General features: G+C 54.6%; 1 protein-coding gene across 3 annotated transcripts; it reads left to right on the top strand.

Moving 5' to 3' along the window:
- Positions 1-5,914: 5,914 nt before the first annotated feature.
- Positions 5,915-40,801, top strand: SCARA3 (scavenger receptor class A member 3). Of its 3 annotated transcripts, none has more exons than XM_034766811.1 (6): positions 5,915-6,393; positions 16,427-16,480; positions 17,937-18,056; positions 30,601-30,699; positions 31,446-32,489; positions 38,271-40,801. In XM_034766811.1, exons 1-6 carry the CDS (start codon positions 6,387-6,389, stop codon positions 38,699-38,701), a joined length of 1,755 nt encoding a protein of 584 aa, XP_034622702.1. In that variant the 5' UTR covers positions 5,915-6,386; the 3' UTR covers positions 38,702-40,801. The 3 variants fall into 3 exon arrangements, with proteins under 3 accessions (XP_034622702.1, XP_034622700.1, XP_034622699.1); XM_034766809.1 differs by having other exon boundaries at positions 16,424-16,480; XM_034766808.1 differs by lacking the exon at positions 5,915-6,393 and adding an exon at positions 14,879-15,078 and having other exon boundaries at positions 16,424-16,480.
- The last annotated feature ends 20,287 nt before the right edge of the window (positions 40,802-61,088 follow it).

Below are 61,088 nucleotides of genomic sequence, written 5' to 3'. Positions count from 1 at the left end.
ACACGGTGCTCCTTCTTCCAGCCCCCTTTGCCCCGGACAGATGGGCCAGGAAGAGCATCCCCCTTTGGGAAGGGGGAAACTGAGGCCCAGAGTTAGTGGTAGAGCTGGAAATAGAACCCAGGAGTCCTGCCCTCCCTCCATTAACCACAAACCCATTCAGGCCTCTCACTACCATCTACCTCTTCTCTTCTCCCTTCCCTTCCCTTCTTTCTCTACCCACAGCCTTCTCCTCCATCCTCCCATAGCCTCTCCAGCCAATGTCCCCAGTGGCTCCCCCTGGCCCTCTCTTTGCTGTGTGCATCACCTCCCTAGGCATATCTCTCGCTCCACAGCTTGTCAGCCAGATCCCGGCTCCCTGGGGCTAGCAGGTAAGTTGTGCTCCTTCCTCCCTGCTCCTTGCCCTTGTGTATTGAGAGACGCAAGGTGTGTGGGGGGGTGGGGGGCACAGAAGGGATGGCACAGCAGCCCTTAGGAGGTGGGTGGCTCATTCCTAGGTGAGTGAAGTCCTGGAACAGCCTTCCAAGGGAAGATATGGGAGCAAAAACCTAACTGGCTTCAAGACTCAGCTTGATAGAAGGGATGGGATGATGAGACTGCCTACAATGGCATGTGTCCCATCAGCGACAGCTAGCAAAAATCCCCAGTGGCAAGAGATAGGACATTAGATGCGAAGGGCTCTTAGTTAGTACAGAGAATTCTTTCCTGGGTGTCTGGCTGGTGGGTCTTGCAGACATGCTCAGGGACTGACTGATCGCCGTATTTGGAGTCAGATTGGCAATGATTGGTTGTTTTTTTCTTTCCGCAGTGTGTGAGCACGGGTCACTTGCAGGTTTAAATTAGTGTACGTGGTGGATTCTCTGTAACTGGAAGTCTTGACATCATGATTTGAGGATGTCAGTAACTCAGCCAGAGGTTGTGGGTCTATCACATGAGTGGGTGGGGTGAGGTTCTCTGGCCTGCAACATGCAGGAGGTCACACTAGATGGTCATGATGGTCCCTTCCGGCCTTAAAATCTGAATCTGAGTCACAGTTCAGGATAACTTCACCTGTACTTCACCCTTATAGGCACCCACTGTTGGGCTTCTAATTCCCAGCCATCACCTCTCTTGGGTGGAGACCCACATCTCTCTCCCTCCTGACCGGGGTTTTCCCAGGGTGCACACTTCCCTGCCTACACTGCGATATCCCCAGCAAGCCAGACTGCCTGAACAGCCCAGGGTCTGCGCTTTGCTCTCTCTTCAGAGGCCATAAAGAGTGTAATTGCCCCCAGTTAGGACGGGACCACCCTGTCCTTTCTAAGCAAGCGCCTTTATTCTTAAGGTGAAAGCATTACCAAGAAAACATCGTAAAAAGACTCCAAGAACCTACACATGTGCTAACCAAAGATCACCCCAATTCCAACCAGGGCTCTGGGAAGAGTCAGTCCTTCCAACCCCACCACAGCGTTTTGCAAGTTTGCCACAGCCTCAACTCAGTTTAGCTGGACCGCTCGGCCTGTTTCTTTATATCACCTGGACCTTTGATCTTTAGGAACAGGTAATCCTCAGACAATCGCCCCGCTCAGGGGGTAGCTTCAAAGCCTGAGTTTTTGCATAACCGGAGGTGGAAGTTTGCATTTGCATTCGCCTCCCGCTAGACTTTCCCCAGGCATTTGATACTCTTTGTCCCCAGAGTCCCTTTCGTCACTGTCGAGTCCTTTGAAGTTCAGAATGCTTCCCAGAGTTCCCGTCCCATTGATCCCCTGCAGAAAGGTTACATACGATCCTCGCCCACAGTAAAACACCCCCTTTGTATTTAGCACAATGGACTCCAAAGAGACTTAAACGTCGTTCAATAAGGTTTTTCCAAGCAGATTGCAGGAAACTGCCCCTTCTGTCACTCTGGGCAGGGCTGCGGACAGGGGGTGCTTGGCAGATGCTCGGAGGCTGCACACGTGGCTTTTTAACCCTTCTCATCTCTCCGCTGCACCACTTCTTTTTCCAGTCTTGCTGCCCTTTCTCCCTGCCCCACCCTCAGCCCTGCCTGCTTCAGGCATCTTCCCAGACCAGGAGGGCTCGGGGTGTTTGAGGCTGTTGGTAAATTTCATAATGTAACCTGCACCCACACGTAGACTTATATTAACTAGAGGGTGCCATTAGGGGGCCTATACATTGCCCTGGCCCTTGGGCTGGTGAACTGGGTTAGAACCTAGCAGTGAAGCGACTGGGCCAAGAGAATATATAGGGTCTAACCCCATCCCTAACTAGCATAAATACCACATGTGAGTGGGGCTTTTGTTATAAAACGGGTGAGGCCTGATGGCACCTGTGTATAGGCCTGTGGTGTATAATGGTGCTTTGCGGTACGGGATCAAGTCATGTTCCGGCCAAACACTGCAGGAATCTGGGAACGCTTGGATGAATCTCTGCTGGTAACCTCCCCGGCTCAGGCTTTTGTCTATAATGACCTAGAACTGGATTGATTCCTCCAGCGCAACTTGCCTCCCCTAGCTCCTGAGGGAGCTTGGGATTGCGTCTGGATCTCGGTCATGGGGTTGGCTAAGCGTGCATCTCTTGGGAGATGGCTCCCTGGGCCGGTAGGGGTAGCATGCCCCTACGTCATGGGTTCAAATCCAGTCCAGCTTGGGCATCATGCAGCAGCTATTGATCAGGCAAAATTAGTCAGTGGGGTCTTGTTCGGGCCCTAGAAGAGAGGTGTCTGAGGCCCATATCCTCAGCAGTATTTAGGTGCCTAATTTATAGAATCATAGGATTAGAAGGGACCTCGAGGGGTCTCTAGTCCAGTCCCCTGCACTCATGGCAGGACTAAGTATTATCTAGACCATTCCTGACCTGCTCTTAAAAATCTCTAACAATGGAGCTTCCACAACCCGTCTAGGTAATTTATTCCAGTGCTTAACCACTCTGACAGATAGGAAGTTTTTCCTAAAATCCAACCTAACCCCCCATGCTGCAATTTAAGCCCATTGCTTCTTGTCCTATCCTCAAAGATTAAGAAGACCAATTTTTCTCTCTCCTCCTTGTAACAACCTTTTATGTACTTGAAAACTGTTATCATGTCCCCTCTCAGTCTTCTCTTCTCCAGACTAAATAAACCAGATTTTTTCAATCTTCCCTCACAGGTCATGTTTTCTAGACCTTTCATCGTTTTTGTTGCTCTTCTCTGGACTTTCTCCAGTTTCTCCACATCTTTCCTGAAATGTGGCGCCCAGAACTGGACACAATACTCCAGTTGATGCCTAATTAGCGCAGAGTAGAGCAGAAGAATTACTTCTTGTGTCTTGCTTACAACACTCCTGCTAATACATCCCAGAATGATGTTTTCTTTTTTTGCAACAGCGTTACACTGTTGACTCATATTTAGCTTGTGATCCACTATGACCCCCAGACCCCTTTCTGCAGTACTCCTTCCTAGGCAGTCATTTCCCATTGTGTACGTGTGCAACTGCTTCTTCCTTCCTAAGTGGAGTACTTTGCATTTCTCCTTATTGAATTTCATCCTATTTACTTCAGGTCATTTCTCCAGTTTGTCCAGATCATTTTGAATTTTAATCCTGTCCTCCGAAACACTTGCAACCCCTCTCAGCTTGGTATCGTCCACACGCTTTATAAGTGTACTCTCTATGCCATGATCTAAATCAGGGGTCGGCAACCTGCAGCACACGTGCCAAAGGCGGCACGCGTACTGATTTTTAATGGCACGCTGCTGCCAGCCGGGGTCCCAGCCGCCAGCCCCGCTCAGACCGCTGCCAGCCTGGATTACAGAACCCCAGATCAGCTGCTTAGCCCACTGCCGGTCTGGGGTTCTGGCCGCCGGCCCCTTGCCAGCCGGGGTCCCGCTGCTGGCCTGGATGGACAGAACCCAGGCCGGCAGTGGGCTGAGCGGGGCCGGCGGCCGGGACCCTGGCTGTCAGGCGGCGGTGGCCCACAGCCGGCCTGGGGTTCTGTCTTCTGCCCGCGCTGCCGGTCTGGCACGCGGAACCTTTTACTGGCACGCGAAACCTTAAATTAATGACTTGGCACACCACTTCCCAAAGGTTGCTGACCCCTGATCTAAATCAATGGGAGTTATGTGCCTAAATACCTTTGAGGATCAGAGCTGAACTGCCCAGCCATTGCACCATCACAGGCATGGCGCATGCTCAGCCCTAGAGCAGGGTCCCTCCGGTGCGGAGGTCCGTGCTGCCCACGCTGCGTCAGGGGCCTTCGGTCTGCAGAGCCATCAAGGGAGCACTGGACTTGAAGGCTGCGTTCTGTGCTCTCGCTTCCCTTTCCCACAGCAGAGGGCAGCACGGGGTCCCACAGCCCTTCTCAGGTCTGACTCCAAGGCTAGAGAGAAGCATGCAGCAACAGCATCCGCTTCTTTGCCTGGCTCCCATCACCCCCGCTAGTGTGGCGTTCCTCGCTGGCAAATGGGGTCAGGCGTCCACTGGGACCCTGCCCAGAGCAAGGAGGGCTCGCTGTGCCCAAGGTGCAGGCCCAGAGACACCAGCCCCCCAAATAGGAAGTTTAGGGTTCCCTGACTGTGGAGTCCAGGCCAGGGCTTAGGGAGACCCTGCACGGTGACACCAGGCAGCACGTATCATGAGTCAGAGAGAGCCACCAGGTTTCTCTGTGCCCAGCACCCCTGGTAGAGTCATGACAGCCCAGGCCTAGCTCTTCACCGCCATGGGGGATTGCTACCTGAGACACCCCCTGGAGTTCTCAGCCTGGTCCCACCGCGTCCCGCAAGCTGCCCAAGTCCCCATTGCCCTGAATTCTGTGGGCCCCTGCCCAGAATCCCTTGCTGTTGCTGCAATACACCAGGAGCGTTGGTGGCTGTGCCATCTGGGGTCAAAGTCACCGCCAGAGTGCCTCCAAATCCGACCGTTTCCCGTGGCCACGGTGCACTCGCCGGCCCAAGCTGCCGTCAACGGACCGGCTCTGCCTCGTGAAATGCGCCGGGACTTAACTTAGACCCCCCAGGAAATAACCACATCGCCCTGCAGTCTTCTTCCTGTGCTTTGTGCACTTGTCACGAGTTGCTACAGACTGTAATTACTGGGGGGGGGTCCCTTTGCAACCAGAAGAGCCCATTTTTAGATGCACCCTTGGATTCCGTCACCATCCCCAGCAAGTATTGGCAGGGTCTTGGTGAGACACTCCAGACGGGGGATTGCTCAGAGCAGGGAATCCTAGAAACCTGGAACCACAGGGTTAGAAGGGACCGCAGGGGTCATGTAGTCAATCCCCCTGCCAAGATGCAGGATTTGTTGTGTCTACAAGACACTGGGAACCACTTCCAAACTGATTTGGGTGCCAGTTCCCCAAAAAGCCATTGCTAAACGCCGGTGACTGTGCTCCACTGGCTAGAACAGCACATGTGGGAGCCGCTTAGTGGGTGAGGAACTGAAGCTGCCCTTTCTCTGCGTGCCAGCCCCTCTGCTCACGTGCTGACCACACGCTGCAGCAGCAGCAGCGAAAGGGTTAACGTGGTTCCGCTTTCCCCGTCTCTGTGGCCGACCGACCCAGCACCCCAGATCGGAACATCGTTCCCCCAAATGCCCCGTTGGCCCCTATTTCTGTAAATGGACTGACCCAGGAACCCAGCTCAGGAAACCTGCTCTCCCCAAGCCAGGTGCCAGCTCTCCCCAAGCCAGTGATTGGCAGGACCAGCATCACTAACCCAGCTCCCTCCCCCCTGAATTTGGGTCTGAACTGGATCCCAACTGCCCCCGATTTCTATAGACAGGCAGACCCAGCCCCCCAGCTCCAAACACTCCTGGAGTTTTGTAGATGCTCAGAGCCAACCGAATTTTGCAGCTAGTGAAACCCCAGCTCTGGGGAGGCCCCTTCCCCACCCCAGCTGCCCTCTGCTCCCCCCGCCCCGTTCCTCCCACCCGGCAGAGTCCCCGCTCTTTGCTGGAGCCTGGACATTTGTTAGCAATTAGGGCTGGCGGGAGGGAGCGGGGAGCAGCCTGTCTTCTCCAGCACATACTTTGTGTGTTGTATTCCGGCGGGCGGGCGAGCTCGGGCGGAGAGAACTCCAAGGCCGGCTCACCCCAGGCCGCGGCCATGGGAGGAGTGGAGGCTGCCAGGGGAGACCCACTGCTCAGGGTGGTTTTGAAATAGCGAGGAAGTTGATCTGGGCTCCCGACCAAGGAGCGAGAGGGAGAGAGGAAAAGGGGAGCCGGGAGGAGCCAGGATCATGCACTCGGCTCGTTGAAGCCCAGCAGGCCAGACGGGGATGCCCGCGAGGAGAGGCGACCCCGGTGCAGAGCGCTAAGCGGGGGAAGTGTCGGCAGGGAGGGGGCTGTGGGGCCTTTCCCATCCAGGGGCTGACCAGCCTCCCTTCCCGTGCGTTCCTCGTCCCAGAACCCACTTGCTTGGACCCCTGCGAGAGGACCATGAAAGGTGAGTTCTGCGCCCGGGTACGGCAGCCCCTGCCAGGCACCAGGGGCCCTTTTGTCTCCTGGCAGCCCCGGGCGAGGTGGGAGTATCTAGCCCGGGGCTAACGGCACTGGGGAGGCAGCTGGCCAGGAATGGACCCAGTGAACTGGGAGCGCTGAAAGTCGGGAGGTTGAGGAGAGACAGGCAGATTCACAGATCCCAAGTCCGGAAGGGACCCCCTGTTCTGAGCCTCCCTGTCTAACGGAGGCCAGAGAACCTGCCCTGGTATAGACACAGCATTGAATTCAGATACAGAATTGGGGACAGCAAGGGAGGCAGCCGGGATGGGGGAGAGGGTTTGGGAGCAGAGAGGGGGAGGGGGCAAGGGATAGTTTTGTGGGACAAGGTGGGGAAGGGGCTGAGAGGTGAGAAATCCCCTCCAACCAGCCCCTCCCTGTCTGTCCCAACCCCCCTGCTCAGTCTGCCTGTGGCAGGATCCTGAAGAGGGAGCCCCCAGCACAGATCCAGGGCTTCCCCCATCCCTGTGCCAAGGATGTTGTCCCCTCGGTGCAGTGCGTGTCCCCAGGGACTTGTGCAAGATCAGCCGCATGAGGAGCTGCCTCCCCGTCCCCCCAGGCCAGCCGCTGTCCCTCCCAATCAGCCCAGCCTGTGTGCCACTGGGCAGCGGTGAGCAAGGATGCTGCTAGCCACCCTGCCTGCCGGGATACATCCTTCCTGGTGCGCAGGGGAGCACGTGGCAGGCTGCCAGCTCCGGGACGGGGATTGGGAGTGAGTCTGTTCCGTGCCTGAGTACTATGGGGACAGAGAGAGATTGATCCTGCGCCCAGCGCAGCAGGAGTAGGTGGATGGATGGATTCCAAGGGACAGAACCAAGGTCAGGAGAACAGCGTGGAAGCTTCTCTGATTGCATCTTCGCTCACGGGGATTTCTGAGTGCCCGCCTGGCAGCCCCCTGTAGCCGCTGATGGCGCTGCCGTATCTTCACCCCTGCTTAGAGACACTGGAGAGCATTGCGTACCCCCGGAGCGGGCTGCTTAGAGAGCTGAGAAGCAGGTTTGGAAGGTCCTAAAGCCAGTTTCCCTGCCTAGGAAGGTTAGTACAGGAGAAAGGGTTAGCGATTGTAACGTGGTTGGATGCCATGATAATGGGTAAGGACCTGACAGCCACATGGGAGGGTTGGCTCAGCCTTGTGTCAGAGAAACCGAGTTCTGTGCAGCAGGGTCCCTCCACCCCAGAGCGGGCCGCATTTCAGGCTTGCTGCCTGTATACAATGTGTAAAGCTCGCTAGGGTGAAAGACAGAGTTTAGGGTGATGGCGGTGGCTGATTCTCATCGGAGCAGGTCCAGCCATTCCCCCCCCCACACACACACCCTGCAGCTGTAACACAGGCGCTTGCAGGGGACCTGAAAGCAGTGGGCACTGGCTTATGGGGAAATGGGGGGCAGCCTGGGCATGTTCCAAACTGGCCGCCCAGAAATAACCAGCCGAGGGCCGAGAGTTCCAGCTAAACCGTAAACTGGCTCCCATCACGCCGTCAGGCGGTAAATATTTGAGCCGCTCACCGTGATGCTGCGTGTGATGGAGAGTCAGAGGGCAGCTTTCCTGCCTTGGAAAATGACATGTGCCCAGCTGGGCTCCAACAGCCCCTTTCCAGGACTCTCCTATTTTTGTAAAGGAGACCGAGTTTTATAAGCTGTTGCTAAATGCGACCCGGTCAGAGGCTGAAATTCAGGCCTCGCTGAAGATCTGTTTGCAAAGCCTGTGGAGTCACACATGGAAAACTGGGTTAATTTAGCGCTCGAGAGCATTTGCTCAGAACACCGCGAGCATTAAACAGGAATCAGGAGCGCAGGTCTGGAAAACCTGCCTTACAATGAAAGAATTCAGGAGCTCGGTCTGTTTAGCTCATGGAAGGGAAGGCTCAGAGCGGTGACTGAATCAGGGTCTGTGTGTTCCTAGGCAGGGGGGAAGATCTCTGATATTAGGGGGCCCTTCAAGCTACTGGCAAAGGCAGAACAAAGTCTAATGACTAGGAGTAGAAGCTAAGGCCAATTGAAGGGTAATTAACCATTGGAACGATTTACCAAGGGGTTGTGGTGGGTTCATAGAATCATCGGAGTGGAAGGGACCTCAGTAGACAATCTAGTCCAGTCCCCTGCCCTGAGGCAGGACTAAGTATTATCTCTCAAATTTCATTGCATCGTGACCTCCTTTTGATAATAAAAATTACGACATGGCCCCAGGAGGGGGGACCGAAGCCTGAACCAGCCCGAGCCCCGTGTTGTGTGTGTGGGGGGGGAACAAAGCCGAAGCTCAAAGGCAGGGGCCTATAATCTGAGTCCCGACGCCCAGGGCTAAAGCCCTCGGGCTTCGGCCCCGGGCGGTGGTGCTCAGGCTTCAACGACGGCCCCAGCAAGTCTAAACCTGACCAGACCTGCTAACCTCGTTAACATGGGGTCCCGACCCACCATTTGAGAACTGCTGATCTAGACCATCCCTGCCACGGGTTTGTCTAACCTGCTCTTAGAAACCTCCCTTGACAGAGATTCCACAACCTACCTCAGCAATTTATTCCAGTGCTTAGCTACCCCAACAGGAAGTTTTTCCTACTGTCTAACCTAAATCTCCCTTGCTGCAATTTAAGCCCATTGCTTCTTGTCCTGTCCTCGGTGGATAAGGAGAACAATTTACCACCCTCCTCTTTGTACATACTTAAAGACCGTTATCATGTCCCGCCTCAATGTTCTCTTCTCCAGACTAAACAAACCCAACTTTTTCAATCTTCCCTTGTAGGTCGTGTTTTCTAGATCTTTAATCATGTTTGTTGGTATTATCCACAGACTTTATCAGTGGACTCTCTATGCCATTATCCCAATCATTTCTGGAGATATTGAATAGAACCAGACCCAGAATAGATCCCTGTGGGACCCCACTCGTTATGCCCTTCCAGCCTGGCCTGGACTATTGATAACTTCTCTCTGAGTATGATTTTCCAACCAGTTGTGTACCCACCTTATAGTAGCTCCATCTAGGTTGTATTTCCCTAGTCTGCTCAAGAGAAAGTCACGTGAGACAGTATCAAAAGTCTTACTGAAGTCGAGCGTTATCGTATCTCCATCACTGGCAATTTTTCAATTGTGAGTGGATTTTTTTTTAAACAGCCGCTCTAGTTCAGACAGGAATTAGGGCCTGTGTGATGCAGGTCAGACTAGATGATCACAACGGTCCCTGCTGGCTTTAAAATTTGCAATTCTCTGAGGCTAGGCAACATCCACACCCAACCTAATCTCAATCGTCAGGCTCACTAGCATCGGGACACAGACAGACCACTCACTCCCCCACGCTCCCTTTCAATTCAACCGACAGGCAGCTTCAGTCAAAACAGCGAACAGAATGCTGGGAATAAATAAGAAAGGGTTAGACAGAATAGGACAGAAAATATCATGTTGCCTCTATATAAATCCATGGTATGCCCACATCTTGAATACTGCATGCAGATGTGGTCGCCCCAGCTCAAAAAAATATTTTGGAATTGGAAAAGGTCCAGAAAAGGGCAACAAAAACGATTAGGGGTATAGAACGGGTTCTGTATGAGGAGAGGTTAATAAGACTGGGACTTGTCAGCTTGGAAAAGAGACGGCTAAGGGGGGAAATATGATTGAGGTCTATAAAATCATGACTGGTCTGGAGAAAGTAAATAAGGAAGTGTAATTTACTCCTTCTCATAACACAAGAACTAGGGGTCACCCAATGAAATTAATAGGCAGCAGGCTTAAAACAAACAAAAGGAAGTATTTCTTCACACAACACACAGTCAACCCGTGGAACTCCTTGCCGGAGGATGTTGTGAAGGCCAAGACCATATCAGGGTTCAAAAAAGAACTAGATAAATTCATGGAGGATAGATCCATCAGTGGCTATTAGCTAGGATGGGCAGGGATGGTGTCCCTAGCCTCTGTTTGCCAGAAGCTGGGAATGGGCGACAGGGGCTGGATCACTGGAAGATTCCCTGTTCTGTTCATTCCCTCTGGAGCACCTGGCATTGGCCACTTTCAGAAGACAGGATACTGGGCTAGATGGACCTTTGGTCTGACCCAGTCTGGCCGTTCTTATGTTCAGTGCACACATCAGAGGACTGAAAATCACCCTTAATAATCCCAACCTCCCACTGCTACATTAGTTAACTTGAGGACCAGTATTATCTTCAAACTACACTCCCAGATTCTCCACATCCAATAAGTGAGCCAGAGAAGCAGTATAGAGTGGCAGGACTGCTCAGCGTGGCTCACCTTATCAGGAATACGGGTGTCTCCCATCCAATTTGCACGTCTAGTTGATATGAACTCATGCGCCCCATTTCATATGTGTTCATAATATGCTGTCCAAGGAAATAACCAAGGAACTAGGTCTGAGTTACGGTTGGGCGTTGGCACGTAATTTGTCACTTGCTTGATGCTTTGCGTGTCCCAGGTACAGTGTTTGGCTTGGCCTCCTCAGATGTGTTCCTGGATGGATGCAGAGAGAGGAGATAGACCTGAGAGGGGAAGCATGCCTAATGGTTAGGCCACAGACAGGGCATCACAGCTGCTGGATTCTAGTCACAGCCCTGCCATTGACCTTACTCTGTGGCCTTGGGCAAGTTACGCCTCCCCTTGCCTCAGTTTCCCCATCTATGAAATGGGAACAATGACACTGGCCTCCCAGTAGGGGGCTGGGAGGCTCCATGTTTGTCATAACAGCCCTTTGCCATCTTGCGGTGGCAGTGCTGTGGAAACGCAAAGCATTAATCTTTGTGGTGGCAGTTTGCGTCTGGGATGTTTTAGATGCGAACGCTAAAAGGGACCCTTTATGATCATCTAGTCCCATTACTGCTGGCGGGAGTCATCGGCAGAAACCCCTCTTCTCTCTCTGGCTATGTGCGGGGAGAGTACAGTCGGAGCTCTGCTGGAAGGAGCAGGTATGTTGTACCCCGGAATCGGTAATGGTCAGGTCTTGCTGCGGCAGGGCATCTGGCTCCAATGACCAAGGCCAAGCACCAGGGTTAATGCCAGGGCAAACTGACCTCATGGCTCTCAGGTGATTACAACCCGCTTTGGCCTGGCCTCCCAGCTTGGCACCGTGCCCTGACACCACTGAGAGGCGGGGTGTGCCCATTCAGGGCTTCAGGCTGCCTTGATGTCTTACACGGAGGGGGGACAGGAGGTGGAGGAGTAGGATGGTGGCGCAGGTGACTGTGGTCTATATGTGCACCCTAGGGAGGTCTCTGGTGAGATCACAGGAATCTGCAGAGCACGAATCAATTGGCTTTTTGATTCAGTCACAACCAGGAGACCAGATTGTCTTGCTGGGTTGTTTTGTTAAAAATACCTGACTGACCACACATTAATATAATCACAAACCGGTTTAAACCCACAAACATTAAAATCTTGTAGACAGATAGTTTCCTCTCCCCTCCTGGGTGTGTGTTTGGTAACATTTGACCTTGCTTAGAGATCTGGTGTTGCAAAGAGAGACGTACAAAATTTGTGTGCAGGAGCCTGTAAACGTGCAGACCTCACCCAGTTTTGCGAGTGGTTATAAAGCCACACTTGGGCTGGGCGCCCTGGCAATGTGGGTGTTGTGCATCCACAGAGGATAAGCGCTTACTACTGGCACCAGATAATGGAGTTACTCCTCTAGCTCAAGTCTGTGGTTTGGTGCTGAAGGTTGTTGGTTCAAACTAAGCTCTTGGACCATGGTGCAGGAGGGCTGTTCCATCTTGTGACCCTAAACCTAGCTCAGAGCAAACCTGCAACTGATTTATGGATTCACATCCATTATATGGGCTTGTTCTCAGCTCACCATTCTTAATTACTCCCAGCGTTCTGTTCACTTTTTTGACTGAAGTTGCCTGTCCGGGTAGCGTTTCCAGATTCCTGCAGTGTTTGGCTACCTGGTCGGGTGGAGAGAGACGCGGGTCTCGGCCCAGAGAACTGAGAGCCGGAAACTTTAAGTGGGTGCCCTCGTGGGATCCCGGAGGGGAAATACAGGAGCAATTACCCTGAACCTGTGACAACATCCAACAAGGGGAGCATGTTGTAGCGGTGATGGCACAGATAAGAACTGGGCTGAGACCGTCCAGATCGTCCTACCCAAAATCTGACGAGAATGGCTCTTGGCCACTCTGCCACTGGCCTGCGTCTAGAGAGGAAAGGCTCTCATTCCCTGTCCCTGATCCGGACCCTGTGAATTTCTCCCTGCAGGGTATTCAGTGACGCTCTCCTTTGGCAACGCGAGGGCTGGCTGCTGGAGTGTTATAAAGCACCAGTGTAGCTCTTCTGATGTCAGCGGGGTTAGTTACTCCTGAATTACATAGGTATAAGTAAAAAGAACAAGGAGTACTTGTGGCACCTTAGAGACTAACACATTTATTTGGGCATAAGCTTTCGTGGGCTAAAACCCACTTCATCAGATGCATGGAGGTATAAGTGAGAGCAGAATCAAGACCTGTGTCATTGTCAGTTCTGCGTGGTTCATGATTCTAGGGCCGTGTGAGAGAATCACAGCAGAATTTGTAAACCTCAAAACCTGCAGGTTTGACGTTTCCTGTAGAATGAATCTACTCACAGATAAACAACTGGCCTTTGTCCATAGAAAGCTATTGCAAATATCACATTTTTTCCTCCATTATTTTTGTGCTCTTCTAGTTTTGATACGAAACCTGGCGATTTTGACAGAGTTTTGCACTTTGAGATTAGAGCTTTGGGACGGAGCCAAATGCAGATCAAAACTGCAGCAGGTTTTCCTAACCCCCGTATTGCAGAACTTCCCCAGGCCCTGGTTAAGGTAGAGGATCTTTTTTTAGCCTTTTCAATTTCACTTCCAAGCAGTAAATAACAAATTGTTTTTTCTTCCCGGTCCTAGAATTCTGTCTTTGCCAGGGGATTCAGCCACTCAGCATGAAACTGACTCTCAGCTATTTGCATAGTGTGATCCTATTGGCTAAACAGTCCTGTTTCATGGTAATTACATCAAAGCCGTGAGATGCGGCTCTTTCATGTGCTAGAGATCTCAGTGGAATTTTTTTGGACTTATCTGCTAAGTAAATTTGGCTACATCCAAGGTTGACAGATGGTTCCTAGCCGTCATCTGATTTCCCTGGGCACTAGGACTGATCGGGAAAATCAATGTTCATCTAATTCCCTAATTGATTGGACACCTGTCTAGACCTTGGTAGCCAAGTGGGAAATTTCCCCAGTCTATAGAAAGACAGTGCAAATCCTAATTACATAAATCTCATTTAACTGCTGAGGGTTTTTTTTCCCCTACACCCTGTAATTTCAAAGAAACTCCAAAGCATGTTGTCAGAGTCAATGCAGCCTGTAACCGACCTATGACTACTTGGGGGGAATGCCAAGAATTGGGGTTCAGGTCCAGAACAACGTACAAACTGTGCTCCAGATGGATGTTAATAAACACCACTTTTTATTACCTCCCGGGTGACATTCCAACCTTAAAGGGGCACAGGTCATCTGTCTGCTGCAGAAACGCATCCCATCCTTTGGCTCTCTAAAGCAAAACATCTTGTCACGAAGAAGCCTCCAGACATGGAGTTGTCTAAAGTAAGATGTTTAGTCGGGATGAGACTAAACCGAAATCCTGTCTATGTTCAGCATTCTCTCCCAGGCAGCCCTGGAGTTGAGTGGGAAGCGGTTTGAAAGCACAGTCGGTATTTCACAATTGGCTCTCCCGTGTTCATGACCTGCCAAGGCGAAACCCCAATCCAACCACCCTCAGAACCCACTTCCGAATGTTACGGCTCAGGAAATATTTGGAAGCAGATTAGGTCTCATTAGTCCCTGTATTCAATGCAGCGACTCGAGGAGGAGGAGCTGAACTGTGCATATTATCTGCAGTGTCAGGGGAAATTAGACTCAGACGAGATCTCGCTTTTCCCCTTTCCTGTCCTGTGACCGTTCTTGTGTGAAACAAAACACGCTACAGAGGCAGCGAGCGGCCTGGATCGCTCCTCGTCTATTTCACTCTTTCCTGGTCTTTGTGATTAATTTACCAGCCTCTCTGGGTCAAGGGGAGAAAGGAAAATGTGTCACCCTTTCCTCGGGGTGCATGTTTGCCCATGACAGCATGTTGTATGTTTCCAAGAGAGATGGATTTGAGGGGTGAGGGGTTCAGATACAGGTGAGGTTTAGGGGGTCCCACGCATATGCCTTGGAAAGTGTCTTGCTGTCAGTACCCTGGGGTCAAAGATGCACATGTGCCCGAGTGCTTCCCCCGCAGTCCGGGATAGGCTTCAGTGCATTGCAGTCAGTATCCAGGGGTTAATTAATAACCTCCAGGCTAGGCAGGGGCTTAGCAATTGTGTAACCGCAGTGATTTCCCCAGGCCTGGGAGGGTGCAGGTGGCACGTCCTCTCCCCTGGCGTTTGTTTAAATTGCAGGAGAGCCCAGGGGAATGAGCGGCAAAGGGCAGATGAGCAGGGCACTCCCTGGGAGCCCGGAGCACAAAGGGCGTGGAGAGCCAGGCCTTGGGGGTGGTGGAGGGGTCTGGGACAGGGCCCCTCTCTGATGGAACCGGCGTTCTGCACCCAGAGGGACGTCTCCTTGCAGGACGGGCTGGGAACGGTCCAAAGGAAGGGCCCTGGGACCTCTGTCGGAGCTAGATGTGATTAAGCCAATGCTCTGCCTTGAGGGTAAAGCTCCCCCGGGGGTGGGGTGGAGGAGGCAGGCGTGTCTGCCTGGGGGAGGTGCCCCCGGTTCATTCCCATGGCAAAGCGAAGGTCACTCCCACCAGGTTCCCGCCGGGCTGTCCGCATGCGAGCTGGATCTCGCTCCCCCTTTGCTGTCCCGCCCCAGTGACTCCTGGCTCCCAGCGCTTCAGAGCAGGGACCCGCTGTCTGCCGGGCGCTGCAGCGTGGGGCCCATTTACAGCGCTGCGTGAGGGCCGGGGTTTCACAGACTCTAGCCCTATGCCAGGGAGCAGGCGCTCCCCTTTCACCTCTTCACAGGCTCCCTCCCTGGCCCCGAGGGCTGGGCGTGCGAGAGCGAGCAGGGCCGTGTGTGCCCTTACTCCTACCCCAGAGCAGGTGCAGGGGGCGAGGCAGGGAATGGGTGGTGCCTGCTCTCTGGCCAATGCAGCTGAGCTGGGAGCTGTTAATTTACGGCTAGTAAATTAGACCCAGAGTAAACGGTGGATTCTCTGTAACTTGGAGTTTTTAAACCATGGTTTGAGGACTTCAGTAACTCAGCCAGAGGTCAGGGGTCTGTCACAGGAGTGGGTGGGTGAGGTTCTGCGGCCTGCGAGGTGCAGGAGGTCAGACGAGATGATCATGAGGGTCCCTTCTGGCCTTAGAGTCTATGAGTGCTGCGGGAGCAAGATGGGAATAGGGAGAGGACTGGGACTCCAGAGGTATCTCAGAGACACCACGGCTCTTGGGCTGCTCCTGGCCTGGCTCGGTTTCCACACTATCCCTGTGCCCAAAGGCACAATCTAGCTCTTGGTGATTGCCAACAGACAGAAGGGCTTTAGGACCCAGCAGTGTCTACAGGTAGAGGAGCAATGCTGGGAACGGGCCACGCTCCTTTCCTATGGCTGAGCCCAAAGTAAACCTGTGGTGCATTGAATGGACAGCAGCTCGCTGTAGCTAACTGCAGCTGCTGCGAATGTTCGTCACTCGTTTAGAAACAAAACGGAGCTTGGACGGTGCGTTTTCCAAAGCACCCTGCCTGGGCATCTTCCCACCTTCCAAAACGCCTGGCCCGCGTGGAAGCCTGAGGGGACTGAGCCCAAAGGAGTTTATTGGGTAGATCGTAACCATGGACCCAGCTTTGCACCTTCCACCGCCAGCCAGATTCTGCTGCCCCTACTTACCCCGAGTAGCATCTTATCCACTGGAGCTACTTGTGGAGTAAGGAGCTTCGCAGGGTGGGGATGGGTGGCCCCTGGAGCGACAGGTTCTTCTGGCCCTCTGCCGTCACGGCTAGTGATTCCGTGGAGCAAAGTCAGGGAAAGTTCTGAAGCATCTGCCTGTCTTTCAGAAGAAGACCTCATTGGAGAGGACGACGACATGCCATCCTTCCGATACAGACCAGACGGTGAGGGCGCCGAGCGGCCTGGGAAGTTCGGTGCATGAGAAGGCCCATCAGGTGTCGCCCACTCCATTTCCCATGGGCAATGCAGGGATGCTCCCTAGATGCTCACTCCACATGGCAAGGCCCCGGGGCTGTGAAGCTCTGTACGGGGGAGAACTTGTAATGAGCCCAGGGGCCCATAACTGAGGGAGGGAGGAAGTGCCTTATCTTGGGGAAGGGTTTGAGGAAGGTGACCGAGCAGAGTTTGTTCCCTGAATGGTGGCCTTTCTCCTCTGCTGGCTGGCAGGTGTAGGAGAGCAGAGACAGGAGTAGGTTATAGAGACCGGAGTCAGGACGCGAAAGGACCCTGGGGTTCTCCAGCTCCCAGATTCACTCTCACAGCCTGGGCAGTGGCTAAGCCCTGGCCCGGGCTAGGCAGTCACAGAGGGGGGCTGCTGCCTATATGGTGGGGGGGGGGGTCCCTGTAAAGTCCCACCAGCCTGAGGCATCTGTCAGTACCATCACCCAATGGAAGGGCAGGGACTACCCCAGGCCCTTGCTCCAGGCTTGATGCTCACTCTGGAGAAGGGAGCCCAGCCAGCTAGGTTCAGAGCCCTCGGGCAGCCTGGAGAACCCCGATCTCGCCTCACTTTGGTTAGAGGAGGCAACTGAGGAGAAGCTCGGGGTGGGCTCTGGCCCCTGTCTGGCTGGGACTCTGGGCCCGGGTTTTTAAAAGTCTTTAGGCACCTCAAGGTGCTTTAGAAAATCCCCCTTGGCACCCAGCTCCATCTTGAGCTGCCCCAAGACCTGTACAAACCCGGCCCTCATCATGGCCAGAGCAAATTCATCCAGGCCTAGTCCTAGGCCCCCCCCCCCCGAGTCAGTGGGAGCCTTTCCATTGCGTTCAAAGGACGTTGGCCTGCAGCCCTGTGCCCTGTCCGCCCCCAGCATTGGTTGTGCCCCGGCTGGAGCGGGCCGACAGCTCCTACCCCAAAGCCTGGGCCGTGCCAACCCGTGGAACTGTTATCCCCGAGTGGGTGACTGCAGGTGGCAGGGCAGGATCCCTGTTCGTAGCCTTTGGAAGAGGGAATCTCCAAACGAAGGACACAGAGCCAGGAGGAGGCAGAAACGCTGCGTTTTTCCTTTCTCTACAGCTCTGCCGTTACCTCAGGCTCCCGGCCTGGCCTTTCTGCTGTCAGTACCAAAGGGGACCCAGGCAGATGCCCTTAGATCTGGTGGACAAAATGGGTTGATTTCCGGGGGATCCTCCTTGAGTCTACCCTCTGCTTAAAGAGATCCACCGGATGGCACTGCGCAGTGATTTCCCCAGGCCTGGGAGGGTGGTGTGTGGCAGGGTAGGGTCTGAAGGATGCCCCTGGTCCTGAGGTGCTGCATCCTTCCTGCCCATCCCCGGAGGGTGGACTCCAGGCCTTGTGCCGGAAAAGTCCAACCTTCCCTTCTCGCCTTTGTCCTTGTTCAGGCAGGACACGGACCAACTGCAGCCGGTGTCAGAAGAATCTGTCGCTCCAGACCTCCGTCAAAGGGCTGTACGTCTTCTGTGTCTTGCTGATCATCGCCGTGATGGTGCTGGCGTCCCTGGGTAAGCGCAGCCTCGAGGGACCCGACTCCCTTTTCCTTCCTGCCTGCCCCTCCCCAGGAAACACGAGCAGACCAGCGTAACATGGGCTTTCCCTGCCTGGGAAACCCACCTGGTCACCTGGGGGGTTGGAGGATTGTAATAATAATGATATTTAGCTCTTGAAATCCTCATGTCACAAAGGTGGGGGGAGGACAATCACCCCCATTTTACCCATGAGGAAACTGAGGCACGGAGGGGAAGTGACTTGCCCAAGCTCATGTAGTGGATCAGTGGCAGAGCTGGCCTAGAACCCGGGTCTCCTAACACCAGTGCCCTAGCCACTCGCCTGCTCGGGTTCAGTATGCGTGTGCACCCCTGATACCACTAGCAGATGGAATCCAACCTGCTTTGCTGTGTGTCATAGCTCCTCTATTGCTAACAGAAATTCCCCTTTTGCTACGGCAGCATGGGCCAGGGCTTTGGGAGCAGAAGGCTCTGGGTGTTGTCCCCGCTGCTGCTGCGAAGTTCGGAGTGTGGCCGTAGGCAGCCAGTGGCAAAGCCCAAGACTTGTGACAGTGTCTGCGTTCCCCCGACTGCTCCAGGAGCCATTCGGAGGTAACGGGGCTTGCTGCTGCAGGGACCTGGTATATGCTGCAGAGCTCCCGTGCCATAGAGACATAAGAGCGGCCAGACTGGGTCAGATCAAAGGTCCAGCTAGCCCAGTATCCTGTCTTCTGACTGTGGCCAATGCCAGGTGCCCCAGAGGGAATGAACAGAACAGGGAATCATCAAGTGATCCATCCCCTGTCGCTCATTCCCAGCTTCTGGCAAACAGAGGCTAGGGACACCATCCCTGCCCAGCCTGGCTAATAGCCATTGATGGACCTATCCTCCATGAATTTATTTAGTTCTTTTTGAACCCTGTTATAGTCTTGGCTTTCACAACATCCTCCGGCAAGGAGTTCCACAGGTTGACTGCGCGTTGTGTGAAGAAATACTTCCTTTTGTTTGTTTTAAACCTGCTACCTATTCATTTCATTGGGCGACCCCTAGTTCATAACAATGACCAGCTTCAATCCACCGCCCGAACACTCAGAATTCAGTCCCACCCCGGAGCCCCCTTATATCATAAGGGCTCCCCTTTGCCTCCTACCCTCACCGTCTAGCTGTGTCCGTTCCCTCGCTGTCTCTCAACCCTTGCAGGGCCAGGAGGAGAACCCAGGTCTCGAGTGCCCTGTGCACTAGAGCAGCCCCTGTCCAAACCAAGCCAGCGTCCAACCCCCTCTCCATCCCCTGATTCTCAGCGCAGAGCTCGTGGAGACCCCGCCAGCATCCCGGCAGGGCACCGCTAACCGGTGAGCCCGGCATCTCGATCCTCTTGTGGCTGCTTCAGTGGGAAAGCAGCGCGGCTCCCTTGACCTGCAGCCCACCGGGGAGCAGAGATCCCGGAGAGCACGGCCTGAAGAAATCCCCAGGTCGCAGGGTGGGTTCCCGCCTCTCGCGACGAGCGAAGACCACCCACAGTCCCTCAGAGCCGTGGGCCAGCAGCAGCCTTGCCCGGGGAATCTCTTGTTTGGCCTGCGTGCCAGTTAAGCACAGTCATTGGCATAGTGGTTTCCTTTGGGCTTTTTTTGCAGTGTTTTATTTTGGGCAGAGAGAGCTGCCAGATCCCACAGCCCTGGGTATCGGAGGAGCCTCTGCCTAAGCCCCGCTCTCTCTCCAGCCCTGAGGAGCTAAGCGTGGGTGGCCTGGAACAGCCCGCACCTCCTCCCTGCTCTCCGGAAGGTCCTACACAGAGCATGTGTCACACCCCGGGCTTCTTCTCCCCAGCTAGGATGGGCCACCAGAGCACAGGTCTTCTCCATGGGCCCCTGCCATCTGGCTGGCCCTCTGCACCAGGGGAGTGGAGACTTGCCAGGCTGGTCCTGCAACACCAACCGGCTACAACGCTGACATGGTGATGCAACCTTGCCATGCTGTGCGACGGCTGCCCGTGGAGACCAGCCGGCAGGATCTCACCCAGCTGCCGTCTACGCCGACACAGACACACCCAAGGCACAGTGCCATTAGATAGGGCCTCACCCGGCACTGGGGCAAAGGGGCTTTCCCATCTCTGGGCATCCCCGAGCAGGGGCCTGGCACATTCCTTGGGCTCCAAGAAGCTAGCAGGGGGAGGGGCAAAGAGAGGATAAATCCATTAATGATTGTGAGGAGCCCAGATACTGCGGTGATGGGGCCCTGCGAGAGATTAGAGAGAACAAACAAGTTGTTTCATCACAGACGGAGAGATGGGGCCAGACCAAGAGCGGGATCCAAACTCACCCCCTTCGCAGTAGAGCTCCGGCGGGTGAAAGCTGGGAACTCAGGCCTGGCCGGGCCCATCTGGGTCATCGAGTCTGGGTCCCTGGTCTCCTGGGCGTCCCCAGCCTGGAATCCCATTTGTACACTTGACAAGCTCCGTCTTCAGCCCAGCGAGGTTGTTAATCCCGTGTCTCTGCAATGGGTCAAAGCAGAACCTAGCACCCTCAGCCTGGGGGGCGCCAAAGCCCAGATCTGAACCTGAACACGCCCAGTGTCGGGGCTGACTTAACGCGCTTGAGCCAGCGCTTCAGGCTGGGACCTCCGATCCAAACCCAGAACCTCTCCTGACCCCGTCTGCCCACCAGCGCCCGTCCCTTCTCCCCCGGCCTGCCGAGCCCTGGGGCAGCAGCTCAACGAACGCCCCAGCGTAGGTGACCTTTCCCCGATCCGTAACCTTTCCCTTTCCCAACTCCTGAAGAAGGGCTGGCTTCCCTTGGCGGGTCTGATTCCAGCCCGCTCTGGGCTCCTGGCCCATCCCACACTCCAGAGCAGCAGGAGGCCTGTGTCGATTTAGCCTTTGGCTGCCGCTCCCATTTGTCAGCCCATGAAAACGGCCTCCATAATCAGGTTTGGACGGGAAGAGGCCCGCCGCAGAGCAGGGATACGGGAGAAGCTCTTGGCAGAGGGAGGTGATGCAGGCGACAGCGTTTCTGGCTCGCTGGGCAAGGGTTGGAAACGCCAGGTGGTCCTTTGTATGAATAGCGAGAGTGGGCCAGACCCCCAGCTGGTGCAAAGTGGCTGCCACACAGCTCCCCCCGGCTGAGAGTGCAACCCCGGTCGAATCCCGCCCACCCGAAGGATTCGAACCAACCGTTTCCAATGCTGGCTCCGCTTTCTCCACCCCTTCCTATGCTCCAGCGATGGCTGGCCGCTCCAGCGCCTTGGAAGGTTTCCCACGTGCTCAGCGCCCATTAATGGACGCTCCCTGCTCATGTTCATCGCTTGTAAATTACATCTGGGAGGAAATCAGTAGAGGGAGATGGATGGGGACCCGCCGCCGCCCCTACTGGAAAGTTTAAGCAGCACCCAGCATGGAAATGGCTCCTGCCCCGGGGGCCAATATTCACCCCCCACCCTGCTCTCTCTTACCAGGGACGTGGTCTGGATCAGGTCTGTGCTGAGCTGCGCAGACCCCGGTGCCCATCCCCAGCGGCTGATCCGATTGCAGGGTCAGACCTGCCTTAGCCATACCATAGACACGCGGTAAGAAAGGCAGAGGGGAGAGGAAGAATCTGCCCCAGGTTTAGGGTTAGGCAGATTCTCATGCTTCAGAGCTTCCGCTGGTTGCCTGCAGGGGTCAGGAAGGGATAGTTTCCCACTCAGTGTATTTTGGTTTGGGGTTTGTTTGTTTTTTTGTCTCCTTCCTCTGAAGCCCCAGGGCTGGCCACAGCTGGAGAGGGGTTTTGTGGGCAGGTGCTGGGTGGGGCTCGTCGTCTGGGATACACGAGAGGTCAGGTAGATGATCCGGCGGTCCCTTCTGGCCTCAGGCTCTACAATGGGTGGGACGTGAGATTTCCAGGTCAGAAGTGGCCTTAGACTGTAAGATCCTCTGGGCAGAGCAGTTGGGCTTTATGCCAGCGCCAAGCGGGTGCCCAGTGCCACCATCCAGATTGACACCACTGTGCACTGGTGTCACGAGGACTTGTCTCTCGGGTTGCTCAGCTCCTGCAGAAAAGCTAGCCGATTCGGACAGCACCTAGCGCAGCGGGCAGGGTTCTATCTGCTTGCGGTCCTTATGTGGCACTGGAATGGGGTCGCCACTCACCACCAACATGTCTAGGTTGGGGGGTGTCGCTCTGGCCATGTCGGGTGCCCCCTGGCTGCTTGGTGCTTGCTCCGTGATAGTCTTTCTGCTGGTAACTTTGCCCTCCGGGTGAAGGTTACAAAGTTGGAGCGGATCCCTGTCCAAATACTGGTGCCAGCCGGTGTTCAACCCCTCTGGCTCTGTGCCACTGCACCAGTGGCTGGCAGGGGTACCCCAGCCTGCACGCTACATGAGTTCCAGCCGAGGGACCCTGTAACCAGCAATCCAGGTCCTTAGCCCCATCCCTGTTTCCTTGGGCTCCTTCCCTATCTTCTCTCTCCTGCTTCTGGGTTCACCACTGGAGCCTCCTCCGCTCCCCTTGGCTACTACTTCCCCCCTCGTAGCCGCTGGCCAGATGCCATACTCCAGGGCAGGATCCCCAGACTTACCCTCCCCCTGGATTTCCTCCTCTTCCTGGAGGCCACTTGGAGCAACTGCAGGCCCCTTCTGCTTTCAGCCTCTTGGCTTTATGGTGCTGGCCCAGCCCTTCCCCAGCCGGGTTTTGCTCTCAATTAGCCCTGGCCCTCCCTCTCTCAGGTGCCGCCGGGTAACCTAACTGGTTTCTAAGGCCCTTGCTAACTCTGTCAGGGCTGGTGTGGGGTGCACACCCCATCCCAGGCACCCATCACCATGGTATCGAAGCACCTCATAATCTTTATCCTCACCACCCCCCTGTGAGGCAGGGCAGGGCTGTTATCACCAATGTACAGATGGGGAAACTGAGGCACAGAGAAACTGAGTCACACCCCCAAGGTCACACAGGGAGTCTACGGCCGAGCAGGGACTTGTTCCCGGGTCTCCCCAGTCCTAGACCGGTGGCCTAACCACTGGGCCAGCCTTTCTCTTGTGGGGCCTGCAGTGCATTTGGCTTTGAATTTAATAATCAATAATTCTTCATACTTGCCCAATGACCCCCACCACAGTTCATCAGTGGAGTTAGAATTCAGGAGCTGCTGCACTAAGCCCCTATCTCTTGACCTAAAGGAATAGTTCAGTCGGCTGGTAGCAGTAGTAGACTACTGTTTAGGCAGCAGCAACACCCTTAGCTTGTGTATTACATGCTCCCCTTGTCAGGGGCAGCTCAGCTGTAGCATAGGGTGGGCCACAGGAATTCAAATCTTGTGCAAACCCCGGCTCTGTACCAACCTCCATCATGGCTCATCAGCAGGCTGTGAACCTCGGATCTTCCACACCAGCCTCTGCCCCCTTAGCACAGCTCCAGCAAACTGTCCCACACACATAGAATCATAGAATAGCAGGGTTGGAAGGGACTTCAGGAGGTATCTAGTCCAACCCCCTGCTCAAAGCAGGAACAATCCCAACTCAATTATCCCAGCCAGGGATTTGTCAAGCCGGACCTTAAAAACCTCTAAGGATGGATATTCCACCATCTCCCTAGGTAACCCATTCCAGTGCTTCACCACCCTCCTAGTGAAATAGTGTTTCCTAATATCCAACCTAAACCTCCCCCCACTGCAACTTGAGACCATTGCTCCTTGTTCTGTCATCTGGTACCACTGAGAACAGTCTAGATCCATCCTCTTTGGAACCCCCTTTGAGGTAGCTGAAAGCAGCTATCAAATCCCACCCTCACTCTTTTCTTCTGCAGACTAAACAATCCCAGTTCCCTCAGCCTCTCCTCATAAGTCATGTGCTCCAGCCCCCTAATCATTTTTGTTGCCCTCCGCTAGATTATTTCCAATTTTTCCACATCCTTCTTGTAGTGTGGAGCCCAAAACTGGACACAGTACTCCAGAGGAGGCCTCACCAATGCCAAATAGAGAGGAACGATCACGTCCCTCGATCTGCTGGCAATGCTCCTATTTATACAGCCCAATATGCCGTTAGCCTTCTTGGCAACAAGAGCACACTGTCAGCTCATATCCAGCTTCTCGTCCACTGTCACCCCCAGGTCCTTTTCTGCAGAACTGCTGCCTAGCCATTCGGTCCCTAGTCTGTAACAGTGAATGGGATTCTTCCATCCTAAGTGCAGGACTCTGCACTTGTCCTTGTTGAACTTCATCAGATTTCTTTTGGCCCAATCCTCCAATTTGTCTAGGTCGCTCTGTATCTGATCCCTACCCTCCAGTGTATCTATCACTCCTCCCAGTTTAGTGTCATCTGCAAACTTGCTGAGGGTGCAGTCCATGCCATCCTCCAGATCATTAATGAAGATAGTGAACAAAACCAGCCCCAGGCCGACCCTTGGGGCACTCCGCTTGATACTGGCTACCAACTAGACATCGAGCCATTGATCACTACCCATTGAGCCAGATGATCTAGCCAGCTTTCTATCCACACATTAACTAGTGAGGCCTCCGCAATCCCCTGGGAAATACAATGGTCTCATCTCCATCTTGTTGCTGTGGCATGGAGCGGGGAGGTGACTTAGCTGGGGTCACACGGCAGGTCAGTGGCAGAGGCAGGAATGGAACGTGAACAGCCTGACTCCGTACCCCTCTGCTCAGAGCTCCAGACATCACTCGCCCTATATAAGGGGAACTTATGGGTGCTGAGCCCCAGTTCCTTGAGGAAGCTCTCTGCACCTGGCGGGGTCGGGACCCTAATGAACAAAGCAACAAAGGGAGAGGCCATCGATTTCAAGGCCAGAAAGGACCATTGTGATCATCTAGTCTGACCTCCTGGGTAACGCAGGCCAGCGACCTGCCCCCTGATAATTCCAAGAGCAGATCTGTTAGGAATCCAGTCTTGATGGAGAATCCACCACGACCCCTTGGGAAATTGTTCCAGTGGTTAATTACCCTCCCTGTTAAAAAATGACAGTTCTCTCAAATCTGAATGTGGCTAGCTTCAGTGTCCAGCCATTGGATCTTGTTAGATCTTTGTGTGCTACACCGAAGAGCCCATGATTAAATATGTTTTCCCCACATCGGTACTTACAGGCTGTGATCAAGTGACCCCTAAACCTTCTCTTTGTTTTATTCATAGATTCATAGATTCATAGATTATAGGACTGGAAGGGACCTCGAGAGGTCATCGAGTCCAGTCCCCTGCCCGCATGGCAGGACCAAATACTGCCTAGACCATCCCTAATAGACATTTATCTTGTTAAACTAACTAGATTGAGTTCTTGAGTCTGTCACTATCAGGCAGGTTCTCTAATCCTTTAATCAGTCTTGTGGCTCTTCTCTGGCCCCTCGCCAATGTATCAACATCCTTCTTGAATTGTGGGCACAGAACTGGACACCGGATTCCAGCAGCGGTCGCACAGGCAGGAAAATCACCTCTCTGCTCCTGCTCAAGATCCCCTCTTTAAGCATCCGAGGAGCTCTTCTGGCCACGGCGTCTCACTGGGAGCTCCTGTTCAGCTGATGATCCACCACAAGCCCCAAATCTTCTTCAGCGTCGCTGCTTCCCAGGGTAGAGTCCCCTGTCATGTAATGTGGCCTCCAGCCTGTGTTCCTCCATGTAGACATTTACATTCAGCCCTACTAAAATGCATATCGTTTGCGTGTGCTCAGTGCAGCAAGCGATCCCGGTCGCTCTGTGGCAGTGACCTGTCCTCTTCATTATTTACCCCTCTTGCAATTTGTGTGTCATCTGCAAACTTTATCAGTGATGATTCTGTTTTCTTCCAGAGCACGGATAAAAATGTAAAATAGTGAAGGGCCAAGAACTGATTTTTGCAAGACCACACTAGAAATACACCTGCTCAAAGTGAAGATTCCCCATTACATTTTTAGACCTATCAGTTAGCCAGTTTTTAATGCATTTAATGTGTGTCATGTTCATTTTATATTGTTTTACTTTTTTAATCAAAATGTTGTGGGAGTACCAAGTCAAATGCTTTACAGAAGTCTATTACATCCATGCTATTACCTTTCTCAGCCAAACTTGTGAGCGCAAAGTAATGTACATTGGAAAATATAATCCCAACTATACATACAAAATGATGGGGTCTAAATGATCTGTTCCCACTCAAGAAAAAGCTGTTGGAATCTGTCAGGGTTCCCTCCCCACTCTAAACTCTGGGGTACAGATGTGAGGACCCGCATGAAAGACCCCCCTAAGCTTATTTTTAACCTAAGCTTATTTAACCAGCTTAGGTTAAAAACTTCTCCAAGGCACAAATTCTTCCTTGTCCTTGGATGGTATTGCTGCCACCACCAAGTGAGTTAGACAAAGATTCAGGAAAAGGACCACTTGGAGTTCCTGTTTCCCCAAAATATCCCCCCAAGCCCTTCACCCCCTTTCCTGGGGAGGCTTGAGAATAATATACCAACCAAATGGGTAAACAAGGTGAGCACAGACCAGACCAGTGGGTTTTTAGGACACTAAAAACCAATCAGGTTCTTAAAAGCAGAACTTTATTATAAAGAAAAAAAAGCTAATTTTACAGGGTAATAAGATTTAAAACACAGAGGTTTTCCCCTCTAGGCAAAACTTCAAAGTTACAAAAAACCAGGAATAAACCTCCCTCTTAGCATAGGGAAAATTCACAAGCTAAAATGAAAGATAATCTAATGCGTTGCCTTGCTATTACTTACAATTTTCATAATCTTAGATGCTTATTTCAGGTAGGGTTTTAGGAGATGTTTTTTCCTGCCCTGGTCCCTCTCTGTCCTGGAGAGAACAACAAAGAGAGCACAAACAAAAACTTCCCCCCATAGATTTGAAAGGATCTTCTTCCCTTATTGGTCCTTTTGGTCAGGTGTCAGCCAGGTTATTTGAGCTTCTTAATCCCTTACAGGTAAAGGAGGGATTTTGTGCTACCCTTAGCTGTATGTTTATGACAGTCATTGTGGTTAGTTCTCTGAAAACATCCACTCAATGTGCAGTGGCAGCCAAGAAAGCGAACAGAATGTTAGGAACCATTAAGAAAGGAATAGATAATAAGACAGAAAATATCATAATGCTACTATGTAAGTCTGTGGTACACCCACATCTTAAATACTGTATCCAGTTCTGGTTGCCCTGTCTCAAAAAAGATATATTAGAATTGGGAAAAGTACAGAGAAGGCCAACAAAAATGATTGAGGGTATGTAACAGCTTCCATATGCAGAAAGGCTTAAAGACTGGGACTTAGAACAGAGACGACTAAGGGGAGATATGCTAGAGGTCTATAAAATGATGACTGGTGTGGAGAAAGTGAGTAATGAAGTGTTATTTACTCCTTTATGGAACACAAAAACCAGGGGTCCCCCAATGAAATTAACAGGCAGCAGGCATAAAACAAACAAAAGGAAGTATTTCTTCACATAACACACAGTCAACCTGTGGAACTCATTGCCAGAGGATGTTGCGAAGGCCAGAAGTATAACTAGGTTAAAAAAAGAATTAGATACATTTATGGAGGATAGGACCATCGATGGCTGTTAGTCAAAATGGTCAGGGGGTGTCCTAAACTTCCAACTGCCGGTAGCTGGGACTGGATGATGGATCACTCAATAATTGCCCTGTTCTGTTCATTTCCCCTGAAGCATTTGACACTGGCCACTATCAGAAGACAGCCTAGTGATGGGGGAGGGATAGCGCAGTGGTTTGCGCATTGGCCTGCTAAACCCAGGGTTGGGAGTTCAATCCTTGAGGGGGCCACTTAGGGATCTGGGGCAAAATCAGTACTTGGTCCTGCTAGTGAAGGCAGGGGGCTGGACTCAATGACCTTTCAAGGTCCCTTCCAGTTCTAGAAGATAGGATATCTCCATTAATTTAATTTAAATACTGGGCTAGATGGACCATCGGTCTGACCTAATATGATATGTTTTATGTTATTAATCTTGACCCTGCCAGCAGGTAGGGGATCTTGGGGGACAACTACTGCACTGGTGGGGTGCAAAATAAACTTTATTAAGAAAATGCAAAAACAGGGAAAATTCAACAGTGAGGGGTATGGGGTTTGTTAAGGTAGACAATTGGGGAGGGGTTTCTTTTAGTAAATAGGATAGGGGGTTTCAATGGTGGGGTACAATACAGTTGGTAACCAAATAACACTGAAGTATAAATGTAACAGGTAGCTAACAATTTCTATGTAAAGAGTGTGTCACAGCAGCATATAACCAACTAACAGTATGGGTAAAATGTGTTAACTAACCAACAACTTTAGGTAAAAAATATGTCACAGTGATGTAAATGTAAAATGTGAGGTGTGTTAGAGAGAAAAGGGGTAACCAATGGGGTTTTATGCTAGACTTCAGTAATACAATTGAGGTTTGGCAGCAGTAGGAGCGGGGTGAGCACGTGGGGGAGGGGATTAAAAGAGAGAGAGAGAGAGAGAGGAAGAAAGTGGTAGAGGAATGAGGTTGGAGGATGGGGAAGAGGAGCACGTGGTGGAGGGAGATTTAAACTCAGGGAGACACAGAGAGCAGACAGGCTGCAAGTTTAAACAGCAGAGAGATAATTATACAGAACACAGCAAAAGCTTATCTATGATTTAACTTAACCAAGACTACACAAATTAGCAAGTACAAGTAACAAAACACAATGCAACAATTCTTTAAGCTAAACTTACAGAGTACAATGCAAGCAATTTTCTAAACCTAACTTAACCACAGCTATGCAAAATGAAATTACAATTTATCTAGACTAAAGGCTAAATTTAACCTAATGGGTGCACTTTATACTAGGGGTAGTTTCAGAGGGCAGAGTGGTGTGTGCCCAGGATACAACTTCAAGGGGTTAGCTTGGGTTTGCCTGCTGGGGGAAAGAAAGCCAGCAGCTAGAACAAGGGGGGTGTACAAGAGGTTTTTCCTTACCAATCCCCAAAGCAGCAGCAGGAACAGCAGTTTCAGCATCAGAGGACGCAGAGAGGACTCGATTCGCTTACAATAATCAGGAGATCTCCAGGCACAAATTCGTTGTTCGTGGGAGGGGAGTTTAAAAACGGGGGTACGCTCAAAAACAAACGAGAGCGGGGAGAGGGCCCCCCAAAGACCCCTAGCTGATCAGACCAGGTGGCAAAGCAAGGACCTTCTCCGGGGGTCTGATCAGAAAATGTCTGGTTTGAAGGGCAAACTCAGGCAGTTTCCCGCCAGTAACTTTGATTGGCTCCTCTTAATCCAGGGGAGGAGAGACGGCAGGGAAACTGCAGGTAAGCATAGGCATGCCTGGGCATGTTCTGAGCCACTGGTATGACTCATATGCTTAGTTATGTGGCCATTTTAGGTCTCGCATACCTGGGCAGAGCACCCTACACCGAGCCGGGTCCTGAACAGAGAAGCTAGACAAAGGAGCGAAAAGCCCCCACCTCTCTGAGCAGAGCAATGGCTCCAGTCAGTCTGCACAAGCCATGAGCTTTCCATGAGCAGAGCCAGGCTGTGACTTTGGTTAGTTCCATGGCCGGGGGGCGGCCACACAGCACAAACAGAAAGGAACCCTGCAGGGGGACAGCTGTAACAGACAAATCTCATCACAAAAAGATATCAGGTTAGCTTGACGGGATCTATTTTCCGTAAACCCATGCTGATTGGCATTAATTACATTACCCTTTTTATTTTTTTATTAATCGAGTCCCATATTAGCTGCTCCATTGTCTTCCGTGGAATCGATGTCAGGCTGACTGGCCTATAAATACCCGGGTCATCCCATTTATCCTTTTTAGCTATTGGCCCAACATTAGATTTCTTCCAGTCTTCTGGAACTTCCTCAGTGTTCCAAGACTTACTGAAAATCTACATTAGTGGGCCAGCGAGCTCCTCGGCCAACTCTTTTAAAATTCTTAACCCGCTGATTTAGAAATGTGAAACTTTCGTAGCTGCTGTTTAACATCCTCCTGAGATACTAGTGGAATGGAAAGAGGGTTATCATCATCATATGTTGAGATTGCATTATCTGCTTTTTTCCCAAATACAGAATAGAAATATTTATTGAACACTTTTGCCTTTTTTACATTACTATTGACAGTTCTACCATTTCCATCTAGTAATGGACCAATACCATTGTCAGGATTCTTTTTGTTCCTAATATACTTAGAAAACTCCTTATTGTCCTTAACTCTGCTGGCCATGGATTTCACCATATGTCCCTTTGCATCCCTTATCATTGTTCTACAATACCTAGCTTCTGATTTATTTTCATTACCGTCAACTTCCACTTTCTTCCATTTCTTATATATTCAAAAGATGAAAGGTCAGGACTTTAGCTGGTGGAAATGTATGCCAGCTGGGAACCTGACCCCACTGATTTAAATGGAGCTATGCTTATTTACACCAGATAGGGATCTGGCCCCATTGAGTTTAGCGGAGCTTCATCAGTTTCTCCCAGCTGGGGATCTGGCCCAAAATGTCTGCTAATGCTAAAACCGACTAACAGCTTTTTCTATTGGAAGAGGATCCATTTTGGACAATTTGGTTTCCTGAAAAATATCATTATTCACTCACTTAACCTAGAAGAGCTGAAAGCACAGACCCCACCCCATATTCCCATCTCTCTCTTCCCTGCAGTCTTTAAGAAAGTTAATTCCATAGCTGATGACATCAGCTCGGCCCAGACTTACTACGAGAAGAAGATCGTGTCTGTCCAGGAGAACCTCCAGGAGCTCGGTGAGTGTTCTGATCTCCACGGAGCACTGGCCCCATTACATCTCCTGACCATGGGCTGCGATCCCTCGGGCAGCAGAGTAGCCCTTGGAGTTAAGGGACTTTGCGGGGTCACTAGTTGGATGGGATTAGGGGGGTTGGTGGTCAGTGGAAGCTGCTGTTTGCTCTAGCAGATGGAAGGGGGCTGCTGCAGGGAAGGTCTCACAGAGCCTTCAGTGTGAACCTCTATCCTGACTGGAGGAAGAACTAGGAGGAAGTCCGGGGGGGAGGAGGGAAGGCCTACATCTCTCCCACAATATCCTTGTACAAGTTCCCGTAGGAAACATGGGAAAGCTAGATCATAATAATCCTGAGAACACTCTATGGGTCGATGGCAAAGTGTGTTCCAAAGGCAGGTTAAGTATCACTGTCCTTGTTTTACATGTGGGGGAAGCTGAGGCACATAGTGATTAGGTGACTTGCCCAAGGCTGTGCAGGGGTTCAGTGTCAGAGCTGGGATGAGAACCCAGGCAATCCTGGTTCTTGGGCCTCCCCCGCTGGAGAGATCTGTAGTTCGCCCACATGTGGCTTAGCAGTACCTGTGTCCAACTCTTAGGAATCCCAGAGCACATGGGGAGAAGAACGTGTTGTGGAGAGAGCCTCACAGACACCGGGGTCTAGTCCGAGGGGGAATGTGTCCATTCTCCACAGCTGACTCATGTGTCGTTGCTTGGCGCACAGCATGACAGAGCTATGTATCTCTCATTCAGATCAGAAATCCTTGGGGAACTGCTCCTTCTGCCATGACACAGGGCAGCTGGGGCAGGAGATAAGCAAGTTGCAGGAAGAGCTGGAGGAGATTCAGAAGATGCTCTTGGTGCAGGAGATCCTGCTGGACCGGACCTCGCAGGGGTACCAGCAGCTCTCATCCACCAGCAGCAAGATCACCAGTGAGATGGACGGCTGCTCGTTCTCCATCCGGCAGGTCAACCAGACCTTGGGGCATTTCCTAGCCCAGGTGAGAGGCTGGCAGGCGGCCACCTCGGCCCTGGATGACTCCCTGAAGGGGCTGCTGCAGGAGCGGTACGACGTCAAGGCAGTGGTGGAGCAGATGAACTTCACGGTGGGGCAGACCTCGGAGTGGATCCACGCCATCCAGCGGAAGACGGACGAGGAGACGCTGACACTGCAGAAGATGGTGACCGAGTGGCAGAACTACACCCGGCTCTTTGGAAGCCTGAGGGCCACCTCCTCCAAGACCAGCGAGCTGGTCAAGAGCATCCAAGCCAGCATGAGCCTGGCCTCGCAGAGGATCAGCCAGAACTCGGAAGGCATGCATGACCTGGTGCTGCAGGTGATGGGGCTCCAGCTGCAGCTGGATAATATCTCCTCCTTCCTGGACGACCACGAGGAGAACATGCACGACCTGCAGTACCACACCAGGTACACGCAGAACCGGACGGCGGAGCAGTTCGAGACCCTGGAGGGGCGCATGACCTCGCACGAGATCGAGATCAGCACCATCTTCACCAACATCAACTCCACGGATAGCCACGTGCACAGCATGCTCAAGTACCTGGACGACGTGCGGCTCTCCTGCACCTTGGGCTTCCACGCCCACGCCGAGGAGCTGTATTACCTGAACAAGTCCGTCAGCCTGATGCTGGGCACCACGGACCTGCTGCGGGAGCGGTTCAGCCTGCTCAGCGCCCGGCTGGACTTCGACATCCGGAACCTGTCCATGATCATGGAGGAAATGAAAGTGGTGGACGTGAGGCACGGGGAGATCCTGCGCAACGTCACCATCGTACGAGGTGAGTTGCATGTGGGTACATCCGGTCCGGGGCTTGAACCCGGGACTGCCAGCGGTAAAGGACCAGGCCCCTGGGGTGGAAGAAGTAGCAAGCTCATAAGCTCTTCTGTGGTCGTGACCCACGTAAGTGTGTGCGCGTTCGCCAGGGAGCCCAGAGGGGAAACTGAGGCAGCAGACCGGTGACCCAAAGCGGGGAGCTAGCTCTTGTATGTGTCTGAACTGGAGGATTTTGGCTGCAGACAGGGGCTTTTGGAGGTATCTTGGGCCACTGGTTCTGCCACAAAAAATCTCAGGGCCGTGATTTCAGAAGCGATGAGTGATCTTTGGTGCTTGATATGAGACACTTGAAAGGGCCTGGTTCTCAATGATGGGGAGGGGCTCAGCGCTTGCAGCATTGCAGGCCCCTCTGTGGTGTCTCCATCAGGGCTAACTGCTGTGATGCGCTCGGCCCCAGGCAGCTGGGGTTACCGCTGCTGCTGCTGTGGGTGCCACACCTAGGAGACACCAGCTGAGAGGGAAACCATGACCTGCCAGCTCCCTGGTGAAAACAGGGCTGGAGTTCACACATCATAAAATAGAATAATAGAATAGCAGGGTTGGAAGGGACCTCAGGAGGTATCTAGTCCAACCACCTGCTCAAAGCAGGACCAACCCCAACTAAATCATCCCAGCCACGGCTTTGTCAAGCCGGGCCTTAAAAACCTCTAAGGATGGAGATTCCACCACCTGCCTAGGGAACCCATTCCAGTGTTTCACCACCCTCCTGGTGAAATTGTTTTCCCTAAAAGCCAACCTAGACCTCCCCCACTACAACTTGAGACCATTGGTCCTTGTTCTGTCATCTACTACCACTGAGAACAGCCGAGCTCCATCCTCTTTGGAACCCCCCTTTCAGGTAGTTGAAGGCTGCTATCAAATGCTACCCCTCACTCCTCTCTTCTGCAGACTAAATAACCCCAGTTCCCTCAGCCTCTCCTTGCAAATCATGTGCTCCAGCCCCCTGATCATTTTCGTTGCCCTCCGCTGGACTCTCTCCAATTTGTCCACATCCTTTCTGTAGTGTCTGTAGTGTCATCCTTCTTCATGTGTGTCAGAAACACACACACACACACACACACACACACACACACACAGGCATCACAATGCACCTCCAACACCCCTGTCCACTCTACACCCATATACACTCACCCACACCCCACACACTGTAACATACACACATCCCAATGCATCCCCACAGCCAACCCTCTCTCCCCTTCACACCCATATACACTCACCCACACACTGTAACACACACACATCACAATGCATCCCCACACCCAACCCCCTCTCCTCTCCACATCCACTAACCCACACACTGTAACACACACACACCACAACGCATCCCCATACTCTACCCCCTCTCCTCTTCACACCCATATACATTCACCCACACACCATAACACACACACACACACACATCACAACACATCCCCCCACACCCACCCTCTCTCCCCTCCACACCCACATACACTGGCCCACACACTGTAACACACACATCACAACGCATCCCCCCACACCCAGCCCCCTCTCCCTTCAATACACACACCTATCAACACACCGTAACACACACATCACAGCGCACCCCTAAACACACTGAAGCCCCTTCTCTCCACACCCACATGCACCCATCCACACTCATACATCAGCAGACACACACAACACCTCCCCACACCCACATACATCCACCCACATATCGCAACACACACATACATCATAGCACACCCAACACCCTCCTCCTCCCACACCCTCATACACAGGCTGTGTATTCAATGAGCCACTTGTTTCTCCCTCCGCAGGACAGGGGGTTGCTGCTGGTCGGGTCTGGGGCGTGCGAGCAGGGGTCAGCGTGGGGGCGGCTTGCATGGAATCTGCTCTCCCCCCCCCCCCCGTTCTGTGGCTAGCCAGGGGCCCTCACTCCCAATGCAGCTGCTCGAAATGCCCTGAGGACAACACTAACCCTGCAAAGGCCTGTGGTGGGTGGAGGGGTGCTGTGATGTGTGGGTGTGGGGAATGGCTGTGCGTTGTGATGTGTGGGGGTGTGTTATGATGTGTGGATGGGAGTTGGTGGATGTGGGTGTGGAGGGATGGGGGGGTGGTGGGGGGAGGGGTGCTGTATGATGTGTGGGTGGGCGGTTTGCGATGAGTCTGTGTGTTACGATGTGTGGACGGGAGTTGGTGGATGTGGGTGTGGATGGATGGGAATGTGGCAGGGGGAGGGGTGCTGGTTGATGTATGGACACCAGCCCGCAGTTTCCCTCTCAGCCGGTGTCCCGTACGTGTGGCACCCACCACAGCAGTAGCTGTAACCCCGACTGCCCTGGGCTGAGCAGATCACAGCGGCTGGAGACCTGATCTGGGACCTGATTTGCCGAAAGCGCTGAGCCCCCACCTGCAGAAAACCTGCCCCTTTAAGGTATCTCATGTCCGGCACTTCTTGCTTTTGAAATCTCCGCCCTGAAAGTTTAGTGGCAGAATCGCTGGCCTGAGAACCACCCAAAAGCCTGTGTCTGCAGTCAGAAACCTCCAGTTCAGACGTGTACTAGAGTCAGCTCCCCACTTCAGGTCACCTGTCTGCTGCCTCAGTTTCCCCTTCTGCACACCATGGTGAAAGCACCCAGACTCAAACGGTGCAGGTCACAACCCCTTCGGCATTGACACGTCTTGGCCAGCGTTAGCTGGTTCTGAAATGGCTGGCACGTGTCACACCCTTGCCGCTGACTGGCGGGGACTCAGGAGATATATCGTCATAGTCACTTTCTTCTGCACGGAGCATTTATAACAGGGAGGAGGTGCTGGGGGTGGCAGGGGACAGGGCTTAGCAGAGAAGGAAACCCCCGCGTCAGGGAGTGGTACGTGCCAGCTACTTCCGAACCAGCTAACGGCAGCAGAGACGTGTCATTTGGGGTGACCCCAGACGTGTTCTGTCCTTGCCCCGGACCATTCACTTGACCCACACCCAGAGCCTTTTCCCTTTCTCTGGGTCTCTGCAGCCTCTGCCTATGACACAGGGCGCCTTAGATCTAGTTTCCTAGAGGTGACATGCATGAGCCTAGCGTGTGCCTTCTGACTCCCAACTAGATAAGGCCCAGGCCTGTATCAGATGCCCTGGGGCATGTTCCTGTGCCCCTGCACCAGTGCCCTGTCACAGGAGGGTCTGGGGAACACCTGTCCACTAGAAACCGCCTGAGGCCCAACCACTCATTTCACTACATTACTGCTTATTAGAGACTGGAAATCCTTTGGGGAGGGGGTGGTAGTGCCAGGCCTGGCTCAGAAGCCACGCCCTGTAAGTTCATTGGCCGCTGAATCCATGTCTTCAGGGCCGATCCTGATGGCACGGCTCGGGCGCTGGGACAGCTCCGAAACCAGCAAGGGCCTGTTTTCCTGTCTCCGAGCCTTGAGCCTGGTTACGGAACACAGTGATGGTCGCATCTCCCCCAGCAGCATTTCAGTCCCGTTATAAGCGGGACAGCAGTGCTGTGAGCAGGGTCCCCGGCCCCAGTGCTGCCCAGACCTGTCTGCTTGGGGGGCCCCAGCACTGCCACCCAGAGCAGCTCCTCTGGGCTGCCTGTGGGCCGGGGGTGGGCGCGAGGAAGGTGGAGGCTGGAGGGAGATCCCTGCACAGGTTTCCAGCACACTGACTGTGACTTTGGCGACAATACAAGCAATTGGAACTGGGTTTTGCATTTCCCAGGGCTGTGTGGCACATGGAGAAGGGGCGCGTGTTAACACAGCTGTGCGTGACCCCTGGGGACCAGGATGGGGCAAGGCCAGAGGTTCTGTTCCAAGCCCAGACCTAGACCGACGTGGGTTTGAAACCCAGCTCTGAATTCTGAAGCCAGGGCCCATTTCAGGTCTGCAGTGTCTTGCTCTGGGATGAGAGGGGTCTGACCTGCACAGGGGTGCTATAAATAACACTATCATCAATATCCGCCCCCCCAGCAGCTACAGACCCCTCCCTCCCCATCCCCTGCTTTCCCCCCCCACCCCCCCATCCCCCACCGGACAAGTGCCTAGGCCCAGTCTCCCACCTCAAACCCTTCCCCAGTCTAGTCACTATTCCCCCAGCCGCACATGCAGAGACTTCCAGACCCCACCTCCCAGCTTCGCATGTTCCCCATCCCGCCCCCCCAGCTCTCCTGCCTCCCCCTGCTGCCGAGCCAGCCCCCGCTCGCCTACAGAGGCTGGTGTGTGAGCGGTGAGCCTGAGTGCCTTTTGGAAACCGCTTTGGGAACCTGCTGAGTGAAAGTCAGGGCACAGGAATTACTTTAGGGACCACTGAAATGCAGCCACCTCTGGGATGGAGCACAGCAGCTGGTTGGCCACACACTACAGCCAGGGAGTATAGGAAGGGAGAACATTGCCCACGCTGGGATTTGGCCAGGGTGCTCCCGCCATGAAAAGCACCGGGAACATCCCATGTTAGCTAACCCCCCTCTAGCAGCGTGTTGCAGTCCAGAGACAGAGCATGAGTCTAGTGCTTAGAGGTGAGGGGGGAGCAGGGCTTAATCTCACCTTCCCAGAGAGCAGGCGGCCTCCCCGGCACAAACACAGCCCGCTCTCCTGGTTGCTGGTATCCTGTGATGGAAAAAGGGAGCAATGCACAGCGAGCTGTGGACCTGGCAGGGCCAGGCAGTAGGTGCAGCTCCTCCGACAAAACCCCTAGCCTCAGACAGTGCCTCGCTGTGTGTCCCTCTGCGGGCAGGGCCGCTGGAGTCAACACATGACGGCATCTCTAGCGGGCGGGGAGGGGAAACAGGAGGCGCTGGCAGGGGATGGGCACCTGGCGCCTTCCCTTGGCTCCCGCTGGTGGAATTCCCCATGTGGTCCCCCAGTGCTGCCAGTCAATTCCACAACACCCCCCCGCCCCGAGCTGGAGATCGGACAATTCCTCAGACACCAGCCGTTTCCTGGGAGCTGGACGATCAACCCCAACGACTCTGGCAGAGGGTCAAGCCGCTCTCCACACCCTGGGGCAGGGAGCAGGGGCAGGAAAGGTGCTTCCCTCCCTGGGCGCGTTGGCTGGGCTCTCCCTCCTCTGTGACATAGAGCAGGGTTAGGACGGGGTAGGGATCTCCCACATGATTGGTGCCCCGGGACTGCGTGGGCAGGTGTCAGTGGACCTTGGTTCTTTGTTGCCTTAATGTGTCACCTGCCTGGGGTGGGAGGGGTCGCCAGCTGCCGAGCTCAGTGGTATCCAGTGGCATGTCCCCTGCAGGGCAGGAGGACCACTCAGGCTCCCATTGCCTGGACACTGTAACCAAGGTAACCAAGGTAACACTGGTTAACGATGGTCTGCACTCTCCACCCGTTTCTTTCCTGTTACCTGGACACTGTAACCAAGGTAACACGGGTTAACAATGCTCTGCGCTCCCCACCTGTTCCTCTCCTGTTGCCTGGTTACTGTAACCAAGATAACACTGGTTAACGATGCTCTGCACTCCCCACCTGTTCCTCTCCTGTTGCCTGGACACTGTAACCAAGGTAACACTGGTTAATGATGCTCTGTGCTCCCCACCTGTTCCTCTCCTGTTGCCTGGTTACTGTAACCAAGGTAACACTGGTTAATGATGTTCTGCACTCTCACCTGTTCCTCTCCCATTGCCTGGACACTGTAACCAAGGTAACACTGGTTAATGATGTTCTGCACTCTCACCTGTTCCTCTCCCATTGCCTGGACACGGTAACCAAGGTAACACTGGTTAACGATGCTCTGCGCTCACCACTTGATCCTTTCCCCTAGGTGTGCCTGGCCTCCCTGGACCCAGAGGACTCAAAGGCGACGTGGGAGTGAAGGGGCCCGCAGGAAGCAAGGGGGAGAAGGGAGATGGCGGGGGCCTGGGTTCTCCCGGCCCGCCAGGCTCCAGAGGACCTCCAGGCATCCCAGGCCCTCAAGGCGAGAGGGGACCTATTGGCGTGAAAGGCGTACCGGGCTTTAAAGGCGCTAAGGGCAACTTTGGGCAAACTGGCCTCAAAGGACAGATGGGCCTGAAAGGCGACACGGGCCCTCAGGGGCCAGAGGGAGCTCCAGGGCCGGTGGGGCCAGCAGGGCCGCAAGGGAAGCCAGGGATCCCAGGGAAGCCAGGGTCGCCGGGCCAGCTTGGCCCCCCGGGTCCGAAGGGAGACCCCGGCGTGCGTGGGCCCCGAGGCTTACCAGGGCCACCGGGTGTCTAAGCCAGCCCCACCCGCAGCCCTGCCCTACGGGGGACGGCGAGGGGTGGTCTCTGCAGTGCTGAGGGGTGGCAGTTGGCCGGAGGCGCATCCCAGGGCCCGTCACCAGCATCCCCCTGGCCCTGCGGGAGATTCAGCCGGCGATCCCAGCAGGGAGCCCGACCCCCCGCATCCCGCTCGGGACGTCCTGCCTGAGCAGAGCGGCTGGGATCCCTGCTCACCTGCACAGCGCCCCCAGCAGGCAGCCCCCCTTGTTCGTTCACACGCCCTCAGAGACAGCTGAGGGCAGCACGGCCTCCCGGATGGGAAACCAGCGCTGTCCACGTCCTGCCCTTCCCTTTCCAAGAGCCTGCTTGTACCTGTCTGACCCAGACACGCGGGGCTGTTTGAAAGGCAAAGAGCTAAATCTCCGTGTGTCAATGGGAGTGTGTGTGTGAAAGAGACTGTGCTAGGCCTTGCCAACAACGCCCTGGGCTTTGCCCTGCAGCTGGGGAGCTGGGCCCAAGCAGGCTTCCCACGTCTCTCGTTTGCTGGCAGAGCCTGGGTGTTTTGCTGCCTGGCACAGACCGACGTGCCTCCGGTCGCTTCATTGCCTTGGTTTCCATCATCCGCTTCTTTCCCTGCCTCCTCTGCTCCAGCCCTCGCTCACTGCAAGTGGGTCTGGGCACCACGCTCTCATGCCACACCTGGTCGGGGCTGTCTCTGAGCCTCCTACAGTTCTGTATTTGAACACGTTGATTCTCCCTCCTGACCCACTTGGCAGCCAGTTGGGCTTGGTCCAGATGGCCTGAGCTGTCGGTACCCGTTCAGCTCCTGGTGGGCACAATCACCCACCATCTCAGCTGGCACCCTCACTGGCCGCTTGCAATAGAGGGCCCAAGGATCGAACGGGCCTTGGAATCCCTGCTCCCCCTGAAAAGGGCTCCCTCCAAGTCAAGATGGAGGGATTTGGGGAGCAGACACTGTGCCCTAGGCAGCCAAGCCAGCAGGCTCCGAATTCACATTTAAAACCTCCAGCCCCTTTGCATTGAGAGTCCTGAGAAGGATGCTGACAAACTGCAGTGGGGTCAGAGAGGAGCCATGGCTGAGTAAAGGATCAGAGAACATGTGCTCTAGTGATAGACGCAAGGAGCTCAATCTAGTTAGCTTCACAGAGAGACGGCCAGGGGGTGACTTGATCCCAGGCTGTAAGTATTTAGTAATGGGCAGAGGAAGGTCTAACACGACCCAACGGCTGGGGGTTGAAGCGAGACACATTCAGACTGGAAATAAGATGTACAGTTTAGAAAGTGAGGGTAATTAACCGTTGGAGCAACTTACCACGGGCTGTGCTGGATTTGTCATCAGTGCCATGTTTAAATCACGATTGGACGTTTGTCTAAAAGCTCTGGGGCAGGTCTCTGGCCTGGGTCATGCCGGGTGGGTGGGGAGGAAGGGGTCAGACTAGATGATCGCAGTGGGCCCTCCTGGCCTCGGGAGCCATGAAAAGCTCCTTGGACAGCTACAGAGGCCCTGGGTGAGCTGCTGAAAGCCGCGTGCTGAGCCAGTGGTCGGGGTGGAGTTAGACCCGAAGCCCCCGACGCCCAGGCTGGGGGCTGACCAAGAGGAGCACGGCTCCCTCCGTGGCTGGTCTGAACAGCTCGGCTCAGGAATCGTGTTTCGATCGCCCAGTGCTCACGGTCTGCCAGAACCTGGGTGGGAGTCAGTGAGAGGCTAGGAAGGGGTCACCCAGCAAGTCAGCACAGAACAGCTGGGAACCGAACCCCGGTCTCCGGATTCCGGCTGCGGGAAGCGGCAGCACCTGGCAGTGGTGCAGGACCTCGCGCCCGGCGGTGGGAGCCAGAAGACCAGGGTTTCACAGGAATTGGCAGACTGGCGCAGCCCCGCGGCCCAGCTAGCCCAGCATCCTGGCTCAGACAGCAGTAGCACCAGATGTTTCAGAGGAAGGTCTGAGACCCCCCCCAGCTGCTGATGAGGGAGTATCTGCCCCTGATATCGGGCTAATCCTGATCTCTAACAGTTAGAAGTCTGGTATCAGAGGGGTAGCCGTGTTAGTCTGAATCTGTAAAAAGCAACAGAGGGTCCTGTGGCACCTTTAAGACTAACAGAAGTATTGGGAGCATAAGCTTTCGTGGGTAAGAACCTCACTTCTCTTGAACCTCACAACCTCTCTTGCATCTGAAGAAGTGAGGTTCTTACCCATGAAAGCTTATGCTCCCAATACTTCTGTTAGTCTTAAAGGTGCCACAGGACCCTCTGTTGCTAGTTAGAAGTCTGGATATTCCTGTTACCCATAGACATGCCGAAGTCCCCTTTGACTTATGCTAAGTTTTTGGCCTCAATGACCTCCAGTGGCAGTGAGTTCCACAGACTAATTGTGCCTTGTGTGAAAAAAATATTTTCCTTTTATCAGCCTTTGAATCTGCCCCCTTCTAATTTTCTTTGCACATCCCTTTGTTTATGTCTTATGAATCAGGGAGAACAGAAGCTCCCGATCTCCCTCCTCCAGATGAGTTGTTATTTTATAGGTTCCGATCAGGTCCCTTCTTAGTCGGCTCCTCTCTAAGGTGTCAGTTGAAGCTCTGTCAGTGAGTGTGGTCAAGTCCCTTCCCCCACTCTGCGCCTCAGTTTCCCCATCTGTGAAATGGGAACAAGAAGACTCACCCAGCTTCGAGAGGTGTGGCTGGAGAGCGCTGCTTGTTACTGCCATTCGGGCCCGTTTGCAGGGGCGGTTTAGAGTCGTGGAGGGAGAGCTGCCGCTGGCCCAGCTCCGTCCCCGTCCGTTCCCATTCAGCAATCCATCACCATGGGGTCAATGACTAATTGAGCATGGGGGCACCAGGCATGGGGGAGGGACTTTACATGGCTGCAACAGCTGGGGAAGGAAGGGGAGGCCTAGAGAAGTGGGGAGAGGCACCACGTGGGTTTGGGGGAGCACCCTGGGTGGTGGGGGAGGCTGAGCAGTGGGACCCGGGTCATGAGCCAAATGCAAGAGGAAGTGTTTGGGGGGAGCCGGAGCTGGGGAGCAGTCTGGCCGGGGGGCCTAGAGGTGAAGCAGGCTGGGGGAGGTCTCGGGCTGTCTTGGGAGCTGGGAGGGATTGGGAAGAGGAGCGGTGAAGATGCTGGGGAGACCCTGGATCTGAGCCCCTGACTGGCAAGCAGCCCCAGCGCCGCCCCAGGATGATGGGCCCAGGCCCTGCCTCTGTTCAGCTCCGGGGCCCACGGTTCGTGGCAGGCACAAAACTGCGGGCAAAACGGCCTTCCAGAGGCCCGTGTGAACACAACCCTCAGCCTTGCTGTCTGAGCCGGCCCTGTCCCGGAACAGCCACTGTGTTACGGTTCAGACCCTGCCTCTCATGCTCCAAGCCCGGGCTGGCGCGGGCATCTACCTGCAGGACCATCCCCACCCCATCCCTCAGCCTGCCGCAACCCCCCAAACCCACCCAAAACACCAGCACTCTGGGGAGTGCCCGGTCTGGCTGTCACCCCTGTGCCAGGCCCGAGGGAACCAGCCCATAGACAAAGTCCCTTGCCCTTGGCTCTGGGCATAGGCAGCAGTGGAGTGGGAGGCGGTCTCGTCCCATTCCTGCTGAGCGGTGATGGTGCCTTACGCGATGAGACTTGGCACAGGCTGGTGTGATGTTGCGTGCGTTCTACATGGTGCAGCTGGTTTGCGTCATCTCTCTCCTGCCCTTTTCACCCCGGTATCTACCCACGATATAATGGCAAATGTATTCCTGGATCAATAAAGATACGACTGTATGGGGAGAGCCCGCGCCCTTGCTTTGTGTGTGCTGCATTTCCCACTAGGCGAAGAGATGAGTGCCCGACGCATGGCTGGATCCTGGAGACACCCCACTCCCGGCTGGCACCTCGAGGGGCGAGGGGCTTCCCTCCTGAGGGGGAGATTTCAGCATCAGTCGTGCTGGCAGGCCCAAGATTGGTGCTGACCAGCTGTTTAGGGCGCAGCAGGGGTGGAAGGGTGGCCCCTCCCCACATGAGGTCTCGGAGTGGCAGGGAAAGGAGCAAAAATTGGAGATCCAAGAAGAGACACCTCCCGCTGCCCCCAAATGAAGCCAGGACTCACTGGCTGTGTCTATACCAGGGTTACTCAACCTGTGGGAGGGCCAGAGAGGTGGGGGAATCCGGTCTGGCCCCTGGCGGGGGCTGGGAGACCTGAGTGGGGGGTCAGGTGCTGCCTCCGGGGGAAGGTTGCAGAGCCTGCCCTGCACTGTGGGGTCAGCTCCTGTCCAATGGGGCTGGCTGGGCTCGTCTCCCCACTGTGGGTGCTGCGACCTGGTGCATGGGGTTCCCGGCACCGCTCAGCTTCGGCCCAGCCACCCCTCCGGCATGATGACAGGAGATTGGCCAGGACAAAGTTGGGCAAGTGGCACTGCGCCCCCGTGCATCAGGGCACCCGCCGCTCACACACATTTTGGCCCAGCTGCCCTGATGTGGGGGCCTTGCTTGCAAACCGTGGCTGCAGCGGCTGCAATGCCCAGAAGAGCCCAGAGGTTGCCACCCAGAAGAGCAAGCCACACCGAGCTAGGGAACGCACAGTGCACTTACCGCCTATCTTACCTATTGTGGGTAAGAAATATTTCATCCATCAGATGGTTTTTGCACTAAAGCTATTTCCAGGGACACGACAGCCCATCAAGGTTTACAAGAACCACTGGCCGATCCTGCAGTCCCGGGGTGGGATCGCACCTGAGGTATTCACAGGGACCTCAATGGCAAAGCTCCCAAGATGGGTCGCTCGCCACTACAACAGAACTGCTTCCTGACGGGACCTGGGAGGTGCTCCACCGCTCCCAGCTCCTGCGGCCACTCTGGCACGGCCGGCTCCCACCAGAAAGAGGTGGGCAGTGATCAGCTGGTGTGTCTCGAATGACTCAAGGTGCTACGGGGCTTTTCCCCTCCAAGGGGAATCGGCCTTCGGAAACCTCTGTCCACCCCCTGCCCCACCCCACCGGGCACCAGCCAGATCCATTCCCTGGGAATGGCAGGCACCAACTGTGCCCTGGGTATCAATTGGAGATGGAAGGTATCTGGACTGCCAGACTGGGGTGAGGGAGGATGGTCCCCCAGGGCATGTTGGTGGGTGTGACACTTCCTGGGGGTACCCAGCCTTGCCACCTGCCCTTAGTGTGAGGGAGCCGGGACTCATCTCCCTGTCTCCACCGGCCCCCGGCAACTCAAGCCCTGCCCTCCCCCCGCCTACGCAGACTCTGCCATCTCGCTGCAGATTAGCGATAGGCACCCCCTCACCCCCGAACCCTCTGAGCATCACCCTGGCACGCCCAGCCCCTGGCCCACTGGATGCTCCCCGAATTCACAGACCCACTTGTCACACTGTCTGGAGGGGCTCACAACCGCGAGTCCCCACCTCCGGGCAGACTGTCGAAAGCAGGGCAGACACCCCAAACTGGTGGTAGGAACTCCTGGATCACTGCAACAGTCTTACCATGGAGTCAAATACAGTCCCCTTGGGTTGTCTGGATCTATGCTGCCACCCAGGCAAGCTGGATTTAGAGATCCCATGTCACTTACCAAAAATCACACCACATTTAGGTTGCTCCCAGTGCCAAGAGACCAGTCACTTACCCCAGATCAACTGGTACCCTAGATCTTACACCAAAGACAGCGCCTGAAGCCAATCCTGGAATAAACTAACCGTTTATTAACTGGGAAGATTAAATGAGATTTATTTTCATGTTAAAGCAAGGAAACATCTACACGCACCTGAGTTACCATCTATGGTTCCTAAAGGTGATGGAGCTGTAATAATGTGTCCATTCAAAATGTCTTTCAGGCTGGACCCAGGTTGACCCACATAGAATATCAGGGTTGGAAGGGACCTCAGGAGGTATCTAGTCCAACCCTCTGCTCAAAGCAGGACCAATCCCCAGACAGATTTTTGCCCCAGATCCATAAATAGCTCCCTCAAGGATTGAACTCACAACCCTGGGTTTAGCATGTTTATATCTTCTTCCATCAGAAACCAAGCTGATAGTAACAGTTCCCACACAGGTCCCTGATTCATGGAGGGAGAGGGAAGTGGGAGAGATGCACTTTAAAAAGTCTTTGATCCTTGATCTAGAACAGTGATTCTCAGCCAGGGATATACGTACCCCTGGGGATACGCAGAGCTCTTCCAGGGGGTACATCAACGCATCTAGACATTTGCCTACTAGCAAAGTCAGTACAAACTAAACTTTCATACAGACAATGCCTTCTTTATACTGCTCCATATGCTATAGACTGACATGTAAGTACAATAGTTATAGTCCAAACCATTTCTTTTATAATTAGGTGGGAAAATGAGGAAGTCGGCCATTTGTCAGTGACAGTGTGCTGGGGCACTTGTATTTTTACGTCTGATTTTGTGAGCAAGTTGTTTTTAAGTGAGGTGTAACTGGGGGGGGGCGCAAGACAGATCAGACTCCTGAAAGGGGGACAGTCGTCTGGAAAGGTTGAGAGCCACTGATCTCGCACAATGGCTCGTTTGCGTTTAATGAACATGATAGTTAGAGGCCGTCAGCTGCGTTCTACAAGGCTTTATCCCTGTTCATAAATGACCTGGAAAAAGGCGTAAACAGGGAGGTGGCAAAATTTGCAGATGATACAAAACTACCCAAGATAGTTAAGTCCAAAGCAGACTGCGAAGAGCTACAAAAGGATCTCACAGAACTGGGTGACTGGGCAACAAAATAGCAGATGAAATTGGAGGTTGATAAATGTAAAGGAATGAACATTGGAAAACATAATCCCAACTATATATATATATAATGATGGGGGCTAAATTAGCTGTTACCACTCAAGAAAGAGATCTTGGAGTCATAGTGGATAGGTCTCTGGAAACATCCACTCAATGTGCAGTGGCAATCAAAAAAGCAAACAGAATGCTGGGAATCATTAAGAAAGGGATAGATAACAAGACAGAAAATATCATGTTGCCTCTATATGAATCCAGGGTACAACCACATCTTGAATACTGCATGCAGATGTGGTCGCCCCATCTCAAAAAAGATATATTGGAATTGGAAAAGGTTCAGAAAAGGGCCACAAAAATGATTAGGGGTATGGAACAGCTTCCATATGAGAAGAGATTAGTAAGACTGGGACTTTTCAGCTTGGGAAAGAGACAACTACAGGGAGATATGATAGAGGTCTATAAAATCATGACTGGTGTGGAGAAACTACCTGAAAGGGGGGTTCCAAAGAGGATGGAGCTCGGTTGTTCTCAGTGATACCAGATGACAGAACAAGAAGCAATGTTCTCAAGATGCAGTGGGGGAGGTTTAGGTTGGAAATTAGGAAAAACTTTCACTAGGAGGGTGGTGAAGCACTGGAATGGGTTCCCTAGGGAGGTGGTGGAATCACCTTCCTTAGAGGTTTTTTAGTCAAAGGAACAGCGTGCCATCGCTGGTAAACAGTATAATGGCTAATGAGGGTCAGGCTGGAGAATCTTGCCTACATGCTCAGGGTTTTACTGATCACCATATTTGGGGTCGGGAAGGAATTTTCCTCCAGGGTAGATTGGCAGAGGCCCTGGAGGTTTTTCGCCTTCCTCCGCAGCATGGGGCGGGGATCGCTAGCAGGAGGATTCTCTGCTAATTGAAGTCTCTAAACCACAGGATTTGGGGACTTCAACAGCAGAGTCAAGGGAAAGGGTAGGGACGGCTTTGTGGCCTGCATCATGCGGGAGGTCAGACCAGATGATCATAATGGTCCCTTCTGACCTTAAAGTCTATGAGTCTATGAGGTCAGGCTGGACAAAGCCCTGGCTGGGATGATTTAGTCGGGGATTGGTCCTGCTTTGAGCAGAGGATTGGACTAGAATCTCCTGAGGTCCCTTCCAACCCTGATATTCTATTATTCTATGACAGTAAATAAGGAAGTATTATTTACTCCTTCTCATAACACAAGAACTAGAGGCCACCAAATGAAATCAATAGGCAGCAGGTTTAAAACAAAGAAAATGAAATATTTCTTCCTACAGTGGACAGTCAACCTGTGGAACTCTTTGCCAGAGGATGTTGTGAAGGCTGAGACTATAACAGGGTTCCAAAAAGAACTAGATAAGTTAATGGAGGATAGGTCCAACAATGGCTATTAGCCAGGATGGGCAGGGATGGTGTCCCTAGCCTCTGTTTGCCAGAAGCTGGGAATGAGCGACAGAGGAATGGATCACTTGATGATTCCCTGTTCTGTTCATTCCCTCTGGGGCACCTGGCATTGGCCACTGTCGGCAGACAGGACACTGGGCTAGATGGACCTTTGGTCTGACCCAGTTTGGCCGTTGTTCTGTTCTGTTTGATGAGTTACATAGTCACAGCGGTTTACAATGCAGATGCTGGCTATCACTTTATAACTGGGGTTATAGGTGATTGAGGACAATACATGCAGCAGCTTACAAGCATTTTTAAAAAACACTAAACACACTCATCAGCTGAACATCTGATGTCCATTGTGGTGACGCTAACACACAGGTGAGCAAGCCCACTTTCCAGCGATGCATTTATAAGTGCCCGGTGAGGCCTGGGCATGAGCTGGCATCTGGTCTGCCAGCGTCCCACCACTATTTCCAAAAGGAACAGCCCCCGCTCGCCCCCCAGTTTACCAGTCACACCTCCAGATCACCGCTCCACTTCACTGAGAGCACTTAGCTCTGACTGCACCCTTCCCAGGGAACGCTGGGTTCAGTTACTGAAACCAGCCGACCGGTCCTCACTCTGGGTGAGGGGACGCCACTGATCATATAGTGACATTATACTGCTGAATAACAACAAGGCAGAAGGGGTCCAGGGAGAGGCAACAACGGTTATTCAAAGCCAGGAGAGACTCTGTCACAGGAGAGACTGGAACATCAAGATTGTTTCAAGAAGAGCCAAGCAGGAGAGCGTCTGATTGAAGCCTATGAAATAGTGGATGACTGTGGAGTAGGTAAATCGGGAGTTCCTTGTGTCATGCGCAGTGTGAACGAGAAGAAGGGGATACCCGGTGAAACTGTAAGCCAAGCCTGGAGACAGCTTGTCCCCTAGGGGAAGGGTGTCTCTTTGCACTGAGGTTATACCCCAACAATCCATTGTCTTCACTCACAGACAGGTTACCCCCACCCGTGCTGGTTTTGGTTTTTTTCCTGCAGGTTCCTTTTCTGTTGCTTTTGCAATGGCTTGATTTGGCTTGGACTGCAGATAGACCTCCATTGCGACATAGATCAGGCTTGACAAAGCCCTGGCTGGGATGATTTAGTTGGTGTTGGTCCCGCTTTGAGCAGGGGGTTGGACTAGATGACCTCCTGAGGTCCCTTCCAACCCTGATATTCTATGATTCTATGATACCCAGTACTCAAGCGAGCCAGACAGGGAGATAAGCATGAAATAAACTTATTTATCACCTTCCGGTGACCAGCCCCAACTCACAGCCCTTCAGCCCGTAGCTTAGTGGGGACACATAACTCCTTCCCTATTATCCGTACAGACAATTCGCAATGATCAGGCTTTCAGGAGAGACCTTACTCGACACCCTTCGATGATTATGTTGAGATCAGACCCAGGGGATCCCTGTAAACTCCTAGGCTGCCCCTGTGCCCTTTTGTCAGTGGGCATCAAGGGGTCACAGTGGGGCCTCGGCGGATCTTGCCTTCCCCATGGAAGCGCCGACTGGGGATCACTAGGGGAGCGCCCCTGTTAGTCTAACACCAGGTGGGGGGCTGACAGATCAGGGGAGCATCTCCCATGTCATCAGTTCCCCCATGATTCCAAGGGGGAGGCTGTTCTCCTTTCCATTGTCTTCTCTGCATGGCCTAGTGGCCTCCACACAGGCCTGAGAGCCAGGGCCAGTGCTACCATTAAGGCGAACTAGGCGGTTGCCTAGGGCACCAAGATTTGGGGGCGCCAAAAAGCGGTGCCCCAATTTTTTTTTTACAGCGTTGCTGGGCTGCCGGCGGCACGTTGTGCGGCTCAGACTCCCTCTCCCAGTGCAGCGGCCGCTCCACTTCTCCCGCCTCCCAGGCTTGCAGTGCCAATCAGCTGTTTGGCGCCGCAAGCCTGGGAGGGGAGGAGAATTAGAGCGGGGGCGGCGTGCTTGGGGAGGAAGTGGAGCAGAGATGAGCTGGAGTGGGGAGCTGCCGCATGGCTCCCCGGGGAGGGGAGCTGCCGCAGGGGGGCGCCTCAGGGCGCGAAACTGCCGGGCGGGGAGCTGCTGCAGGGCTGGGGGGGGGGTGCAAGGTGGAAGTTTTGCCTAGGGCGCGAAACTTCCTTGCACCAGCCCTGCTGAGAGCCAGGAACTCCTTGCTTCTACCCCTGACTTTCTGTGTGGCCTTGGCAATTGATTTGACCACGTGTCTCATCGGGATGGGGCAAGGCATGCGGAGAGGGGCCGTGTTAGAGAGCAAACCGCAGTCTGTGGGTGCCCTGAGGTGGGGAAGGGGCAGGAGCAGCAGTGGAGATCACAGGCTGGAAGGGTCGAGAAGCGTTGGTGGAGTGGAGGGGCTCAGCATTGGGGTAGGCCCCGGCTGCATTCCCGATATATCCCTGCCTCATTCGCTGAGCATCACCCACCCGGTGCCCTGAACAAGGCAGGGGTCCTGGAGAAAAAATAGCTTCTGGCGGTGAAATTAAAGCATACCTCATAACACACACACAAGCGGGCAGAGTTAAGGGTATACGGGCTGTCTGGACTATGGCACTGATGGGCGTTTGGTATTCTTTCTTGGATAGAAACACACCTGTTCCGATTCCTCACTTCCATCCGCATACAATACAGTACTCATGAGTGCAACCCCACCAATTTCACTCGACTCGTGCTGGTGGGAGTAGAGAATGTGCACATGTGTGGGGGTGCGTGAGTGTGGATGAATGTGTGGGGGTGTATGCGTGTAGTGTGCGTGTGTGTGTGTGTGCATGTATGTGGGTGTGGGTGTGCACATGTGAGTATGCGTGTGTGTGTGTGTGCTTGTGTCCGTGTGTGTGGGCGTGCGCGTAGGAGTGGGTGAGCGGGTGTGCGTGTGCAAACACCCCACACAAAAAAGTCTTTAACTCACAGTTCTGATTGCTCATTTGCTAGCCACATAACCAGCAAACACCCAGGAAATCGCCAGCTTAGGCAATGTTACAATCCACACTGGCATTGCCCGCCCAGCTACTTAGCAGAATGTATCCCAGAGCCCTCAGCACCACAGCAAACGGTGCCTCCCGTGACACACCCACCCGCTCCCTCACAATCGAACTCAAAGAGCCCACCTGAATTCAAGGCCCTGCCTCCATTCTGTGCTGCGCAAGCACATTGGGTGGCGTTCGGCCAGATCTGTATCTTGAAGGAGGCCAGGCCTGGCCCCCAGTATAAATTAAAGCAACCCCCAGGCTGCTCTAACTGCTTTCGAGTCCAAAAGGGCCCACCAGCTCATTGGTCTGACCTCCTGTCGATCACAGGCCACCGACAGCAGGCAGCCCCCGCACACGAAACCCCAGCTTTGAATGGCTGTCCACGGGCCACGCCGCTGCCCCAGAGAGCCGGCGGGACAAGCTCACCCTTCCCATCCCCCAGCACATTCTGTACCGGGGCTGCAAGTTGTGGGGGACGGGGGCAGTTAGGGCTCCGCGGCTGGTCCTGCTCTCGCCGACACTGGGCTAACTCAGCGCCCTCGGGCCCGGTTTGCACCAGGGTCAGTGAGCGGAGATCCAGACCCGGTGCCTATCTCTCTATCGCGACGTGCTGCGTGGGCTCGGCGCCCTGATCAAACCAGCCGGGGAACTCAGCCAAGCAAACAGAGCCTGCGGGGGCCTTTCCACATTGTATCCCTCTGACCCCGACCCCGCGCCAGCTGTCCTGGTGCCAGCTGCTAAGTGAGCGATAGTCAGAGGTCGGGAGGAGTCGGTTTTCATCGCTGGAGCCACCAGTCTGCTGGCCCTGGCCGATAACAGGCTCCGAGGGCTCTCCGTGTCCTGGGAATCTTTGCCGTGGCTGCTAGCTTGGCCTGGCACAGGAAAGGATGAGGAGCCGGACGGGTCCCCCAGGGAATAGCCTTTGTAGCTACTGGGACATTTGGTTCTGTTTACGCAGGGGCCTGCGACTGCGGTGCATGAAAGGGAAAGCGAGCGGCGTAGCCACTAGCCGCATGGATTGGGGGAGCCAGAGCTGGAGACGGACGGGGAGTGTAAACGCAACGCCACCCCTCTGGGATAAAATTACCGGGGGAGAGCGCCCCTCCGGCTACAGGCACAAGCCCAACAGCTGCTGGGACCAGGAAGAAAAGTCCCTGTGTGTTGTACAACCAGCCAGAGATGGGGATCGCCAGTGGAGGCAGGACCCTGCTGTTCGTCATGTGGACCCTTGGCCTGGTCCTGGGACGGCCCCTACGTCCCTGTTTATTTCCAGCTGGAATAGAACTCACAAAACTGGGTGACTGGGCAACGAAACGGCGGGTGAAATTCAATGGGTACGAGTCTGGTACAGCGCCCAGCCGAAGGAACCACGGAAGCTCAGGAAACCTCCTCTGCATGGTCCCCACCGTCTCACTTCAGCAAGGCTGCTAAGCAGGGGGCCGTGATTTTCAGTCCCTGGGGCAGATTGGAACCGGGGAACAGTGGGGGGAAAACATCCCACAGGGGCCACACAGGGGGGTGGTGGGCAGCAGCTCTCTCTACGCTGAGGGGGTTTCCTGGGAGTCTGCTCATCATGGCTCCAGTGAGTGTCACACCCCACCTGGTTGCAGAGCAAACTCCCCTCTGGCTCGGTGCACGGCTGGATGGGCAGGTCGCTCCCCGCTGTACAGAGAAAGTCTTTAACCAAGTCCAGCTGGCGAAACACCTTCGTCCCCCGGTAGGAAGGTTGCCGGGATCTAGTGACCGGCCTGCGCCGAACCCAGACGCTTTTCCCAGGCGTGAAGTCTCCCGGAGTGCCACGGGAAACGGGCGACGCCAGGAGGGAATTACAGCCAGGTCCAGCAGCCTCCTCTCCAGAGAGCTGTGCGGGCGCCCGACGGCTGGCAGCGGCAAGGGCTCGAGGCTATGCAATAGATGCCAGGGTCCAGGCAGGTAGCTCCAGGCCATCTTTAAGTGGCTCTCCTCCTGGCGCTGGGTGCCCAGCGGGGAGGTGGGTGAGGGTGACAGAGAGCTCTGTGCACAGAGGCAGCACATGCCAGGCAGGAAGGGTTTGGTGGCAGGGAGAGGGATTTGGGTAGCCTGCCCCCGCTCCCGGCACCCAGCGACAATGAGACACGCTGAGGAAGAGTCTCCCGGGAGTATCTCATCTACTGGCAGTGAGATGGAGGAGACAAGACCCAGCAGGCCTTGGCCAGCTCCAGAGGCCTCACTTCTGCGCCTGGAGGAAACGCGACCTCTGGGCTGCAGTGCCCGGCCCCTCGCTTGCCCCCCACCCCCAGCACTCTCCCCTCAACCCCTGAACAGCAGGAAGATGCCACTGGCGCTGATGCCGAATTTCTACGTGGCATGGAAGCCAAGTACCCCCCGCCCTTCGCAATGGGAACGGCAGTTGCCATGGGAACCAGCAGGCCACGAGCTGCAAATGGCTGCAGCCAAATAGAATTGTGGGTTTGACGTAAACCCCTGAGCTCCGGCCGGGCTCGGCGCTGTGTGAGGGACTGACGCTGTAAATCAGCGAGGGAGGGGGGAAAAGGAGCCTGGGAGGGGAACAAGGGAGCAAGGACTCCGCTCTGTTGCCCCCACGGATGATCTGAAGTGTGCACATGCGTGTGCAAGTGAGCGTGTCCCTGCCCTATACTGGGAGGGTCCTAATGGATCTACGGTGTGTCATAGGCCCTATAACTGCCAACAGCTAGTGGAGATTCTCCTTTAGACCCAGTAGCAGGGACATGGGCTTTTGGAGCTAGGGGATCTGAATTCAAGAAGGTCCAAGTGACTGCAGGCCAGTGACAGCTGTCGAGGTGGCCCCAGAGTTGTTATTCTGGACACTCGTGTTTAACTCAGATTTTCCACTGGAAAATCTCCTTGCTGGGTCCCAACTGCCCAGGTGCATCCTGGGATCCAGGGTCTGATTTTCACCCACAATTCCAGTTGGCGGCAACAAGGCCAGCGCCGCTGGAAAGCAGCTCCCGCGTGTCTCTAGCTGGGCTCCCAGAATTGGGGGCAGCCAAAATCAAGGGCCTCGGGTCACACAGCAGCTTGGCCGAGCCGGAGATAGAACCCAGGAGTCCTGGCTCCCAGACGCCTGCTCTCACCACTAGGCGGCTTTCCAGCAGCACTTTGGCCCCGGTGTTGGCTTTTAATGCAAAGACTCTAACAAGCCGTGATCACCCCACAGCTCACCCCTTCGCCAGCCAAGCTCAGAGCTCTGGGTTCGTCGCCGGGCTCAGCCCAAGCCACGCTGGCCAGCTCCAGAACCGGAGCAGAGTCTAATGTCCCCAAAGCTCGGGGCGTGCGGATTGGTGTGCGAGGTCTGGCCCAGTGCCGAGATGTCTGGGTCTGTGCCATTCACACGCGAGAGGGAGCTGAACTTCCCCAGATCCAGGTCCGGGGCCTCCTGCTCAGTCACTCCGTTGCTGAGCCGGGGGTGGGAGGGGGAGAGGTGTCACTTTTGCACTCCTGGGGTCCTGCTCGGCCCCTGCTAGGAGTCAGAGCAGCTGGAGGTTGCTCGAATTTACGCTGTGCTGCCTGTGGCCCCGGACGGTCTCTGGGACGCGAAGAATAGGGGGCTGAGAGCAGAACCCTGACGTATTGTGTGCTGGAGCTATGGTCAAAGGGCTGGTTCCACCCACGCTAAGGCCCTTGGAGATGCCCAGAGGGACAAAGCGCAGGCCCCAGGTGTCTAGGCTGGGCTGAACCCTGGGAGGCAGGTCACACAGGCCAGGCCACTAGGAGACTGTTGTCCTGTCTCCTGCCGTGGCTTTGAAAGCAAGGGTGACCCGGTGGAGCAAAGGCATTTCCCGGAGCTCCAGCGCAACCTTCATGCCCCGCGGGAACCGATACGCCGGCAGCTCAGATATCAAACGGCAAAATGTTCCTCGCCCACTATCAAAGGGAAACAAACGCCCAGGCAGCCGAGCCAGAGGCTGGTTCTAATTAGGGGTGATTCTGGCGTGAGGCAGAGGAAACGGCCTGGGAAGATTCTGTAGAAAACTCTTAGAGGGAAGGGGCCAGCAGCCCCTGACGCTCAATCAACAAGAGGTTTGGCATGTTCTTCTACCTAGAGGTTGTAGCTCACGGCAGGTGATGGGCCCAAGCCGAGCATTTCAGCCCCAGATCCAAGCCACCCCAAAATCCGGGCATGTTGCATCCAGGATTCTGGTTCAGCCCATTATAAACCTGCAGGCCGGCTGGGAACTTCAGATCCACTCTGCCACGGCCATCTCTCCTGTGGCGTCTGCTTGCCTCGGCTCTGCATGGCCTAGGGTTACCATACGTCCGGATTTTCCTGGACATGTCCCGCTTTTTGGTCCTTAAATCTCCCTCCGGGAGGAAATTCCAAAAAGCCGGACATGTCCAGGAAAATAGGGAGGAGTCGTGGGGCTTGGATCCGGGCTGGAGCTGCTGGGACCAGAGCCAGAGCTGCTCGGCCAGAACAGGGACCCGAGCCGAGCTGGGCCGGAGCCGCTGGAACCGGGGCTGGGGGTGCTCGGCCGCCGGCTGGCGCCGCTCGCCCAGGGCTGGGGCCGGGGCCAGGCCAGGGCCACTCGGCCAGAACTGGGCCCAAGCCGAGCCGGGCCGGAGCCGCTGGGACCGGGATTCGGGGTGCTCGGCCGCTGGCCGGCGCCGCTTGGCCAGGGCCAGTGCCCAGGGGCCCGAACCGAGTTGGAGGCGCTCGGCCGGAGCCGCCAGGGCCAGGGTGGGCTGGAGGCGCTCGGCCGGAGCCGCCAGGGCCAGGGTGGGCCGGAGGCGCTCGGCCGGAACCGGGGCCAGCGCCCCAGGGCCCGAGCTGAGCTGGGCCGGAGATGCCGGGGCCAGAGCCACTCAGCTGGGGGGCCGGACTGGGCCGCGCCTCCCCGCACCCCCCAGCCCCAGCTTACCTGCTGCCTGCCTGTTTCAGGCTTCCGGCGAACATTTGATTCGCGGGAAGCAGGGTAGGGGGAGGAGCAGGGGGCGGAGCGTTCAGGGGAGGGGGCGGAGACTTTGGGGAAGGGGCGGAGTTGGGGTGGGACTGGGGCGGGGAGGGGGGGGGGGGGGAGGGGGGGGGGGGAGGGGGCGGAGGGAAGGGGGTGGGGTCCTGTGGAGTGTCCTCTTTTTGTTTTTTTAAAATATGGTAACCCTAGCATGGCCTAGGAGCTGGCTGTGAGACAAGTGAGATGGTGGCGTAAGCTTTCATAGGCTAAGAGGGAAGGTCCTCTCATGGTTCGGTAACTGGAAACTGATTAAAAGATAGGAAACAAAGGGCAGGAATGAATGGTCAGTTTTCAGAATGGAGAGAGGTAAATAGTGGTGTCCCCCAGGGGTCTGTACTGCGACCAGTCCTATTTAACATAGTCATCAACGATCTGGAAAAAGGGGTAAACTGTGAGGTGGCAAAATTTGCAGATGATACAAAACTACTCAAGCTAGTTAAGTCCCAGGCAGACTGCGAAGAGCTACAAAAGGATCTCACAGAACTGGGTGACTGGGCAACAAAACGGCAGATGAAATTCAATGTCGATAAATGCAAAGTAATGCACATTGGAAAACATAATCCCAACTATACCTAGAAAATGACGGTGTCTAACTTAGTTGTTCCCACTCAAGAAAGATCTTGGTGTCATTGTGGATAGTTCTCTGAACACATCCACTCAATGTGCAGCTACAGTCAAAACGGCCTCGCTTCTCAGCCAGGCAGAGCCCATGAATTTCCCACAGGCAGTGGCAGCCCCTTCTCCAGTAAGACGTCCCCAGGGAGTGGAGCACCCCGGGCAGCAGCATTGCCCAGCCTTCCAGCCCTCCAGCCGAATGGGAGATGTTCCAGCGGCTGCAGCTAAGCCAGCCTGCTGTGACTGATCTGTGTCTACCTAAGACTTCGGCGGAGTCACTGCACCACGTGTCATTGGCACAACTCACATTCTCCTGCTTCAGAAACACCAGCACTTATGCTAAAGGAGAATCTCCACTAGCTGGTCGCTGTACGGAGCCTATGACACACAGCGGGTCAGTTCTGATTCCACCCAACAGAGGGCGGTGTTCCACACACGATAACCAGCTCTTTACATGAATGCCTGGTGGGTAAGAAAATTAGCAGCGACGGAGGCAGCAGCAAGGCGGGGCCAATGCTACAAACCAAGAGAAAACAGCTCTAAGCCCAGGGGAAATGGGAACACCGGAAGCTCTCACAGCCTCCATTAATAACTGCAGATGATGCTGGGACAGGCCAGGTGTCAGCACTGGGCTAACCGATCCCGAATTCAGGGGGTAATGCTGCATCCTTGGGGTGCCCTGTGGGGACGGATCAGAAATTAGCCAGTCCGAACGGGTACGGTTCAAACAAACTCAGAGACAGGCTCCTGGACCAGATGGACCTTGGGTCTGATCCAGGATGGCAGCTCCTATGTGTTATGCATGGAGAACCACCGCATGGACAGCAGCTCCTCAGTGACGGAGCAGAAGCACCCCCACATGCACACACACACACACACACTTTCCAGTCACCCTGCCACGGGGCGTCTGTGCAGGCAACAGCATATACCCCATGCACAGGAATAACACCGTCCTGGCCAGGGCCTCCAGCAGGGGCACCGTGTGAAAGCAGGTCACAGGAGGGGCGTGGAATGGCGAGGAGGGGGCTGGGACGTGACTGAGCTGCCACTAGGCGAGAGAAGGGAGCAAGACCCCCCCCTCGCCCGACTGANCTCTGCAAGACACCTCACTTTTATAGCAGCTTTCCTCTTATGCAAATCTAGATCAGATTCAAACTCTGTGTCTGTGTCCATTGGTCCTTTGTGCTGCCTTCTTTTGAGTGTTGTTCCAATGCTGCAAAGAGGGTGCTTCCAAAAGAAGGTGCTTGCCTCCAACCCCCGAGGCCGTCGGTATGTCTGCTTGTCTTTAATGAGCCCACTTGACACGTTTTATTGTTCTTGGGTCTGGCTCCCAGCCCCCCTCCAACAGTTGAGGCTGTCTGGAGGCGCTGCCCTCCACGCCTTCCTCATTCACACCCCATTCATTCAACAGGGCAATTGATCAAGAGTGGGGGGGCGGGGGGGAGAGAGCTCTTGTTCCACTGCTAGCAAAAAGAAACTTTTCTTCTATCTTATTCTATCCTTAGGGGCTATAATATTATACCAAGGGCAATGCAAAGTTTCTAAATGAGTCTTTGATACAAAGTCCCATGAAAACAGAGGTCACATGTGGGTAGACCCACCACAAGGTTATACGAAGAAGCACAATGTAAAGTTATATGAAAATTATCAGAGATTGATCTACAGGCTCTGGGAGGGAGTTTGGGGGCGGGAAGGAGTATGTGGGGAGGGGGTGGGGGTGCGGGCTCTGGGAAGGGGTCAGGGGTGTGGCGCTTACCTGTGGCTCCAAAGCGTGGCGGGCCGGGGGGGCCTCCCCGTGCTGCTGCCCCCAGGCACCGCCCCCGCAGTGCCCCACTGGCTGCAGGGGCGCTCGGGGTGGGGTCAGCGTGTGAAGGCACAGCCCCGACCCGCCCTGGGGCCCCAGGGAGGGGCTGGCAGAGATGTGGAGCTGCTGGGGCCCCAGGCCATTGTAAATGACCTGTGGGGGGAGCGCCTGGGGGCAGCAGGTGGGGCCAAGGGAGAGACCCGGCCCCAGAACTGCTGGAGTCCCGCGGGCCCCACTGGGGAGGTTGGCGGGCCGCAGATGGCCCGTGGGCCGGGAGTTTGAGACCCCTGCGGTAAGGGCTGCCACGCGTCAGGCTCCAGTAGTGCGAAGCACGTGCCAGTTAACTCGGGGAGGACAGCTGAGACCCCTTACAGGAAAGTGACGCTAGAACAGAAACTCTGTAGGTTGTGAGCGCTTCCGCTGGGTTTGTACCGGGCCTAGCACAATGGGGCCCGGAGCACGAGCGGGGCCCCCCCATTGTGTTGCATCACAGCTGGGCCCTGAACAAAACCTCCCACACGAGCGCCTCCTAAATGTAAACATTGGTCTCATTTTGCAATGACCCTTTTCTCTGCAACAGACCCAATGAAAACCCCGGCGCCAGACACCCCTAAACCCCGTGGCGGTTCTGAGCCTGGTGCAAATAGCCCAGCTCAGTCTCTGCTGAACGGGCCGTCACAATGCCACTGAGAGCTTTTGGAGCGTGCTCTTTATCTCTGAGTGGCACAAATACCGGTTTGGCTTCTAAGGGTTACAGGTTCAAGTCCCAGGAGGGGACAGATAGTCTTACAGTTACCTTCAAGCAAAAACCACCTGGGCCCATTGAATGCTGCTCATTTGATACAAAGCTCCTTGTCCACAGAAAAGCCTTTGTGTTTGAACAAATCTGGGCAAAGCAGGCTCCATCCAAGGCGTAACCAGGCGTGAGGCTCTAGGACCCTGCATGGAGATGCAGAGCTATTCCACTGACTTCCCGGTTGCTTGGCATTCTCCTTAGATTGGACGCTCCTGGGGGCAGGGACTGACTTGTTGTTCTGTCCGTGCAGCGCCGAGCGCATGGGGTCCTGGGGCATTAGCTGAGAGGAAAGGCGAAGGCTCAGGAAGAAGGGGAGGAGTTAGACAGTGTGGATGTGGTGTGGGGGATACACAGGGGAGTGCCAGGATTTGTGTATAAGCAAGGGCTGGAGCTGTAACCTGGTCCAAAGTTCACTCAAGGCTGGGGGTGTGGAGCTCCAGTTTCTAGCTCCTGCTCATGGAATTTGGGGCTGGATCAATGGTGATGGCAAAATCTCCACGGCACCAGCTCAGGTTAACCCGGCTCAGTCACACTGATGATCTCTCTCTTCGGTACTTCCATGGGCCCATCACCGTTAGCACCTGAGCACCTCAGTGTCTCTACTGCATGGGGGTGCAGCAGGGCGGGGCTGGTACTCTCCCCCCATTTTACAGATGGGGAAACTGAGGCATGGAGCGACTACAGCCCAGATCCTCAGGAGTAGTGAGTGAAATCAATGGGAGTTAGGCACCTAAATTCCTTTGAGAAGCTAGGCCTCAGTAACTTGCCCACGTTAGGGGCATCGACAACACCAGTAGAGAGCGGAAGCCGACCCCGTCCGATGGCTGCTGGCCTGGGCATGATTGGTTCTCGTTCCAGGCCATGTGAGACCCCAGCGGGGCGGTCAGCCTGCACGCGGCTGGCCTGGCACTGAGCGATCCCGGGCTGAGCCTGACCAGCTGCAAGGGAGGGATGGAGGCACCAGAGAGCTTGAGTCACTCCTCAAACAGAACCACCCACCCTGAGGGACAGGGATGGGCTCACAGGCTCATTCCACCATCCTCCCTGCTATGAGGCAGTTGCTTTGTCCTGGGTGACAGTCACGTGATCTGTTAGCCCTGGTGCAGCGAGGCCTGGCTGTGAACCTGAACGCCAGCATGCTCCTGCTCCAGCCACAGCGCGAGGGGGGAGTGCTCCTTAGCTGTCAGCTAGAATACCTGGGCAGGTGAGAGCAAGGAGGGTTAGGAGCCAGGACTCCTGGGTTCTACTCCTGTCCCTGTGTGACTGCAAGGAAACAAATTCACCTCTCCGTACCTCAGTTTCCCCATTTGTAAAATAGGCACAAGGATTCCTAATTTGGGGGAAGAGAGGCGCTAGTTTCCCAGTGTTTGTCAAGCGCTTTGATCACCTGGCCTGGAAATGGGTTGTTCTGGGAAAGCTCCAGGCCGGTTTGGAGCAGCAGTGGCGGGATGCAAAAGCCGGAGTGTCTGGGAATGTTATAGACAGGACCCGGGAGGATCTCTCAGCGAAGGGCCGCTCGGCTTTACTAGGGATTACCTGGAAACAAACACGGATTCTGTGCGCCCTGGAACTTCGGGAACTGGAATCTGGATCAAGAGCCAAAGTTGCTAGCTAGATTTTGAAATATACCCCTCAAGCCCAATGGCTCCTCCTTATCCCAGTGACTGGCACCCAGCCTCCCCGTGGGCCCGAGGCTCCTCTCGCTGACCCTGGCGTAAATCAGGAGTAACTCCGCTCCATCAACGGCCCCCACCTTGCACTGTGCGTTGCCATGGTACAAAGGATGCCTCAGTGGTCCAGGTGGTTGGGAATCAGGCCCTACACGGGGAGATGCCACCGGCCCTCGGCTCCCACCCCAGACCAGCAGCCCCCACTGGGACTTCGAGCTGGGCGCCGTAGCTGCTCTGGGGTGAGAGGCAGGTGTCTGTGGCCGTGACCGGAGAAGTGGCTGTCTCCCTGGCACTCAGGAAAGCACAACAGGGCCGGAGGGTGGGGACATTCTTGCTCTCCAGCCTGGACTTGCTTGTTTTGGAGGCGTTTGCAGAACATCTTGCACCGTTCCTGCTGGTTTGCTGCATGGCCAGGGCCCCCCCGGGGCCGCGGGCGAGGCCCTCCTGGCTCGAATGGGTTTGGCCTGTTGAGAAGACGCTGGCTGAACACTGCTGGCACTTCGGCGCCTGGAACGATTGAGGTGGCTGGGTGTGCAGGCTGCAGCCCTTCTCCCACCTCCACCGTGGCCATGAGGCTCGGATCGTGGGTCCAGCCGCCTCCGTCCTTTGAGGCGACTCCCTGATTCAGATCTTCACGTGCTGAAACCCGAGGCAAAGCAGGCAGATTACAGAAGGCTGGGACAGAGACTGGGATACACTGGAATGATTTTAGCTCATAGGAAATCTCCCTGGCTGGGGATGGCGTCTGTGTATCCGTCTGTACAGCACCTAGCGTACCTTGGGTGCGGATCGTTGGGAAACCCAAAGCAACAGCCTCAGCTAGTCGACGGGATCATGCAGGCACTGGCCACGCACTGGGATCTCTGTTGGCCGTGGGAGGGGGATGGTTACGTGGCGTCCCAGTGAGATTATCTTCCTGCAAAGATCATTTCCCTGGCTCGTCACTGGTCACCAGGAGGCTGGTGGGTCGAGACCTCTGTCCATCTCCCCCGCTCAGAACCATCTGCTGTTACCTTGTTGTGACGAAGTGGGAATGTTCTTAATGTTTTCTCTGAATACTGTGTGGGTGCCTCAGTTTCCCCTATGCATTTCTCAAGTATCTAGGTGGTGGGATAAGGGGGTGTGATTGTTGCAGAGCCCAAGAGGGCCAGTGTGATGGTGCCTGCACAGAGAATGGCCGACACCCTGTCTCCTGGCAACTGATGGCCTGGGTCCCTCCCCTGCAAAGGTGCCAACTGAAGGTGTTGGAGAACAAAGGGATCAGGTGGCCTCCTGGCCCTGGAAAGAGACAAAGGCCAGAGGAGGGGCTGGAGAGTTTCAGTTTGGAGCTGGCTGGGGAAATGGAGGGAGCCCCCGGGCTGGGGTCTAAGCTCCCTGCCCCCCAAGATGGACCTGACTGAGGGGGTCCTGTTTTCTGTACC

The sequence above is a fragment of the Trachemys scripta genome, chromosome 3 (assembly GCF_013100865.1).
Source record: "Trachemys scripta elegans isolate TJP31775 chromosome 3, CAS_Tse_1.0, whole genome shotgun sequence".
NCBI lineage: Eukaryota > Metazoa > Chordata > Testudines > Emydidae > Trachemys > Trachemys scripta.
This window is presented reverse-complemented; position numbering and strand designations above follow the sequence as displayed.

What these genes read in the sequence shown, in the direction of transcription:
- SCARA3 (XM_034766808.1), top strand. An exon ending in CTTCCGATACAGACCAGACG is followed by an intron (nt 16,481 to 17,936) that starts GTGAGGGCGCCG and finishes GTCCTTGTTCAG; the next exon opens with GCAGGACACGGACCAACTGC. An exon ending in GATGGTGCTGGCGTCCCTGG is followed by an intron (nt 18,057 to 30,600) that starts GTAAGCGCAGCC and finishes TCTTCCCTGCAG; the next exon opens with TCTTTAAGAAAGTTAATTCC.